The sequence below is a fragment of the Cibotium barometz genome, chromosome 20 (assembly GCF_041138505.1).
Source record: "Cibotium barometz isolate CiBa-2024 chromosome 20, ASM4113850v1, whole genome shotgun sequence".
NCBI lineage: Eukaryota > Viridiplantae > Streptophyta > Polypodiopsida > Cyatheales > Cibotiaceae > Cibotium > Cibotium barometz.
This window is the reverse complement of record NC_141065.1, coordinates 9,553,770-9,625,858: the sequence shown is the minus strand read 5'-3', so window position 1 is coordinate 9,625,858 and position 72,089 is coordinate 9,553,770. Positions and strand designations below refer to the sequence as shown.

General features: G+C 41.3%; 1 protein-coding gene across 1 annotated transcript; it reads left to right on the top strand.

The window, feature by feature from the left end:
* The first annotated feature begins 41,431 nt into the window (after positions 1-41,431).
* On the top strand, positions 41,432-55,167 carry LOC147627527 (proline--tRNA ligase, cytoplasmic-like). The gene is made up of 12 exons (XM_086814450.1): positions 41,432-41,777; positions 41,866-41,942; positions 43,324-43,416; positions 43,841-43,957; positions 45,146-45,333; positions 51,979-52,045; positions 53,098-53,220; positions 53,304-53,456; positions 53,550-53,834; positions 54,073-54,291; positions 54,583-54,676; positions 54,766-55,167. Exons 1-12 carry the CDS (start codon positions 41,651-41,653, stop codon positions 54,828-54,830), a joined length of 1,608 nt encoding a protein of 535 aa, XP_086670576.1. The 5' UTR covers positions 41,432-41,650; the 3' UTR covers positions 54,831-55,167.
* Positions 55,168-72,089: the final 16,922 nt, after the last annotated feature.

Genomic DNA, 72,089 nt, shown 5'->3' with positions numbered 1-72,089 from the left:
TGCGTGAGTGCGTTCTAGTGTGCCTAGATATGGGTCCATGTTTTGCCGCTCCTTACACTTCCTCCCCATATAGATGCATGATCTTCGGTGCAGTCAAGCATACCCCCAAAGCCCCATGGATCTCGGGTTGGTTTCCCGACCTCACACGTTTGCTTATTTCAAGTGACCTAGACACCTGCTCTCCCTTTCTCCTCTCATTTCCCCTTTTTAAGGTCATTTTTATTTTCACATTTAAAGTTCTTTTTTAAACTAATTCTCTCCTCTCTTTTCGGCCCTCTTTCTCTCTCTCACTTTTTCTCACTGTCTTTCTCTCTCTAATTGCCTCTCTCTCTCTCTCTCTCTCTCTCTCTCTCTCTCTCTCTCTCTCTCTCTCTCTCTCTCTCTCTCTTCGATTGCTCAATAGGAGGTACAGCTTCCAAAAGAGTAGCTAGAGAAGGAGGTAGTTCTGTGTGCACAAACAAGAAACAAGTGAGAGAGAGAGGGGGGGGAGGGAGGAGGTTTTGGCCTGGCAAGATCATAGAGCAAAGCGAGTGCATTGTGCTAGAAAAAGACAATTGAGGCAAAAGAAGAGAGATAGGACTTTCGGAAAGGGAACCAAAAGTAGGTGGTATCACCTTATAAGGGATTACAAAGCCCCATGTCTCAACCCGTCCTTGAAATTCTATTAGTCAAGACCTTTTGTGTATGCAAACTCAATTAACATGCATAAGAGGGGTTATTTGGGATCCTCATGATTAATCGTTTTTTTTTCCTCAACAGCTATCCATAAAGCAACTCGACAAATACCTTTTTACACACATAGTTGTGGACTTGTGGGTGTAGTGTTTTAGACAACTTTGGAAAACGAAGGCAAGGTTTTGAATAAAAATAAGGTAGTGTCAAGGTGTCTTTAACCAATCAGTTATTCATGTGCTCATGCAGCTAATCGTAATGCCTCCTTTATCAATCAATTATTCTCGTGCTCATGTAGACTCATCATAATGCATTCTGACGCCTTAAAGTTAAGACTCTCCTTATCTGTGTGCATTCACACAAACATTAGTTAATTAATAAGGGGCAACCTTCCCTAGTATTAGTTAGTTAACATGGGCAACCATTTTGATAGTATTAGCTAATTAACAAGGGACAACCATTTTGATAGTATTAGCTAGTTAATAAGGGGAAACTTCCCTGGTTAATTAATGTAAGATTAGACTTAGGATAGTATTTCATTATGCCTTGCTTTCAACCCATACGCTTACATTTACACTTCCATGGACCTTGCCTCGTGTGTGCCCCCCTAGTTATATGTTCAATCAATATCAACATCAACATCATGGGGTTGAAACATGGGGTTTTGCAATGCCTTATAAGGGGTCGAATGTTCAATCTATATGAACATTCATTTCACAAATAATTTTTTTTTGTCCTAGCTTTATATGCCTTACTACTAAAAGGATACAATTTTTGGTGAGCAATAGAGGTTGTGATGTGAATGGGTGGAAAAAATGTAACGAAGGTAAATCTTAAAAGAGTTCTACACCTAGTGGAATTATGTTTACTTTCCTATGCAAAACTTTACTTTGCATATATAAATTGATGAAGGCAAATCTTAAAAGACTTCTACATGTACTTACTTTCCTAAGCAAAAGTTGGCTTTGCTTTTGCTTATGTAAAATGGTTGATGGATTAAATATTATATTGTATGTTGGTGCTATTATGTATCTTTGATATAAAATGGACACATGGCTAGTCTAGTGTTTAGGAGAGAATGGATTAAAGATTATCTTGTATGTTGGTGTTGGTGTTGTTATGTATCTTTGACATAAAATGGACACATGGCTAATCTAGTGTTTAGGAGAGAATGCATGTTATTGTTCTTGCTACAAAGGATGATGATTAACAATGAAAAGTGTTTTGTGAAGGTTTTAAAGTGGTTTGTTTGTGCACTTCCACATTTCAAAAATGCATAATGAGCTGCTTCTTTTAGCATCATCTATTGAAGTTTCACTAAGTGCTCATTAATGCTTATTGTAAGCACAAGTCATTATCCCTTCCCCCCTCTCCCCCAACTTAATGAGTGTATGCCAAAGGTGTGCACTTGTGACTCCATCTATTTAGTTCAAATCTCCCATCCATGCTTTGAGATTTGGACTTGAGTCCAAATCTCCCTCCAATTCTTAGATATTGGGACTTAAGTCCAAATCTCCCCCATAAACGTAAGGCCAATTGAATAAAATATGTACACATATAATGAAACTTATTCCAAGACTATCAAGAAAGAAGATGTTGACAAACTCATTTCCATAGGTTTCATGTATGAGATTGAGCACACGGATTGGGTTTCACCGGTGGTCATAATACCAAAGAAGAATGGCAAGATTTGTGTATGCATGAACTTGAAGAAAGAAAATGTGGCCACAGCAGTACATTATTGCCCCCTTGAATTAGATTGGTCTAGTTGTGCCAATCATATGGCTATATCAAACCCAAACCCATGCCAAAGCGGTTCCCAAGCCTCCCAAACCCCTAAACATTTGGACGCATTTAAATCTAGGTAATATTATTCACATAGGAGATTTGCACAAGAGGTATAAACTCTCCAAAATTGTAAAGAATTCAATGTTCCATACTTGCACAAAGTACATTAAGATATAATATTACTATGTGCACGAGGTGATCATGGATGGAGAAATTGTGCAAAATATCTTCACAAAGGCTTTTGGAAGAGATTCCCTAGAGCAACGTCTTCATTGATTTAACAATTGGACAAAGAGATAGTTTGCATGTGGGTGGACATTGGGTGGAATCTTTTTTATGAGTTCTCAAGGAAATATCTAAATATTGATGAGCAAGGTAGACTATCAAACATAAATAATAGCCTTCACCCACATGTCTTCAAAAATCACCTAAGTATCTTGTATATTATGCATCATAAGATAGCATCCCCGTACACCAAAAAAGTAAGTGTTATAGCAATGTTGGCGTCATCCCCATATGTAAATGCACAAGCCTCTAGCATGTTTAATGGCCACTTGGCAGGAGGAGGGGAAGATTGCCAAATAGGTTACATGCTACATTGGATCGTTATTATCTCATAACGGTCCACACATGGAGTAGGTAGACTTTACTCTTAGACACCCGGTTCTATTATTATGGGCCCGAATGAGGCCTAGGATGAGTTTGGATGCCCATGGGAAACGGGACAATGCTATGCCTTTATGGTCCGAATCTACACCATGGATGATGGCACCAACTATGAATGCTGACCTATGTAATCATGTCATAGCCTCGCCTTGCATATACATACCTATAAAGATACATGGCTAGCCCCTTCTCTAAACAGTTGATCAATCACATCAATGTGAGTTTACTCCCTAGCTTCTATTAGCATATAGAGTCCATCTTAGTAGCTCTAGATTAGCCCATTGAAGCGCCCTTCACAAGAGCCCATAGGTGCGGGGATTTACAATCTATTGTATCAATTCAATGATACAATACAACATTATTCTCTATCTCTATTATTGTGCAGTTTGAGTTTTAGAGTTTTGTGCTATGAAAGATTCTACTTGTTTTGTGATTGTTCTCTTGTATACACCGCATGTTGTATCCCCTTACACTTGACTTATATATCCCTTTTAAGTATTCCCAAACATCCCTTGGTGTTTCCAAGCCACTTAACATACTCAAAACAATGTTGCACATTCATTCTAATGAGATGTAATGCATATTTTTTCTTCCTCATTCGTGTATTCTAAATTCACTAACGCTCCTCCTTTTACTATCCAATTTGATTTCCTAACAATCATTTATAACCAAGATATCTTCCACTATAATCTTTCACATGCCATAGTTGCTTCCATTAGGACTAGTTTTAAGTTGTGTATTTAAGCTTGCCATACCTTTAATTTGATTTTACTATTTTGATGTCAATTTTGATTACTTGCTTGGCAAAATGTGCTTCTACTAAGCTCTTCACCTCCTTTGTAAAACCTTCAATTTTAAATTGTTTATTTAATTTTACCATTGCAATGTCGATTTATATTACTTTCTCACCAATGTGCTTCTGCTAAGCTCTCCACCTCCTTTGCAAAACCTTTAATTTCAAATTGTCTATAATACTCTTTCAGTAATCCCACTTTATTTTTCACTCTATGCAACCTAGATACTCTGATATCATGTTCAAAAATATAATGATTTGTAAATAACACTATAGATTCATATCATAGCATTATGGCTACTTTATAGCAGTGTTTATCTTCTTACTTAAAAGTAAGAGACACGTGTTTATGTAAGATATAATCACCCCTAAATTTTGATAGAGTAAGAAAACAATAATATAAAAAAACCACATAAGTTTGAAGACCACAAATGACTATTGATATTAGCACAGATAGACCCAAAGGCAAAGACAATCTAAATAATCCAATAAGCAATTTAATAAGTAACCTTGTTACACTTTAAACTCTTGTCCTGATGTTTATATTAAATTAGATTATAATAGTGCAATGTTTAGTGTAGTTTTGTTGTAGTGGAATGCTCAATAGGGGCAACCTATAAGTGTAATATCTCACCAACACTAAACCCAATGCAGATGGTGTTTTATGGGCATAAGTGTATAGGGCTCCACAACTTTATAGAAAAAAAGATTTCTCAAATTGTGCTAGTGACCGTGCATATTAGCTTCTTCATATGACATAGGATCCTTTTACTCTTTAATGTCTAGCAATGCCAAGTCTATAACACAATATTTTGTTCTTATTCCTTTTCTACATCAAGCGTTTTGTGTTGACTTCTTGTCCAGCCTTGCAATAGAAATTTTTTAAAACTATCCTATATGGTTTTCAGCTTCATGTATTCTATAAATGATCTCGTTCTTGACTATACTAAAACTCATCTGATACATTGTATGAGACAATGAAAAGATGCAGGGGGGAAGAGAGCTTGAGCTCTTGCAAGCACACACACACACTCACAAAACCCTAATAGAGAACACACAAGGTGAGAGGCTGAAAATCTTCTTCTTTACTACTCAACACTCAACACACCATATACAAGAATAAGAGTACACACAATATGAAAGGTACTCAACCAATACATACACGGGTTCTCTATAGTGTGAACCCGACTAAATGAGCTGGCGCTATAACTATGCCAGTCTCTAGAATGGCTGTCACACAGCCTGTCATCCCACTGGCCGTATATCTCCCATGATCTCACCAACCATGCGAGTGGTGTAAGTGTGGGGCCTATCCCCCAGGCGGGTCATCAGTGGCCACCGCCTCACTAGACGAGCTCGATATCTCAACACTCCCCCTCGAGCTCAACTCCATCTCATGTACACCAAGCGAAGCCCTGAATCTGCGGAGCTTCTCTGTACCCAATGCTTTGGTGAAGATGTCAGCTACCTGATCCTCTGTGCTGACATAAACAAGGTCAAGGTCTCTTGCCAAGACCTTCTCTCTGACGAAGTGGTAGTGGACCTCTATGTGCTTCGTATGAGCATAAAAGACTGGGTTCCTGGCCAACTGTATACTGCTAATGTTGTCACAGAAAATGACAACGTGTCTATCCACTGATAGACCTAAATCTGCAAGTAGCTTTCTCAACCAAGCTACCTCACATGCTGCCATAGCAGCTCCTCTGTACTCGGCCTCTGTACTCGATAGAGCAACCGTAGGCTGCTTCTTGCTGCTCCAAGTCACAGCAGCACTCCCCAAAGAAAACATGAATCCACTGGTAGATCTTCTATCTGAGATACTACCAGCCCAATCAGCATCTGTGTACCCATGTACACATATCTCTGTCCCAGTCTCATAGAATAGTCCACAACGCAAAGTAGACTTCACATACCTCAGCATGCGTCTCACTGCATCCAAATGCGGTTTCCGTGGAACCTGCATAAACTGACTCACCAACCCAACCGCATAGCTCAAATTTGGTCTGGTGATCGTCATGTAGATCAAACTTCCTACTATGCGTCTGTACATAGTAGGATCCTCCAAGATCTCTCCTGAATCTGCACTCAACTTGCCATTCTGATCCAATGGCACAGAAATAGGCTTACAGCCTGTCATACCATACTTGGACAACATGTCCAAGCCATACTGTCTCTGCAGTAATCCAATACCATGTGGTGACCTAATCACCTCAATGCCCAAGAAATATCTGAGCTCCCCCAGATCCTTCATCTCGAACTTCTGTCTAAGCAAGATCTTTACATCAAAGATCTCTGCATCATGGTCCCCCGTAATGATCAAGTCATCCACATAGATGACAACAAGCACAACCCCTCTATCACCATGTCTCACATACAGCGAGAAATCTGCATTGGCTACATGAAAACCAATAGTGACAAGATATTCAGAAATCTTGTCAGACCATGCTCTTGGTGCTTGCTTTAAGCCATACAAGGCTTTCTTCAACCTGCAAACATGCTCGGGGTGACCCACATCCTCATAACCAGGTGGCTGCAACATATACACCTCTTCTTGCAAATCCCCATGCAAGAATACATTCTTTACATCCATCTGATGTAAAGACCATTGCTTTGACGCAGCCACTGCTATCACAACTCTCACCGTTGCCATCTTGGTAACTGGGCTGAAAGTTTCCTCATAATCAATCCCATATGTCTGCGCATATCCTTTGGCTACCAATCTAGCCTTGTACCTGTTTATGCTTCCATCACTGTTATGTTTAACTTTGTACACCCACTTGCATCCAATGGCTTTCTTGCCTTCCAAGTCTCATTTCCATATAGTGCATCCATCTCCTCATCCATAGCTTTCTCCCGACACACATTTCCAACAGCCTCATCAATGCATGTGGGCTCAACAACCTGCACAACCTTTGCCATATATGCATAGTGATGTGCCACATAACCATCATATGTAAATCTCTGCACAGGGTTCTTCACTCTCCCAGATCTTCGCAGCTTTTCATTCATGGCTTCCATAGCCTTCTTTACACCAGGTGTTCTCATAGCTGGGATCCCAAGCTCCTCATCAAGGCTCATATCTGAGCCACTAGACTCTCCATCAACATGAGAATGCCCTGCAGAAATGTCAGGCATACCAAGGGGCTCAACCACTTTCTCTTTTCCTTTACGTGATGTAGTAATCACATTTGCAGGGCTGGTATTATGACGCAGCCTGCCACTCCATGGTCTATCAACAGACCCACTAGATGAGGACTCTCCTGGTCCACTCAAAGACTGTGATTGCTGACCTGCATTCTGTGCAACCACACTTCCACTCACATCAGCCCCAACAGCTTCTTTCTCAGCAGCATACCAGCTGCTCATCTCATCAAAGACAACATCCCTGCTTACCCTCAGCTCACGTGTAGCAAGGTTATAACACCTGTATCCCTTTTGCTCAAGGGAGTATCCAATAAACACACATTTTTCAGCTTTCGGATCCAGCTTAGTTCTCAGCCCATCTGGCACATGCACATATGCAATGCATCCAAAGACTTTCAGATGAGATAAATCTGGTTTTCTGCCAGTAAACCTCTCCTCTGGAGTTACATCATGTATGGCTGCAGTTGGAGTCCTGTTCATGATGTATACCGCTGTAGAAACAGCCTCGGTCCAATAGCAATGCGGCATATTCTTCTCTTCCATCAATGCTCGCGCAATCTCAGCAATGTGCCTGTTTTTTCGCTCAGCAACTTCATTTTGTTGCGGAGTGTATCTGCATGTATACTGTCTCCGAATACCATTCTTCTTCAAATATTCAGAGAACTCATTGGAGAAGTACTCTCCCCCTCCATCTGACCTTAGGCACTTTACATATTTCCCTGTTTGGTTTTCAACCAAAACTCTGAAATTCTGAAAGTGAGTGAACACCTCACTCTTCTCCTCCATGAAATATACCCACACTTTCCTTGTGTGGTCATCAATGAAAGTCACATAATACCTGCAGCCTCCCATAGATATGGTCTTCGTAGGACCCCATACATCTGAATGCACAACATCTAGTGCATTTCTGCTTACATATCTGTTACGTGGAAACACATGCTTTGTTTGCTTCCCAAATTGGCATGCTTCACAGATTTTATGCATACCTTCCACTTTAAATTTTGGCAGCCCTGTCACAATTCCTTTTGTCTGCATAGACTTCAATCTCTGCACATTCACATGTCTAATTCTTTTATGCCATATGTCTGTGTTTGCAACAATTCCTGAACCATTTGCAAACATCGCAGCACTCATCTCAGGCATGTCTACATCCAACGTAAACATTCTGCCCCCTCTGTTGCCTTTTGCAACCAACCTGCACTTGTCTTTAAAATCTTCAACATAACATCCGTCAGGGTTAAACCGAACCTACAAACCCTGCTCAATCATCTGGCCAACTGAAACCAGATTCTTTGTTATGTTCGGTACATGAAGTACATCTGCAAGGTACTTCACTTTGCCATCTTGCATAGACAATGGCACATCTCCAATGTGGGCAATTGGATGAGCAGTGTCATCCCCTGTTTCCACAAAACCTGGTCTTTCCGGGTTTTTCATCTCCTTGAACCACTCCCCATGACTCGTCATGTGGTTCGAAGCGCCTGAATCCACATACCATACATTATCTTTTTGTGCTGCATCAACATTTTCAGACATGGCATTCACAACATGCTGCATAACAAACAACCTTTCATTGTCCTCATTATTTCTGCTTGAGGATGCATAGTTGTTTTGCTGCACTTTCCCATTTTGCATGTCAGCCTGCTTCTTATAACATTCTGACTGCACATGTCCAGGCTTACCACAATAATAGCATTCACGTGCATCATTATATTGCCTTTGCCAATTTCCACGGCCTCTTTGACTCCCCCTGCCTCTGAATTTGCCTCTTCCACCTGCGTGTTGTTGTTGTTGTTGTTGATTCTGGGACTGTTGTTGCTGCTGCTGCTGCTGCTGGCCATAATTCTGATTACCTATTCGGCCACCTCCTTGACCGCGTCCACGGCCTCCTCTACCTCGTCCTCTTCCTGAACTCGTGTAGAAGGCCTGTTGCTCTGAACTGTTTTTGCTTTGTGAGGACTGTTGGTCTTCACCCAAGCTCTTCTCTTCGATAATCAGCATAGACACCAAATCTGTAAAGTTAGAAATGTTTTCCCGAGTCTGAATAGACGTCTTAAACGCCTTGTATTGTGGCCCGAGACCACGTAGACAGACTTCCACCTTGTCATCATCATCTACTGACACACCAATAGATGCAAGGGATTCTACAATGCCCTTTATCTTCAACGCATAGTCATTCACAGACATGCTCTTTTTCTCCACAGTATGAAGTTCATTCTTCAACTGTATCTTACGTGCCTTGGTATTTGTTTCATAAAGCTTTACCAAGGTGTCCCACGCCTCCTTGGGGGACTTGGCATCCTGAATGTGCCCAATCATGGTGTCCTGTATACTAATGGAAAGCCAATACATAACCTTCCTGGCTCCTTGGTTCCAGTCTTTAAACTCTTTCACATCTGCAGCAGTCGGATTTATATCCGGTATCTCCGGTGCCTCTTCATGTTCACCTTCTATGTAGTCCCAATAGCCTTTTCCCATCAGGAAGTTAGTCAACCTGAACCTCCAAACATGGAAGTTATTCTTATCCAGCTTCTCAGCCACAATCTGTGTTATGCCATCATTAGACATCTTGCCAAACACACAATTTTACCAGAAACTACACTGGTTTTTTTCTGCACAACTGCTGTATTTTCTGCACAGCGGTACTGCAGTCCACTCAAATGTCACAACCAGTGACCTCAATGTGCATACATACACCCAATGGCAACTGTAGACCTCTTTGCAGCACCCACAGTGTCTGCACAGTCAATCTGTCTTCCTGCAGTACTTAAAACAGAGTTCTGCAGAGAATCGATGACTTACACGCAGTGCTCGAAATCGCCTGCTTTCTAAAAAACGGAGGTCTAGACGTGCCCGAAACGCGTTTTCAACCCGAAAATTTCAGTCCGAAGTCTGAAGGACTGTATAGTTGCCCTATAGCTTTACTCCCGCGAAGAAAGCTCCTCAATCAGAGACCGTTTGTCGGTGCCTCCCGTAGAGCTCCCGACAAGGGTGTAGTCACCAACACAATAGGGAAGAGTAGTTGAAGCTCTTACCCTCGTACCGCTTCCTGTGGTTCTCTTGCTTGTAGCTCAGCCCTTAGCATGAACCAGGCTCTGATACCATGAAAAGATGCAAGGGGAAGAGAGCTTGAGCTCTTGCAAGCACACACACACACTCACAAAACCCTAATAGAGAACACACAAGGTGAGAGGCTGAAAATCTTCTTCTTTACTACTCAACACTCAACACACCATATACAAGAATAAGAGTACACACAATATGAAAGGTACTCAACCAATACATACACGGGTTCTCTATAGTGTGAACCCGACTAAATGAGCTGGCGCTATAACTATGCCAGTCTCTAGAATGGCTGTCACACAGCCTGTCATCCCACTGGCCGTATATCTCCCATGATCTCACCAACCATGCGAGTGGTGTAAGTGTGGGGCCTATCCCCCAGGCGGGTCATCAGTGGCCACCGCCTCACTAGACAAGCTCGATATCTCAACAGACAATGCATTGGCAACAAAATTTTCTTTTTCTCTTATATACAAGATTTCTATGTGAAACTCTTGCATCAATTCAGTCCATCTTGCTTGAAGGCCTCTTAAATCCTACTGGTTACAAAAATACTTCAGTGTATCATGATCCGTGTATACCTTAAACTCAACTCCCTATAAGTAATGCCTCCACACCTTGAGTACATTACATGTATAATTGCATACAACTCAAGCTCATGTGTGGGCCACTGGCGTTGTGAACTAGTGAGTTTATTACTCTTAAAAGCCACTAGTTAGCCTTCTTGCTCAACACAATTCCTATGGAAATGCTACTAGCATCTATCTCAACAAACAAAAGGTAATGATGGATCCACGATCTTCGAGACAAGTGCAGTTTTGCAACCGCATGCTTTAACTTGTCAAAACTTTGTTGTTGAATGTCGGTCCAAACATAAACAACAGTAACTTGAAACAAGTCAGTTAATGGCATTGCTATTTCAGAATAGAAAATTATAAAGTTTTTATAAAAACCAGATAGTCCTAAGAAAGATCTGAGTGCTGTAATGTCCTGTGGACAAGCAAAGCCAAGATTACTACTACTCTCTTCGGATCCATTTTTATGCCTAGCGCCGATATAATGTTGATAAAATTATGAAACCTTAATCAAAGGCTATGGAAGCTAACCCTAATCACACTAATTGAGTTAATCTAATCCTATGGAGGATGAAGCCTAATTAACAACATAATGATAATCCTAATGACTTAATCAAGCTTGACTCAAGCACAACTATGTTACAACATGGAAACTTATACTCATAGAGGGGCTTGAGAGTTGCTGGTTTTCACTGCTTGAAAATGCCCCTCTTTATATGAGGAGAGTACACCTCTTACAAATATGAGGAGAGTACACCTCTTACAAATATACTCATGTGGGATAATGTCCAAGTGTGATGTTGATGCATGCTTCTGATCTTGGTCCTCTACTCATGCCTTGCTCTCAATGGCACCACAAATTTCAACACCCCCCTTGGTGCTATGATGTGAATTACAGAAGATCCAACACTTCCCCTTAGTGGTGTAACATGCTACTCAAGTTGGTTAAGTGTGGTAATAAAAGATGTCATCACCCCCTTGGATGCATAAATTTCTACTCTTAGGTGGTCAAGTGTGATAAGAAAAAACACAATACAAAGGACTAGGTCTACTCATCTGTGACCTTTTACAATCATGGGCTAAGGTTGTGAGGCTTGTCGATGTAGCTTTGGTTTAGAAGAGATGCTCGTTTTTGGAGATCCTCTCTTTGCTTGATGAAGCCTCCACGTAGTTTGTCTCCTGGTTCTTCAATCTGCATTCTTCTTCCTTGTGCCCGAGCTTGTTGCAGTGTCCACATTTAGGCTTGTGTTTGAGCTTGCATTCACTTTTAAAGTGCCCTTTCCTTCCACAGTGGAACCATTCTTTTATACCCTTGATGTTGGTGTAGAAAGCTTGTTCCCTTGATGTGCTTTGTATTCCATTCTTTAACTGCTTCTCTTCTCCAAGTAGTAATGAAATACAACCCTCAAATGTTGGTTCAAGTAAATTATTTAGAGTGGCACTAGTGCACCATAGTTCTTGGTAAGCTTTTTATAAGTATGGCAAGTGCATCCTGTTCACCAATCTTTGCATCAATGCCATCTAACTAGATCATGATACTTTTCATTTTGCTTATGAATTGTGCTATTGACTCATGAAATTCCATCTTTAAGCTATAAAATTCTATTTTTAAATGAATTTCTTTATTTTTGGCCTTGGAACCAAATATTAGATTTAATTTATCCCATGCTTATTTTGCTGTGGTTTTTGAATCAATGTGATGAATAAGATTAGTGCCCAAGTGTAATCCAATTAATGAAACTGCCTGTTTATCTTTTTCAGTCCAATCCTCGGTTGAATTAGCAGGTCCATTTTCCTTAATTAGCTTCCATATCTTTTTGTGCATGAGAAGATACTTCATTTGTGTGGCCCAAGTATGAGATCCTTCCCTAGAGAACTCAACATTTGTGATAGTGCTCGACGCCATTGCAAAGGTCTTACCGGAGTTTAACTCTTGGCAGTGTCTAATTTCTTACAAATTTGACGTTTAAAAAAGTGCTCAAATTCTTTTGAGTGTTAACCTATGATGTGATTTTATGCTCAACTAGGACTAATGCAACCCAAGGAGTTAATTTTGACCTTTAGTTGAACCATTTTCTACTAATGACCCTCTTAATTATGGTGATTAGTGCTATAAATAGTGATTAGTACCAACTGATTTTGGAGGATCAAATTGAGTATCTACAAGGTAGATTTGATGGGGGTTTTGGCATATCTATATTGCCCTTGGTTGAGCGAGAGTCCCAAGCCCAAAAACGCCTCCATGGCACCTCAAATCGGTGTAAACAAGAGACTTTTCCCGACTGGTCTTTTGCAGAATGTGGCTCAATGCTTGGTCACTTTAAGCTCATCTTTGGGCTATAAGTAGCTTAAGCTATGGCTAATGTTGACTTAAGAAGGATTAGGCTAATTATGAAGCCACGCGGAGAATGGAGAAAATGTTCAAACGCCTACAAATTGGCGATTTCTAGCTGCAACACGCAAATATGGTGAAATCCCTTGATGAGATGAGACGCCTAGGTGTGGGAAAGATCCTCCAAAAATTTGAGAGGCAATGGTTGCCTATGGAGTGAGAATTGAGCCTCACAAATTTGAGCCACAAGAGGGGATGAGATGATAAGATTAAGATTTGTGGATGATTTTAGTGACTTAAACACATTAATGAGCTAAGGCAAACTAAATAGAGTGATTACAAGAAGCTAAAGGGAGAGAGGGAGGCTCTGATACCATGATGAAATTATGAAACCCTAATCAAAGGCTATGGAAGCTAACCCTAATCACATTAATTAAGTTAATCTAATCCTATGGAGGATGAAGCCTAATTAATAACATAATAATAATCCTAATGACTTAATCAAGGTTGACTTAAGCACAATTAGTTTACAAGATGGAAACGTGTACTTATAGATAGGCTTGAGAGCAGGGTACACCTCTTACAAATATGGTCATGTGGGATAATGTCCAAGTGTGATGTGGTTGCATGCTCCTGATCTTGGTCCTCTAGTCATACCTTGCCCTCAATGGCACCACAAATTTCAACAAATGTCTCCCAAATACTAAACTTCCTTTTGACATAGGAAAGTCTTTTGTTTATAAGCATAGAACACATTTTCCCTGAGCACGCCAAATATTGTAAACAGGTGTGCTTTTGTGCTCCAGTAAAGATTTACTATAAACCTAAATATCATCAATAAATTCCACCACATAAATTTATCCATAAATGTCCTAAAGACATTACTCATTAACATCATAAATGTGGCTGTCGTATTAGGAAGCCCAAATGGCATAACAAGGTACTCATAAAATAACCAAAATGAGTACAAAAAGCAGTCTTAGATACATCTTTGTCTTTAATATGAATTTGATGATTTCTAATTTTTAAATCTATCTTACTGAAGACCTTAGCTCCACCTAGAGCTTCTATCAAATCATCGATCCTTGGCATTGGACATCGATGTTTTACAGTAAGTTTATTTAAGGCTCTGTAAATCAATACACATTCGATAAGAACCATCTTTCTTCTTAACTAGCAATACCGGAGAAGTGAACGGTGAGAAACTGGGGCGAATGAGTCCTTTTGCTAGGTACTCAATCACCTTTAACACCTTATTCTCCTTGACCAAACTCTTCCGATACGAAGGTCTATTAATCGTAGTTACATCGGGCACAAGCTCTATTTGATGCTCCACATTTCTGTGTGGAGGCAAAGATTAGGGCAGGTCAGATTTGAAAACATCATAAAATTCCATCATAATTTTCTTTTGTAAAGATTTTGTAGAATTACAAGTTGGATTTCCACTTTTATGCATGTCTATAACACTTGAAACTTTTTGAACCCAACCTAAAAAGAGAGACTTACAAGATATTCTTAGCATTTGTGTAGCACTAATTAATGCATTCTTAGGTGGATCTGGCTCACCTTTTATGTGATGCGTCCTCTCCTCATGCATAAATTGATAGGCATGCGTTGCAAAGTCAATAAGAGGCTTCTTTTGTGTATGCTATTCTTTCCCTAGCATAATATCAAAACGCGCTAGTCGAGTAATATCAAAGTTGAGTCCCTTAAAGTAGTATTGAATGGTGAGACTAAATCTCACAACCTATTGATCCCAAACCTTAGTTCCTTTGCCATCAGCTCGCTTAACTATAAATTGATATGGTGAGGGTTAAGTTTTTAGCCTTAACTTCTTGACAAGTTGAGAACTAACCACATTATGTTGAGAGCCCGTATCGAAGAGTACCTTCAGTTCAACTGGACCCTTCATTTACAATAAGTTTTGTAACCAAAAACAGGTAACCGCCGCGACTAGCCTCTGAAGATGAGTCGGTATCTACAAGCGTACCCGTTTCTCAACTGACACTAAGAGTATCCTAGTAGAATGCTGAGGTGTCTGCTCTCGAGTATCATCCAATAAATCTTCCTCAAGATCATCCCCGTGATTTGAACCTATAAGCTCAGTGGTCATATTTACAGCTATGTGGTACTTCTTAGATGGAAAATCATGCCTTTGATAATACAAGCATAGCATAAGCCTTCATTCTTTGCTTTCTCAAATTGCTTGAGTGAGAGAAGAGCTGTGCGGTCAGTCTTCATCGACACCTTTCTCTTAACTTCTACAAGTGTCACGGGAGTGAGAGATTTCACATATTTTTATTTTTTGCAAAAGAAATCTTGTGGAGTAAGCCAGGATTTTTGAAATATTTTATTTTTGTAAAAAGAAAGCTTGTAGTGCAAGCTTGAGCGAAAATAGCCATGTGACCTATTTTTTATGGAATAAAATTTATAAAAATACTCAAGCAGGGATGCTTTTGGCACACGCTTGGGAGGGCAATTGGGACCCAATTTGGTGTTTCTCTCGCATTTGTATTTTTTTGTTGACATGCTTCCCGAGGTCCCACGTACTTTCTCATTTTAGTGGTATAAGAGCCTAGGGTACGCTATGTCAGAAAGGTGTGTGTTTGGGGCAGTCACATGGCCCAGGATGTGTTGGTCCTCTATGTGAAGGTGCATAGCAGTGCATGCACGAAGACTAAGGATCCACTCATGCCAGCAGGAGCCGTGGGAACACATCGTGACAAGGGAGACACCAGTCAAAGTGACGCCAGAATAATAGTGAACACTAGTCTCCAGGCACCGGTCGATGGGGAATAGTGGACAGGAAAACAACGGGCACTGCACCATCACCAGTGCACCGACCAATGCCAACAACACGTCACTGACACCAGGCGCATGACCGACCGACACCATCCATGGTGGCCGACGATGACTACAATGACAGTCAATCGATCGGAACATCACCACCGGCAAGACAAGCGCACGATCGATGGCACATCGACGATGACAGAAGACGACCAATCGTGTGTCTCCTAAGAGACAAATGCGAATAGACCTCACTCTACCCCTTATACCTCTCCTTGGTTGGCCTCAAGACATTATATGGGATAATCAGAGGCTGCGTGGTAGTGTGAGATGAGCAGCGAGAGGAGAAGAAAAAGAAGAGAAGAAAGAGAAGAAGACGAAGAAGAGAGAGAGAAGAAAGAAAAGAAGAAGAGGACGAGAGGGAAGAAAAAGAAGAATAAGAAGAAGAGGAGAGAGAAGAAAGAGAAGAAGAAGAAGAAGAAGAAGAAGAAGAAGAAGAAGGAAAAGAAGAAGAAGAGAGAGAAGAAGAGAAAGAAGAGGGAGAAGAAGAATAAGAAGAGAAAGAAGAAAGGAAAGAAAGAAAGAATTATTCCAAAATTGTTTGGATTTCGGACTTAGTGACTTAAGATGCGCCAATAGATATGCATGGATTTGAGTTTGGAGTAGACTTGTATGATAGATATGCAAGGGTTCGGGACTTGAGTAAATTTTTGGGTTATGCACCTAGCTCAAGGCCAACGTTATTCTAGGATTGTTTGATTATTTCTTAAGTAGTTTATGTCGTAATTATGAAGATAATAGTTTTGAGTTTATGTATGAGGGTAGGCATGTTGTTATGTATGGTGTGAGCATGATGTGCATGTTATTCCAATGATTTCTATCATGGAACCATGTTGAATTTTCGATAATTATTATCTCGACCTACACACGGTAAGTCCTTATCTTCACCAAATAATTATATTTTTAGTTATTAATGAATTGTTTTAAATTCTCTATTTCTCTTAACTTTTTCATTTTGTAGCCAACAATACATCAAGGTAAGACTCTCTTACTTTTGGATTTTACTTTTATGTCATTGAGTTTTATTTAATACTCATTATTTAAGTTTATTTCGCTTGGACTCAATATGATCGATGATCATGAAGAACAAGACTACCACGACGACTACTCTGACTCTTAGGGTAACATATTTATTTGATTATCTCTACAAAAAAAATTATTTCAGACTTTTTGTAAATTTCAAGGAGAGTTCTTATGCATCGAAAGTAGAACTTCTTGGAGGAATTGGCCCTTACATATTGAACTATACTTTATGAATTTTTCACTATGAACTAGTCTTGTGTGGTATGGGACACGAGATTAATCTTGTGTAAAGTATTCCAATGTATACTTATCTCTAGATTTGTGCGGGATAATTTCTGGTGCTATGGGACACTAGAATTTATTACACATAGAATTCCTTGATACAATGTCTCTTTTACGTGTCTATGATGAGTACTTAGTGATATTTATTTGTGAGACAGATAACTTATAACAAATTGAGTGTTGGTTGTGAGATCAACTGTGGCATGTGTGACGCATGTAAGGAATGTGTGAGTTTGATTGTGAGTGAATCCGATCAACTCTTATGAATTAATTCTTGATGAGGGTAACCCAGTGTGGTATAAGCGTTAAAGGTGAATCTGATTCTTTAGAGGGTGACCCTAGTTGGTTGTGAGTGAATCCAACTAGTTGTGACATGTATGAGACGTGTGGTATACTTTGTGAATACGTGCGATGCGTATGAAAACATTGTGAGTGAATCCAATGTAGGAGTTTGATCGTGAGTGAGTGAATTCAATCAACTCTAAGACATGTGTGACACATGTAAAGATTATGGGAGTTTGATCATTAGTGAATTCAATCAACTCTAAGACATGTGTGACACATGTAAAGATTATGGGAGTTTGATTGTGAGTGAATCAAATCAACTCTAAAATACGTGTGACGCATGTAAAGGTTCTGTGAGTTTGATTGTGAGTGAATCCGATCAACTCTAAGACACGTGCGACATGTGTGAGGACATTGGGAGTGAATCCAAATATTTATTGTGAGTGGATCCAATGTGGGAGTGAATCCACTTAAATATGTAATGACATTATGAGTGAATCCAATGTGGGAACGATTAATGTGTTTGATCACTCATGCGTGCTAATATTTACAACCGAGGACGGTTGTCTCCTAAACCAGGAGGACTATTCACGGGAGTTAGATTTTTTAGATATTTTATGTTTTACAAAAGAAAGCTTGTGGAGAAAGCCATGATTTTTGAAATATTTTATTTTTATAAAAAGAAAGCTTGTAGCAAGCTAAAATAGCCATGTAACCTATTTTTTATGGAATAAAATCTATAAAAATACTCAAGCAGGGATGCTTTTGGCACATGCTTAAGGGGGCAGTTGGGACCCAATCTGGTGTTTCTCTTGCATCTGCATTTTTCTATCAGCACGCTTTTTGAGGTCCCATGTACTTTCCCGTTTCAACAAGAGCAAGAGTTTTAATAGAGGAATGTACACTAGACAGGGATGTCTTCCCCTTTTGCCCACTAGTGTACCTTAAAGTTTCATAAGTAGGTCACATAAAATGTGACTTGGAACCTTGACCCATTGTTTGACTTTGACCCTTTTGATCATCTTCATAAACTAAAGGCATTTCGATAGCTATGGATAAGGTTTGACACTTCTCTTGGCAAACTAATGGTCTAAGTTTATCATTTAACCCCAAGGCAAATTTATGAACCTGTAAGAAATCTGGTAAAATTTGGGGTATTTTTATAAGCACCTCTCGATACTTGTCTGCATACTCCTGAACTGTAAGATTCTTTTGAGAGATAAAAAACCAAGTGTCAAGTGCCCTACTCTCCTCATCTGTTGGCACAAAATTCTCAATAAACATTTCTTTAAACTCCACCCAAATATTCGAGATTGCCTTGTCCTTTTAAATTTTCCTCCACAACGATGAGCCACGACCTGTAAATTATATGCAGTGTACTAGATTCTAATGTGCTCATCCATGATATCACATATAGAAAAGCATTGCTCCCACTTAGAAATCCACTCATCCACTACATTAGCCATGCGAGAAGGTAAAGTGCAAGTGTACTTTGGTGGTTTCTCTTCGACTTTGCTTATTACTTTGGCAGAGCTGAGGTGCTATAGGTGTTATTATGGTGTGGATATCATTCATAAATAATTTCATTTGCTCCCACAAATAATCCATTTGTTGGTAAAGAGGGATAGATTTGGGTGATTGCGGGGCAGTGGTGGTTGGAATCCATTTTTAATCACAAATATACAAGAAGCAATGATAAGTGAGTGCCCTGGCCATATAAATGTCAAACCTAATGAAATCAGAAGCTATGTAGAGCTTCTGCGGTGTAGATCGGGGCAACTGCTTCAAGAAACAAACCATCGGAAAGAGAAAATTATTGCCAACAAACTCTGTTGTCGGTGAACTCCCTCTAGAAACCTTTGAGAGAAAGAACCTTAAACTTTGATTTTTGTAAGGCTCTCTTCTTTTTTTTTTTGTAAAAGAAGCCTGGGATTTTTTTAAATAAAAATCTATGCGATGCGCTATTGATGACGATGGAAAAGGTGGGATGGTGGTTGCTCATGATTGTTGGAAATAGGGTTGTAGGAATGCACACACACACACACACACAGAGTGGAGAAGTGTTAATCCCATCCTGGATTAACAAGTATGCTTCTATATTTGAGGACATTAATAAGTGTCGTGCAAAGGCACTATAAAAGTTGTAACATTATGAGACACTGGCCACCCAAGGCCTTAGTTAGTAAGTTTTGGGTGCCCTAGTGTGAATAAGGGCCAGTTGTATATAAGTCATTTTCTCATAATGAATGGACACAATCCCCCTTTGTGCTATGAGAGCTCTTGCCTTGCCTTGAGAGAGAGTGCGAGAGTGTACTCTAGTACATGTGCCTTTCTATGCTTGCATGCTTGTGTAGAGGAGTGAGAGAGAGAGAGATTGCCTTGTATGGTGGTACGAGCGACTCTACGGTGATAGCGTGGAGGTGGAGCTTGAAGGATTGGAGCTTCTCGAAGTGAGCATGGAGATCTCAAAGGACACGAGCTCGAAGCATTGGTAAGTTTCCTACGATGGTTGTGATCTATTACTTCTTCCAACAATGAATGGTTAGAGTTCCTTATTGGGAGGTGTGGAAGCCCATAACATTTTTGGCACCGCTGCTGGGGAAACACCTTTGTTTCTTCCATCCTCTTTGAGTTTCAGCTCCCACTATACAAGTTTCATAATTGCCTTTGCACTTAGTGTAAATAATGAATGGATAAGGTTTAAGTGGAAGTAAAGATTTGTGAGAAATTATTTGTTTTTGTTGTGTGGGTGAGTACTTGGGTGACCTTAGAGGAAAACTACACTACTTTTTCTTTCACTTTCGATGTTTGTATCACCAAACTTGTTGGTGTGAACAAGTAGAGTGATACTCTGTTTTTGTTTTTTCAAAAAATAAAAAAAATCACAAAAATAAGGAGCCATTAGTTATGCTTTGAACTTGAATTACACTCTTCATTTTACTAGCACAACTATTTTGGAGCATCTGGATAGGTAATTTACACCCAATCATCACTTTGTCGACGCGGAAGTGAACATGTGAAAGTGCAAGAAAACGGTTCACGACGTGAACCATTTCTTGCTATCTCACGGCGTGAACCGCTTATGCAATCAGTGCCACAATTTGTGGGATTACCTTGCTAAAAATAGGGTACCTTATCTTGACACCTCTGACACAACGGATCCTACGAAACCTTATCCCATGAATTAGCAGAGAATAGTTCACAATGTGAAACACCCCCTGTCTCATGGCTTGAACCATTTTGATTTCACGACGTGAACTGTATACCTTTTCATAGTGTGAACAATTTAACACTTCACAACGTGAAACACCCCTTGTTTCACGGCACGAACCATTGCTTACTACTTCACGATGTGAACTGTTTTTCTGCGGTTTCATGGCACAAACTATCAGTAATGGATCTAGTTCACGAACCAAGGATAGTCAAATTCAAGTTAGGAAAGTGCTTTAAAATAAGCAAGTTGAGCCCAACCAACTCAGATCAAGGCATGTCGACCCAAAATATGAAGTAATCTTGAACACGTGGAAGTGCATAAAATAGTTCATGACGTGAACCATTTTCGGTCTCATGACATGAACCATTTTTGGTCTCATGACGTGAACCATTTCCTGATATCTCACGGCATGAACTGCTACCTGTAGTCTCATAGCCTAAAAATTCAGATCGACAAAACCCTACAAAAATTCATTTGGGTTAGTGATTTAGCCTATCAAATCATATTCACATGCACTTGAGGTTTGGCAAACTCATTGGAGACGACCTTAGTCCTGACGATAGTGCATCGAACCACCCAGGATCTTCTTATCAAAAGAGTGTTGGTTCATGCCAGTCTGCGAGCACTCAATTGAGTGTTTCAGCTTAGAGAAATCTAACCACCATTGATACAAGTAGTGAAGCATCCATGGAAGAAGGACTACAATTCCCTGGGATTGGAGAGGAAGAGAAACCATCTTCCCCTACAAGATCCTTTGACATAGCCAAGGGATTTTTTGGTCTCCAAAATAGCACAGAAGACGAAGTGCAATTTGCGGGTACAGGCCCATCAACCAGCGTTGGACAAGGTATAAGACCAGAAGTACCAACCCAGTCTTCGAGTTCTAGGCTGTGTCTAGCACTGGAACTCCCAGGATGAGGCAAGACATGGTAAGTGTGGCCAGGACCGATCAAGTCTTCTTCCCACCCTCAGAGGAATTAGAATTAGAGTTGAAGAGGGCTGAAGTAGAGCGACAACTTTACGAGCATTGAGCTTAAGGAAACAAGAGCTCGATACTCGACGAACAAGGACTGAATAAAAGGAAATAGAAAAGGTAGATCCATTTCAATCACGAGGCAAGGAACTAAAAATGTTCGCCACTGGTAATATGGAAATGGGCAGGGTAGAGGGAGCTAACCCATATTTAGAACCCATTAATGAAGAGCCAAGGGTGGAGGAAGTATTTGATACCCAAAACGAAGGAGACAATTTACCTAGGTGTTATGTGCACATTATATGTGCATATACTAGGGTGAGTTAGCCTCCTAGTATATGCAAATTGTTATGTGCACATTATATGTGCATATACTAGGAGGCTAACCCACACTAGGCATGTGAGCATGGGAGCATGGGAACATGCTCTAGTGGGGCAAGGGTTAGGTCTAACCTTGCATTGAGATTAAGGTCAAGTAACCAAGGGTCACACATGGAAATGGAGAGTCAAGAGTCACTTGAGGACCCTCCTATATAATACGGGCATGGGGCACTCTCAAGGGATGTTCTCTTGTGTAGAGCATTATATCTACTCTCTTGTCATTTCATACCAAAGCTATGTACTGCTGGAGTGAAGTTATATCTCTTGGTGGTATGGGACACCAAGGTAAGGTATGTGGTACTTCATTGTACTTATGTGTGCACCCTTGGGCTCAGGGGTGGTCGGGTGGATGAGTATATGCATGCATAGTGTTTAGCTACAGAGATCTTTAGTGTTTTCTAGAACCTGCAATCACCTTGATTTTGACAATCACCAAGAATCTCCAATCGCCAGCGATTACAAGAGTCCGATCGCAATTGCCAAAGTTTGATTGCCCACAGAAAGTTTGATCGTCTGATTGCTCACCTCCAATCGTTCCAATTACTCAAGTGCTATCATTTGATTGCCCATTTCTAATTGCTCGACTCCTCGGATCTGATCGTTCATCGATTGGTCGTCTCTGATCATCCAATTACTCACTTGTAATCACTCGATTCCTGTTCAAGCACTCTGATCATCCAATAGGAGGCATCCAATCGGAGGTTGAATCTCGGCACCACGATTCCTGGTTCTCCAATCGCCACGATTTCTCGTCCAATCACCATGATTTCTAGTCTAATCACCATCATGATTCACTAAGGTCCGATCGGCGATTCAAGAGTTCAATTTAGTGATCCAACTCTCCAATCGGTGATTCAACTTGTCTTCAATTGGCGATTCCCCAAGTTCGATCGTGCGAGTCATCGCCTTGGATCATCTGATTGCTCGAGTCCAATCATTCATCAATTCCTAATCTTCGATCGTGTGATTCTATTAGCCTTGGACGTCATGATGTGAACAACACTACACACAGGGCACTTTTTGCCCTATGCTTGCATGGGTTTTTTACCTGTGTGTGTGCGTGTATGTGTGTGTGTGTGTGTGCATGCTTGCGTGCGTGCGTGCGTGTGTGGAGCATCTACTCCCTCATCCAACATTCATTGGTATCAGAGCTTTGTTTCAGAGCTTAGGTTTTAGTGCCTAGTTCTTAGAGCTTGGTTTCAGAGCGAATAGCTCCACACCATTATTCTTTGTCGTGGTTCATTAATCTACGCCACTGTACATCTTGGTTATGCTCATGCCCTTCTGTACTTTGCTCGTGTCATTAATCTTCATCGTTGTACATTCTAGGTAAGCTCTCGCACTATCCATGGATCTAGGATTTATGTCGCCTTTTGTACATTGGTGTCATTCATTTATGTTGTCGTACATTCTGGGAAACCTCTCACAGTATCACTTCAGTATCCACCGATTTTTGCTATTTCTCCTGTTGTTGCTATTGTCTGAAAGCCAGCTTTCAACTTTTAGCATTAGACTTCTGTGTATGTCAATTTTGCCAGGTTAGGCATTCAGCATTCCTTTCGGCATTGGACTTCTACATCTGTCGATTTTGCTCGGTCAGCCATTCAGCTATGTCCATCAGCTTTGCCTGGTCAACAGTTGAGCATTTGAGTTTCCTCATTCAGCATTCACACATTTAGCATTCAGCTTCAATTTTGCTTGAGCAACCATTTAACTACATCCGTCGATTTTGCTTTTCAACTTTCAGCTCTTCGCATTCAGCATTAGCTAAGTTTAATTTCTTGGCTAAGTTTACCTAAGGGTGGTCGCGATGGCCCAGAGCATTCAATTTTTCGCGTTCGGCCTTCTGCTTCGGCACTAGCATTCGACATTTGACGTTTGGCATTCAACATTCGGCATTCCACATATGGCCTTTGGCATTTGGTGTTTAGGTTTCAACTTCCATCAGTTGATTCCGTCGGCTAATTCAGTCACCCGATTCAACATCTGTCAGCACATGCAATTGATTCAGATTTCGTATGTCAACCGATTCCATGCCCGTCCATCAGATGGTTCAACGTCCATAACTAGTTTCGTGTCCGATCGTAGGTAGATTCTGATGACTCTACCTTCAGCTTCCAACTTACTGATTCCATGTCAGATTCTGACCTGTATGCCATGTCAGCTTCCAACCTGTTAATTCCATGTCAACTTCTAACTTGCTAATTCCACGTCAGCTTTTGACCTACTCATGCCACGTTAGCTTCCGAACTACTTATTCCATGTCAGCCGATTCCATTCCACACCTATCGATTCCATGTCAGCCGATTCCATTCCACACCTATCGATTCTGCATTTGCCTCAATTCCTCGATTCTCGTAGTGAGATAGTTTCGTCTACCATCCGTTCCTATGACCACCTGTTGTCCATTGAAATGTGAGAAAATTTTCCAGCTAGTACTCGCTCTTTTTTCCTCACTCTTGTTCATACTTTGCCACATGCATTTTCTATAGTGTGCATTTGTTTAGGACAGCATAATGGTAAGAGGGAGCTATTTGGGATAGCATAATGGCAAGATGTAGTTGTTTGTTTGCCATGCTTTGCTGATGGAGGATAATTTGGATAGCACTAACTACCCTATGTGGTCATACATGATGTGACATGTATTAGTGTAAAAACAGGTTTGGGCCTATGTATTGGGTATAGAAGTGCATCCTCTTTCAATAACACCGTTTAAGACTACCAATACTTTAAGTACATTTGTCCACTTCAGTTCTTCTCGCACCTCCCACATAGGATCAAATCAAGTGGGATGGAAAGGATGCACGGGCACCACATGCATTGATTACCCTATCATGCAAGACACAGGGGCATCATTCCACACGTAAGGTCGTGTACTTTGGCCAAACAGGCATGGGATGTACTTGCTTCATTATATCACGTGCGCGATGAGGAACGTGTGTCTTATCTTAGAAAATAGTTAGAGTCAAAGCACATGGTAGAGGGTGATTCAGTTGATGCTTACATCATGAGGATCCCAACAGCTTGCTTGTATCCATAGTTCTTGGTGGATTGTCAGATTCCTCATAGAACTTTGCTACTACCCTCTATTGGTTTGCTAAGGGCAATGTAGCCTTGTACTCCTTTGATGAGTTGGTTTGTCCTTATTACTACAAGAGGAACATCCCTGGGGGTAAACAATCATGCATGATTTTTGGAGATCAGGCTTTTGTTGCCTCACATAAAGGTAAGGGTAAGTCAGGAAAGCAATCAGCATGTGAAGCCTAAAGGCAAGGCTGCTTCATCCACCAATGACTCAACCTCAACCAAGGATGAGGACAAGAAGAAGACAAAGCGGTGTAACTATTATTGGAAGCCTAGAAACCTCATTAAAGAATGTCAAAAAGGCATTAAAAGAGAAAAGAACAAGAAGAAAAATAGCATGTTAATCCTTAGATAGCACATGAGGTGCTACGAAGGATGAGTCAGCGCACTTAGCTCAATCCAATTATGGTCATTTATGATCTTTCAAAAAGCACACGGAATGCATGTCAATGGGAAAAATCCAAACATGCTTTTGGTACTTTCACAATGGTGCTTCTAAGCACGTTACCTCATGCAAAGAGGGTTGTTTATCTCTTTACTAGATGCACCTAGGGGGGGGGGGGGACTATTGTGTGTGCCATCATGTGTGCCAACAATGCTTCATATGCCATCAAAGGCATGAGTCCCTTATTTGCAGTGAATGGAGATATCGTTACTCTCAAGGATGTTTGTATGTACCTGGCACTAAGAAAAACCTTATTTCAAATTCGATGATTACACAGGCAAGTATTGTACAGTTTGTGGATGACAGATGATAGTGTATGATCATCGAATTGGATATCATTGTTACTAGTACATTATGCCATGGCTTATATAGGCTAGATGTCTATGAGAGAAGTGCATCAAAAAATATAGTTATGACCAACACAGAGTTGTGGCCGGCATGCTTGGTTTGTTCATCTGAACTTGAGTACCTTACTTCGGCTCAAAAGGCATGTCATGGTGCAATCATGTGTGCAGCTTATGTTTTAAAACAAATGCCCCACCAAATCTTTGAACACCATGACATTGTATGAGGCTTGGAATATAAGGAAGCCAGTGGGGTGGTGAATAATATACATGTGTTTGGTTGTTTAGCATATGCTCTTGTGCTGTCTCGCAACACCAACACAAGCTTAAGGACAAGGCCATGAAATGCATATTTGTGGGATATAGTTTCGAAAGCAAAGGGTGCCATTTATATCAGTTGAAGGGCAAGATAATAGTCACTCGAGATGTGGTATTCTCACTAAATACTCATTGTAAATCACAACCCATTGTGGGTCCACAAGATGTATTTGATTATTTGTTGCCTTTCTTCCAAACTAGTGCATCAGATTATAACCATGTGAATTAGCTTATTAAGGCTTGAAAACCCCAAAATTGATAGCCTAAGTTTTAGCCCATTGATCAGAGGCAGATGTTGATGTAGTGGTTGATGAACAAGTTGCTATCAGGGAGGCCAAAACTACCCCTAAAATGGTTGTTAGACACTATATGGGACAATAAATTATCTGCCCCTCTACCTAGTAGAACAAGATCTACTTACCAAGCACATGGCTATTTTGTTAATTAGGCACTCAATAGCTATAGCATGCAATGAGGAGCCTATTACTTTTGAAGATGCTTTAGAAAGTGAGCATTGGATGGATGACATGTAGTCAAAAATCAGTTCCATTCATAAAAATGGCACTTGGGGAGTTATGTGGCATGGCCGCAGGCAAGCGTGCCATAGGTACTAGGTGGGTTTATGAGCTTAAACATGCAAATCAAATGGTAGCATTGATCGCTACAAGGAAAGGCTAGTCACAAAGGGGTATGTCCAAAAGTAAGGGATTGAAACCTTTGCGCCGACTTCATGTATGACTATTGTATGTCGTGTCAGTGCATTAGTAGCACACTTTGATTAGCAAGTGCATCATTTGGATGTCAAGCAACTTTTCTAAATGGGGATTTACAGGATAAAGTCTGACATCTAACCCTTGGAAGATATGTTTTTATAAGGGTTTAGAGATCAAGGTATGCCGGTCGAGTAAGGCCTTGTATGGTCTGAAATAGCCAGCACAAGCATGGTACCATAAAATTCATGCTCACTTGATTACTCGATTTCAACAATAGTCCAACAAAGAGCATGCTTTATGTTTGTAAAGTTCTTGAGGATTTGATTATTCTCATACTTTATGTCGACGTGCTTTTGTGATTGGTCCCAATGAGGAGAAAATTACAACCCTCAAGGCTGACTTCGTGCACTATTATCTCAGCATACAGTGTGTATCAGTTGAGGGGCCTCTTATCATGCATCTATCTAAGTACATTAGATAGCTTATATTGCAAGCCTCTTTCTACACCTATAGAAAATTTGGATTAAGGTTTTCACTTGAGGATGCTAGAGAGCCATTTGATGCCTCTCTTTATCAGCAAGCTATGGACAAGTCGAGAAAGCCAAATCAGCTAACCAAGCATAAGGGTAAGGTTGCTTTATCCACCACTAACTTAGCCTCAACCAAGGATGAGGACAAGAAGAAGAAGAAGAAGCAGTGTAACTATTTGTCGAAAGCCCGGACACCTCATCAAAGAATGCCATAAATAGATTGAAAGCAAAAAGAAAAAGAAGTAAAATAGCGTGCCATGGGTTATGTAAGTAACTTGGTCGAGTTACATATTGAACATCCACATAGGCAACTCGTATAAAAATCTCATTTCGATTTTTGGTGATTATACAAGAAAGCTTTATTGTTCAGTTTGTTGATGATAGATGCACAATGCATGTTTAGTTTGTGGATGACAAATGCACAATGCATTTTTAGTTTGTGGATGAAAGATGCACAGTATGTATAGATTCCTTATTCGTCGAAGGGGATATCATTGTCACTAGTACATTATGCCATGGCTTATATAAGCTAGATGTCTATGAGCTATGAGAGGAGGTTCATTAGAAGATGCTTTGGCGATTGACACTGTAGTTATGACCGACACAGAAATGCTCAATTTAGTCATATGGACTTTAGTAGTTTACTTCGCCTCAAAAGGCATGACATCGTACGTGACTTGTCGTCATTAAAAGTGCCTATCAAACGTGCATGTGAAAGATGAATACTTGGCAAAATGAACGTGCCTCATTTTCCATGGATAGATCCGTGTGGTGAGGAGCTTACAACTTGTCCATAGTGATGTATGTGGTCCTATGCAGATACCATCTATCAGGGGCTATCTATACTTTGTTACCTTTATTGATGATGATACACGTCACACTTCGGTGTATCCATTGGAGAATAAATAAGAGGTTTCTACATGCATTACAGTTTTCCTTGCCATGTTTGAAAATTTTAGTGGTCATAAGCTTCTGATGCTTTGCATAGATTGAGGGAGGGAGTACATGACACATGAGTTCAATGCATCCTTGAAAGAGAGGGGTATCATACACCAATGTACTATGGCATACACACCTCAGCAAAAAGGTGTGGCCGAACATAAGAACATATGTCTCTAGCTCTAATTTTTGCTGGTTTCTTAGCTCTTTTAAGTAGGACTTCTATCTTTTAAGTGGGGCTTCTCTCTTCTCGACGAATACTCAGAGAAGGGACTAGTGTTATGGAGACACTTCTTCTTTGTCTTCACTATCATAGGAGCTGCTCGGTGTAAAACTTGAACTTAATCCCTTGATTGGTACAGTTCTTGGCTCTTTGGAAGACTTTTCCTTCCTTCCTTTGTAGAACCGGTGTCTCTATTTTTTGAAAAATTGGGGTCATAGTCCTGACTGGGATTATGTCTCTATGGAATTGTGTTCCCATGGGTGTAGGATATACATCCATTATAGCTAGCAAGAGCATCCAATTTTCCTCCTCTTTAGGGTCTCGTGGTGAAGCTATGGAAGCTTCTAACTCCCATCTTTTGCCACTTTGCTGGTGCATGTGTATTAAGTCAGAGAGCAAGCCATCATATCTAACCCTAATACATCAATAGGTGTTTTGGTGATTTCTTTGTATGGTCTTTTAGGTTCAACTTAATTGATTTTCCCTCTTAACGAAGGTAAATGACATCATAACCCCAATCGTGAATCATTGATAATTGGTGCATGAATGGTCTTCCAAGAATCACGTCATAGTTGGTAGGCCTCTCAAAGTCAATAACAACAAATGTATACTTGTAGGTCAGGCCACACGATGTTACCTCCATGTCCTTCAAGATTCCCATAGGGGTTCCTAAATTTTCACCCGCTAGCTTGAGGACTATTTTAAGGGGCTTGCTTTCCCATCTTTGCCACATGTCTTTGGCCGTAATGCTCACTCCTGCTCCCTTGTCAAGGATCATAGTGGTGGTGGGTCACTCCTCCCAATTTGATTGGAATGGTGCCAATTCATATCATCTTCTTCATAGTTGGTACATCATTGAATGTCTGTGGATTAACTTTTTAGCTTGGCCTATCTCCTCAATTTCTCCAATTAATTTGAGCTTTTGTTTCATCCATTGATGGACTTCATCCCAAGCTTCTTGCTTAGGATTTGGCCATGGTTATCGTGATTGGGGTTTCAAGGTTCTCGTTTCTCTTTTCAATGTAGGCCTTAGAGATGGCACACTCATAGACTTCTCATTCGTAACTATGTAGGACGGTGCGCTTAGATTTGCATGGCACCCATGCAAATCTAAAGGCAATCTCTAGGTCTATTCTCCCATTAGGGATTCTCTGAGGGCATATTTCCTCTCCTCGTCGAGTGTTTCTTTTATGATGTGCTCATGGAGAAACCTCATATTCTTATTTTTTGCAAGCTCTTGGAGCTCTTCCAATGTTTTTATTTCATTTTTGAGCTGTTCGTGAGGCTTAGGGGTTTTTGTACGCAATTCTGGTTTCCTACTCATGTGATTCCTCTTTGACAAGCTCTAACGGCTAGGATTCTCTATGAGAACATGGAGATTGGTCCCATTGGTCCTTCTATTTCTAGCTGGGTCCGTTGCACCAACTCTTGCATGTTGTTCAACCTCGAGATTTCCTCCCTTAGGTTAGGGTAAGCCTATAACTTCTTTTGGGAAGGGGTTCTTCTAATCATTTGAATTATACTTCCCTTTCATGGCTTTCTTGGCCATTCAAGAAGCTCATCCTTTCGGTCCATTATGATTGATTTATCTTTACTTTCCTTGCCTCGTTCTTCATAGAGTGATTTGAGATGGTGGTTCATGGATTATTTCTATTCTACATAGCTTGGATCATCAATTAGTTTTTACCCTGGAGTTGTTCATTCCTCTCTATGAGCTTATGAAGCTCTTTTGGCTTGCTCCTAGAGTTCTAGGGTTCTCTCTATCAAGACCTACTAGGACTGTTCAATCCCTTCTCTTCATGTAAGGTTACTTGGTTTATTAAATCCGTAACATCCTTAATCTCAACATATCTTGGATGGTATTTTGGCCCTTGTTTCCCTACCACTAGGACTTTTTGAGGTCCCTGGTTGATTGGGTACTTTTGTTGGCTTTGACAAGGGAAATGTATCATTTCCCTTGCTAAAGTCCTTGCCTTATTTATTGCTTTTAATGCTCTTGGAAGTTTTTGTTGCTTGGGTAATAGACAAAGGGCTATCCTAATCCAACTTTTGTTGGGCATGCGCCCTAGTCACAATCCTCGCTAGTACTTTGTGTTCTTCTTCTATATAAGGTTGGCTTATGATACTAACTATTTAAAACTTTGTTAGAGGTGGCTTATGATACTAACTATTTAAAACTTTGCTAGAGGTGGCTGTGGTGTGATGGTACATGGATTTGGAGTGGTGGACTTGTGCAGATCAATTGATCTATGCCACACCTAATACACCTTCTATCCCAACAGTGGTGGATTTGTTGCTACTTCTAGATTTGCCTTCATGGGGAATTTAGCCTCTGTGGGGTCCTTAACATCTAAAATAAGTAAGAGGGACTCTCCTTGGGCCATTAATATCTTGCGGTCTATAAGCTCCCGATGCTATTTGCATTAAGGTAGTCAATTATTATGTATCCTACATCACTGGTCCTGGTTGTCCCGAATGATATTCACTTTTGGGTGGGCTTCCCGTGATTGGGTTTGGATAGTCAACGTAAAATTTAGATGTGCTAGGGGGTTCATTTGAAATGTGTTCCATATCTACTAGCCTTGTCGACATGGTTACAATGTTGGTTGGTGGTGGTAACACTAGAAGTGGAACATCCGATGTTCTTTATAGGTTTCTTACCAATGTAGGGTTCATTTGCTATTGAGTAGTGTCTAGTCCAATCGTAGGTGGTATCTATGGTCTCGAATACATAAAGTGATCTCTTCTCATTTTGTTGTCTTTCTAGTTACTATGGAGGAGGGCCGTAGTGAGCACCCTAACATGTCAGACCATTACTAGCCTTATTGCTAGTGTGACAGAGAGCTATCAAGCATACTGGTGAGTGCTACCAACACTCCCGCCACATTACACATTGTTATAGTCTTGGAGACGATGTTGGCAGATTTCGTGAGAGGAATGATGTTTTTTTATCAAGGTTCAAATTGTGTTCCAACTTTTAGATTTGACTCTTCATTTTGGTGATATATATGAAATTTCTATTTTCTCAAATTTAATACTTCTCTCTTCTATTTTTCCTTCGTGCTCTTATTTTCCATCTCTCAACATGTTTCAACTCTACCTTCCTTTATCTCTCTCTCTCTCTCTCTATATATATACATATATATATATACATATATATATATACATATATATATATACATATATATATATATATCACTGTCTATCTATGTCATTTTCTCTCTCTTTGTTTATATCAGTAGGGTAAAACTAACCTGTCTCACGACGGTCTAAACCCAGCAACTCACAAATACATGAAGCAATAAACCATAGACTTGAATCAAATTGACAAGATTGTGCATAAAATAAAAACATGAGATAGAGTAGACATTACCATCAACAGACTATTGGGTGCAATCTCTCTCTCTCTCTCTCTCTCTCCCCTCCCCACAAAGTGTCAGTATACTCCCACTTCTTCGGTATTTATGTCTTTATTAACAAAAATAGCCCACATGCTAAAAATAGTTGCACGCTCTTACATGGGCATGCCAACTCCTTTACAAAAAATAGGAGTTGCTTTTACCAAAAGCTTAAATAAATCCTTCCCATCCAAATCACTAAGGAAAACTCCATATAAATCCCCAAGGCTAATTCATGTACAACCAAGTTAATAGACCCATGCCCATGTATAACAAAAGTGGGTGGCTTAAAAAATATAAAAATATCTCATAGTAAATACCACGGCCAAAATACCAAATCATCGACTACCCCACCATGCCAAAATACTTAAAGAAAAACCTTCCCAATAATAATTGCTCACGCCAAATCACCGCCATCATATCCTAGCCATACCGGCTTAAGAGCACAAAATTCGTCAATCTCACCAACCTACAAGTTGTCCATTCAAACACATTACACATTAGCAACAGGACCAAACCCTGCAGACCAAAAAGTGTCCCATCTACCAGGCATCACCGAACCATATCTCCGGATCCTGCTCTCACCCAAGTGGTGCTCCTGCATCATCAAAATGTCAATGCTGCCACCAACCAGGCATCTCTGAAGCTCCTGCCTCAAGCAACCTCGATAGCGTATAAAGTGTGCTCCGCCAAGGCCCTGTACATTCCATGAGTTGATCCTCTCGTAGGGAGGGGTCTCAGTCTGGCAATCGTTTGCTATGGTGCCTCGCGCTCCCCCGAGGGGGGGTGGAAGGTTTATCGAGCGGCCCCGTGCCGACGGCACGGGGGAGGGGGGACACCCACTCGACGTGGGCGGGGGGAGGCATCCCTCCCCCCGCACCCCGTCGTGCGGCGGGCAGCCCCGTCCCGACACCTTGCCCACTATCTCCTGGCTCCGCACACGGGGGCGAGGTGCGGGCAACCGTGCCTCTAGGAATGGCCCCTCGACGGTATGTCCACGGTTGTATAAGGCATTTGGCTTGCATGGACACACCACAAAAGAGAGTGTATGAAATCATGCGGGCTAGTAGGCCTCCCATTGTTCCCACTAAGGGAACAAAAGAGAGTGTATGAAATCATGCGGGCTAGTAGGCCTCCCATTGTTCCCACTAAGGGAACAAAACACATCACAAAAGAGCTAAAACTCCACGTGGTATCATAACAACACGTTTCACGCTGACAAAAGTAGCGCACAAACATGGCTTGCATCACTCAAAAGATCTTTGGCCAAACTTAAGGTAAGTGTGTGCTTCCACAAACTATGTATAACTCAGTTTGACTCACCTCAAGAAAGCAATCCCCATGTTCCCGTTGAGACTCTTCTTTGCAATGCTTTCTTGAACACTCATGAGGCTCTACAATTCTCCTCCCATAATTTCTCTAGTAGTGTCTTGGTGCTATCGTTAATCAAATGAATACACCTAGGAGCACAACCACTAGAAGTCCATAATACCCCATCATCATCCGCATCAAGACTTTGCTTCATCAAGGTACCACCTCTAAGAGTATGTGGTGCTATGCAAAGAATGCGAGAAGTATATGGCCACTTACAATAGCGTGACGAGTGGCTAATGCATCCAAATTATTCCTCTTCTTGATGGATGCATATGAGCAATAAAAACTAAGGACCTCGACACCCGCTCTCTTCTCTCGATGCTCACAAATCCCGATAATAGCGCTACACACAACTAGGTCAAGATGGTCAGTAAAAGGATGTGAGAACAACAGATTGGGAGACAAGGGAGTGAGATCCCAAAAAAAGTTGTGAATGATCTTGGACACACGACGATGTGTATGGCTATCTTGCCTATGGTGATTCTTGCTTCCACACACTAGAAGAAGGAGAAGGAGGAGGAGGAGGAGGAGAAAAGGGAGATTCACATGCTTCATCCAAACCAAAAGGGGGCAATAGTAGGGAGAGGTGGAGAAGGCATATGGAGGAGGTCAGGGTGATGGCCCACAAACGCTAGAGGCTGCCCATTGGCAGCGCTCTCCACTCTCTTTTTCGCTCGCAAGCTATTCAAAGAAAGTAGCATCTAGATTAGCCTTGATTTAGTCTAATTAATCTAGATTAAGATAATTAACCTAGGTTTAGAGAGAGAAGAGAGAGTAAATGACTTGTATATTGATGATTATCAAAAGGTACCCAAAAAATGGTGTATGTGACCTATATACATGACCCCCCTTTCACACTATCACATAAGTGTTGTCCATGGGCATGGTCAATTGGCCTAGGCCCATTATTCATATGAGACCATTTCACTTTGTTACAAACCATCCCCACCCAAAAGGTTTTGTCCTCGAAACCATTGATATGTATAATTACAATCCTCATGAATGGAATATATGTCAATGGACTCATATCAAACTTGAAGCTCATGCTCACACCATGTATGGGAGACCAACATTGCATGTATATGGCTGTAAACTGTTCAATAAGCCCTGAAAATAATCCATAACTTCTTCCCCATAATGGCATAAGAACCTTGAGTAGCTTCCAATCATTATGCATCCAATTTCCAAGGGTATAGGACTGTCCATAGTGAATTTATAATAATTTCCAGCAAGGTAATTCATTGTTCATGACCCTCATTGGAGTTCCAAAATGCATCCAACAACCCTTCAAATCCTTCCAATGTAGAGGCAGGTTACCAAGAAGCTTCTTCCTTCGGTAGCCCTCACCATTTGACCAAGTACTCCACTAATGTACGGTTGCAAAGAACTCTTTCTCTTGTACCCAAAATCGCTTCCAACACATACTCAACCATTCCCTCCTCATTCACTAGAGGTAATTCATCTTGCACAAATACCTCCGGCCCAAGGTAAGCTTTAAGATGTGATATATGGAATACATCATGAATCTTTGAGGTTGATGAAAGTGCCAATTGATAAGCAACTTCACCAACACACCTCACCACCTTGTATGGCCCATGGTAGGGATAAGCTGACTTGGTATTTGTCGTGCCCTTGAGAGAAACATATCTTATCTTGGGAATCCTCAAGAATAACCAATCACCCTCTATGAACTCCAATGGCCTCCAATGAGCATTAGCATAATGTTTCATCCTTTCTTGATCTTGCTTCATATTAGCTTTGCATTGTTGCAAGAGTGCATCCAACTTTCCCTCTCCTCTTTTGCATTCACCCCTTCTTACTTTTGAACCATCATTGGCATATTCACTTTGTACCCATAGAGTGCCTCAAACGATGACATGCCAAGTTTCCCATTCTTCTTTGGCACTATCATGATTGGTGATATAGCCAATCGATGTGCTTAATTTCGTAGATGAAATCTAAAACAATGAGTTTGTCAATTTCCTCCTTTATAATTGCTACATATTTTGGATTCATCTAGTAAGGTTTTTTCCTGCTGGTAGGTCTTGACCTTTCCATGATTGGGATCATGTGTTGTACCACTTCAGGTGGTACACCTTTCATCTCTTTGTAGTTCCAGGCAAAACAATCCTTAAATTCCTTGAGGAGAGTAATAAGTTCCCTTTTCTCAACTAGAGTCAAGTCCTTAGCGATATAGACAGGTTTGGTTTCCTCCCCAAGCTCTGGAATATCAATTTCCTTGACTTCCGCTAGACCATCGTATAATGTGGACAAGCCATCTTCCTTAACTCTTTTGGCCATCAACTAGACCACTTTTCCTTCGTCAATCGTGTATATCTTGAAATGGTCTGCCACCCACTGAGAGTGGGTCTAGTTTATCTTCATCCTCTCTTTTTGTTTGAGCCTGAGCCATCACCTTCTTGGCCTCACGCTTGGCTTCCGCCAGAGCCTTGTTTCATTGACGGCGTCCTGCCTTTGTAAGATTAGGCATTTCTGACTCTTTAGGGATGACCTCCTCCTTATGTTTCCCTTCTAAGGATATCTTTCTCAACTCCTCACCCCAATTCTTTGAAAACTCATCGTGCACCTTAGCAGCTTCAAGATATCTCAGCCCTTGGGTGTCCGTGGGTTTACTTCGTAGAGCAAGGCGTTTCGTCGAGCGATTGCTGGCACACTTGCATGGAAGTGGTTCGCTCAGTGGTGGTGACCGAGTCATTACCAAACATTGGTCCTTCCATTGGGTGTGCTTTCCACGTTCGCAGATCTATCTTTAGGATTTGTGAGTCTCTTCGAGCATACACATGGTCTAATTTCCAATCATGCACCAATTTGGATTCCCTCATGAAGGGTCTCCCCAAGATTATGTCGTATGAGTCCAATTGGCGTAGGAAGTCCATTATCACAAATGTATAACGGTAGCGGAATGTAAAGAGTTTAAGTCGTACATTCTTCAAAATCCCCATGGGTCTTGAACATGTTCAATCTACCATTTTAACGAGATCCGCTCTTTCCAGATCTGGTTTCACCAATTCTCCCATCATTTTGTGATGATGCAGACTCCCGCTCCTCCATCTAGGATAGCTAATGCTTGGTACCCGTTATGATGAATTGGGATTGTAGCATTAGTGTCGTCACTTTCATAATACCAACCTGATTGATTGACCAGTATCTTGACAAATCTAGGCGTTCTTTCCCCTGCGTGTTTTAAGTTTCTTTCCACTAGAGGTGACTGGGTCTCCTTTGCAGTGGTCGTTGGGTTTAATCCTCCCTCTACCCATTCTTTTATGTCTACCCACAATGTTGGTGAACTGCATAGAAATTGTCCCAATGGCATTTTGGACAGGAGTGGATAATACAACTGCAATACTACCTATGTCTCTTGGCTCTCTGGCAAGTGAGGGCTCCTTCCACATGTGTGTCTCATATTCACTCCTAGGGAATGAATGAATGGACACATCTTGCTTAGCCTCCCCAACCATTCTTGCCATAAGGTCTCCTTAAGATCCTCCTTCGGACTCTTTTGGAATTGGAGTAGACACAACCAATTCTCTTTCCCTTATCAGCTCGTTTCTTGGATACATTGTATCCCTAGCCCGGTTAGCCCTTAATTTGGCTTCATGAAGTCGTTGACACTCTTCCACTAGGGCCTTAGCTTCTTCAAGCTTTCTTATCTCTTCTTCAGCATTTGGATATTCACCAATCCCCTTAGGGGTTGTTGGTTTCTCTCTTTGTGCCTCTAAGTGCCGACAATTGTGCTACAATTTGGAATCTCGGATACCTGCACATGGAGGTGTCATGGTTCCCTAGTTTCACATAACGGGCACAATAGAGTAATTGCCTTACTCTTAATTGAGGGCATTCAGTAGTGGTGTGATTCATTCTACACATAGAACACCATACTAGATCTCTTCGAGGGTAGAGGTAAGCATGCTCCATGACCTGATGTTTCTCTTCCATCCTTAACCTTCAGTTTGTCTAGTATAGCATTACAAAGTTCGTCCACAGTCATGTTCCCAACTTACTTGCTTCGAGTTCCTATGTCTTGGTGACTTGAGACTCTTGAAGTTGTTGCTGTTGAAGCTGCCATAACATCTTTAGGTTGTGGCAATTCAAGCATATTGTCTTCATATTTGATTGCCAACTTATAGCATGCATCCAGAGTAGCCGATCGGGCTAATACTAGATAATCATACATTTTGTGATCTCGGGCTCCTCTCTGAAAGCAGGGTAATAACTGATTATCACTTAACCTCTCTCGTAGTTTACATCTTGAATTCAAGTGCTTGCGCTAGGATACATAGTCTAAGATCGTGATCTTTCTGTTTAATAGTATGCAGCTGTGCCACAGGGCTCCATCTGTCACCACTTCGGGCAAAGCTTGGCACGAACACGTTCTTGAGTCGAGTTAAGTTGATCTTATTTTCTGGCTACTAGAGGGTTCAAAACCATTGATGAGCCTTTCCTTCTAGGGTCAGTGAGAAGGCATGAATCATGGTTACATCACTTACTGGCCCGTAGGTTTCGTATGTGGACTCAAAGATCTTAACATGTTGGAAAGGGTCTCCATACCCTATAAGAACTTTTGTATGAGCTTTGAAATGATGTGTGGCTTCATTTGGGATGGTCTAGATTCTAGAGCAGTGCCTAGTTCCCTGACCATTCCTCGGCCCATTTCTGCAGACATATCGAGTAAATCTATTCTTGTGGCTGCATTAAGATCTATATTTGGATCCACCGTTGGTGTTTGAGAGGCTACTCCCCCCCTACCTAGACCTCGTCCGTTGGTGTTTGAGAGGCTACTCCCCCCCTACCTAGACCTCGTCCTCTTCCTACACTGGCTCTTCTAGGCATTTTGAGTCTATGGGTAGGTCCGGCCACCTCATTTTGGCCTGGCTCATTATTAGCAGCCTCCATCCTTCTTTGTAAAATGACTCTCCATTTCCATGTGTGACCCTTACTTGCCTGACCTTAACCTCAACCCAAGGTTAGACCTAACCCTTGCCCCACTAGAGCATGTTCCCATGCTCCCATGCTCACATGCCTAGGGTGGGTTAGCCTCCTAGTATATGCACATAACTTACGTCCTCTCTCTCAAAAAATTGCACTCTTGCAATGAAAAGAAGGAAAACTGTGGCGCTGAACGTTCTCAACTGACTACCAAGTCGAATCCTCAATTTCCATGTCTTTCCACTTAATTTTAACCTCAGGGATTAAGCGACTAATGAAGTTTTCTTTCCCTGAATTCAAGTACCTTTTCAGGTTCATGTGGAACATAAGATAAACCTTTGACTTCAATGAGTTCTTGAGGAGTAGCTGGGTTATCCTCACCTCCCAGCTTCTCTTTCAGTCTACTAACATGAAAGACTGGATGAACTCTGACATGTGGAGGTAGTGTTAGCTCATACACAATCGTGCCAATTCGACGTATAACTCGGAATGGCCCACAATATATAGGATATAATTTTGAGCATTTTCCTATTAACAAAGTTCGAGGATCTTTAGGAACTTTCAAATAAACCAACTCTCCTGGTTCAAAAGACCGAGGTGAGCATCCCCTATTAGCATAAAATCGTACTTTATCATGAGCACTCCTGATAGAATCCTCAGCTTGGGTTAGCATTTCCTACATAAATGTCCTTAAGACTGACATCAACAAGTGCCTTGGGTTGATATCCATACATATGCATGAACGAACTATAACCAGTAGCCGTATGCTTCGAACTATTATAGGCAAATTTCATCATTGGAAGATATTTTTCCCAACTTGATGGTTTTCCAGAGACATATGCACAAAGCATGTCCTCTATAATCTGATTCACACGCTCTGTTGCCCATCAGACTACTGCGGGTGATCAAAGGAACTCATACTCAAAGTAGTTTCCAATTTCTTGAAAACTTCCTGCCCAACAATGAGCCGTTAACTTAGAGTCCCAATCGCTCACAATATCAGAAGGCAGACCATACAGGCTAAACAGTTGGCAAGCCAATTCCGACGCTTTAGCTATTGTCTTTGTGGGTAAAAACCTAACCATCTTTGTCAATCTATCCCCACCACAACTACCCAAATGGCATTGTGACCCCTGTTGGTATGTGGAAGTCCCGTAAATGAAATCCATGGAAATACTTTCCCACTTTCGAGACTGAATATCCAAAGGATGTAATAACCCAATAGATTTAAGGCACTCTGCCTTATTAATCTGACACTAATGATAGTTGACCACATAATTATGAACAAAATCCTTCATTTTTGCCAATAAAAAGTCCTTCTAACCAAAGCCAAGGTACGTTGTATGCGTGGGTATCCTGCCGATGGTGCATCATAACAAATAAGATCTTCAGTTTAATTTTTGGCACATCTAGTACGCAAACCTTATCATTTTAGAATAAAAGACCATTTTGAATAAAAATTTGATTGGATTTCCCTTGATTCACCAGGTTTTAATCTACCTCAAAGTTGGACCCTCCTTTTGCTAAATTCTAATATTTTCTAAAGAAAATATGTGTACTACATTTTCCCTTGAGTGAATCATACAAGTTAGAAGGAATATTCGTGAAGCTAAGTTCATTAACTTCACCAATTTGACTCAACGCATTAGCAATGCTATTCAAGCTACCTTTTCTATATTTAATCATGAAATCAAAGTCCTGTATCAATTGAGCCCATCTGGCAAATGCGGGTGATTGGTGAGTTAGGAATTGCACCCACCTATCCTATCCAAATCTGATCTGACATGTGTCAATCCCTCAGAAATGCGGTGGGTTAACTACCAGAAAGCAACAGAAATGACTGGACAAAAATTGTTTACTACGCTGCCGCTTGTTGTCAATGCTTCTGACTGCAACTAGTGTAAGAGTCCATTCACACTAGAATGACATGAGGTATACATAACACATGTAGCACATGCACCGTAATATCCACGTCGAATAGCTTAGTGGCTATAAAGAACCAATGCTCATACGGGCATGGTCCCTTCCATTGCCTTAAACGACAAATCCTTCTTGTCAACTTTTACACATTTCCAAAACTTTATAATGCAATTACGTTATCTACGTCTAAGTTAAGCTTGATATTAACACATTCTCTTCAACCTTATGCTAGATGGAAGAATGTAGGTAGGGGACATCTCCATTACATCTAGATTTGCGATTTTCTCTAAACTTCGTTTGTCATGTTTTTTCTGTGTATTACAATATTTCATGAGATTACATTGAGTTTTCATGTGTCCCCTTTTAGATTAGGAGTTTTCATGAAATAGCCCCTTTTACATTTTTATGAGTTTTCATGAAATAGCCCCTTTTTACATTTTTATGAGATAAACCCAACATTTTTATGAGTTTTCATGGAATAGCCCCTTTTTACATTTTTATGAGATAACCCCTTTTTACAGTAGGATAAGAGGATATGATGGCATCAAAACAAATCTCGATCAAGATTAGTTTGTCACCATTACGTAGTCACACAACCTTCTACATACATATCATTAATGAGATTGAGACCTTCGCGTACGCATGCTCTATTGCCTATTCACACAAATCATCCTGTGTATACCTATTCACATAAATCATCCTGTGTATACATGTTCACTCATCCTCTATACCTTTCAGATTTTCACCTCATCATGCCTTTGCTTCCCTCCTCTATCTATAGCCTCCCATCTCCCTGCTTCACCAATACACATCCATGTACAAGACAAAATAATCCCCTCCCTTGAGCCTTGCACACTACACCCCTCCATCCAATCTTCCTCCTGCATGCATATATATATATATATTGAGAGAGAGAGAGAGAGAGAGAGAGAGAGAGAGAGAGAGAGAGAACTTGCAAACTGTGAAATCTGCAGAATTAATAAGGTCCCCCAAAAATATCAGTTGGGGTTATATTATGGATCATGGTATACATGACTATAAAATTGATTATTACATTATATATGTTTTAGATTATATTGTTATATTATAACAGTACATACGCTTTTTACTGGAAGATTTATATTTATATAACAGCATTTTAACCCTATCTTTTAGAATTGAACAGTAGTTCCTTATTTTCTTTAATTGCATATATATTTTAATGCGATTTTTACGCACGTACGAAACCCTACTCCGGGCACACAGTCAATCGTGCCCGATCCGAGGGCAGGTATTCAGAATTGAGCGTTGCATTGTTTCGCAGAGGTTTCATTCTGTGAGTGCTCAGCAGGCCCGTGTCTTTGATCGTGTGCGACGCCTCGATTAAGGTCTGCAGAAATGAGTTCTGAGACGAGAGCTGAAGAGCTGGAGAAAGGATTGAACGGCGTCGGGGTGAAAAATGCAACGACGAAGAAGGAAAATCCTAAGAAGGCTCCCAAGGAGAAGAAGGAAGTCGTAACCAGCGGTTAGGGTTTTTGTCTGATCTTCTCAGTGTTTTCAGCTTTTGCTTCTTGTTTATTAGAAATTTCAGCTTGTGGATCACGTTTCTGCAGGAAAGGAGGTGAAGAAGGAGACGAAACTTGGCATGACAGTGAAGAAGAATGACAACTTTGGTGACTGGTATTCAGAAGTATGAGTTGTGAAGTTCAGCCTTCATTTCTTCTGCATGATGTGGAGATTTGTTTACTAGCGTTTGCGATGACTGATTGAAGATACTTCATTGTAGCCTATTCATATGGTCAATATACTATGGTTACTACAAAAATTCATGTCTGATTGTCAATTTTATGTTTACATTCAGTAAACCATACGCCACACTTTGCAGCTGAATAGTGTAATGATTTACCAAGGAAAACGTGAAAAGGAAGAACTTCTTTAATGGTTTATCTTTGCCTGCCTGCTCGAGCAAGGCATTTATGAGACAAGGCCTGTGAGGGAAAGGGAAGGTTTGAGTAGCCTGGACACTCTAAAGGATAGCCTTTAGATTGCGTCTCCTAATTAAGGCCTGGCTGTGCCCTTATTTTCATATCGAGTAATTCACCACAGTTACAGTTTCATACATTTGCATTTTTACGTGAAAGTATGGTTATTTCTACTTTCAAAAGATTTTAAGCAAGCAGCTTAATGGTGCAATGGTTGGATTTAAACAAACCAAAGAAACTGTACGTAATGTGTAATGACCGCACCTGGGAGGCTTAAGTTTACTTGTGAGCAAGACCTTTGTTATGTCACCCGGTACTAATCCTCGGGATTAGTGGCCTAGTCATGGCTTTATTAATAATAACCTTAGCCGCCCATATTAGCCTACTCTCTCCTAATCCTAGGGCTCCCCTAACCCTCCCAGATTAGGCCACCAATCTTGAGGATTAGTAACAGGTACTCAACATAGTGTGCTGACATATATAAGTGAAACATGGGTTATTATTGATAATAACCTTAGCCGCACATATTACCTTGCTTTCTCCTAATCCCAGGGTTCCCCTAACCTTGCGAGATTAGGGCACTAATCTTGACCAAGTACGTAACAACCTCCATGAGAAGGCACCTTTTTGGGGTTTTTTTTTTTTTTGGGGGGGGGGGGGGGTGACTAGTTTGGCTTTATGTGAACGATAGCCTTGCAATGCATATGTGAGCATGCTTGTTCTTAGTTTCATAATTGGTATTTGTATGCACAAGTCTAGACAAGTTCAGGTGTAGTGCTATAGAAACCCGATGTTGATTGTCAAGTAATCATTTATTAATCTTAATCTGAAACTTATAGGCCAGATGTCTCACAGACATCAACCATCAGGTCAGTGCTTGAGTGAGACCTGGTAATGTTGTTTGAGTGCTCATTTCAGATTTCCACTTATGGATCAAGCTGTTGTTTGAAGGCTGCTTGTCTCTCTTTCTCTTGACCAACTTAGTGGATATCTGACTCTGAAGTTCTTCACTTCTTATGTTTTTTGTGTACCTGTTAATTCTGTTTATTGGATCTTCCTCACTAAATCTGGTTGGTATGCATTACGTAGGTGGTTGTCAAGAGTGGGATGATTGAATACTATGACGTGTCAGGATGTTACATCCTACGGCCTTGGTCATATGCAATATGGGAGACCTTGAAGGTATTACACGGTTTCTTTTGCATGCCAGTATCTCAAAATGGAAGATTCATGTTAAGATGGTTAAACTGCACAGTTATGTGGAGGTTTGATTCAAGTTGCTGGTTTATGATTTAATTGATCTGGCCGCAATCATTACATGTGACGATGTCATGAAAAGTGCTCCCAATGGTTCGCATTGGTGACTACATAATCAAGGATGATGTCTTTGTTATGCATTATGAGGTTGATAACATGGAGTAAACCCTTATGACTGATTATTGCACTTCTAAAGCATGGTCATACTTTCTGTTTTTTGCAATGATTTTTGCAATAGCTGTTTCAGGCTGCAGCAGGAAGCATCAGCCTTTTTAAACTATCAGATGTGGTTATTAATAGAGACAGCTTAATCTCATTATTCTAACATTCTGTCATCTATTTTTGGCAGGATTTCTTTGATGGGGAAATAAAAAAGCTAGGCATTCAAAACTCTTATTTCCCTCTTTTTGTTTCAGAACAAGCACTGACAAAAGAGAAAAACCACATAGAAGGCTTTGCTCCTGAGGTAAGCATGTTCAAAGAATCTATCTTTGTAAACTTGAGGTAATATCTTTAGAGTCCTTTTCTGAGTGTACACCAGCATACGAGAACGATCAAAATATGAAATGGAGTGGCAGATTATTAAAGCTTTATGAAGAGTGAATTTCAAGTGCTTAATTGTTCGGAAACTGAACACATAAATAAGGTGGCATTTCAAAGCAAAAAAGGGAATGACTATGCTTCAAAGAATTGGCACTCCCGAGAAGTAAATGTGCTATCTGCAAGATATTTTGACCAAGATGCTTAGAAACCCAATGCAGACGTGGGTGCAAACTTGTTTCCAGGTCTAGTATCAGATAACCACATCAGTATGGGAAAACTAATAAAAAAGGGACAGAATAAGCTGTATGTGAGCAGCTGTATGCAATAGAGGAGGGGTTAGGGAGAGCCCAGTGCTTGAGTGAGATGCCGGCTATTTGTTGGAGTATCTGTTTTATTAATGAAATGGGAAGCAGAAGCAGCAAATGACCAGTGACAGTATTGATCCTGAGATGGGCCATATGTTTAGCTCTATTTTGACATTGGTGCTGTGTAAATAATGCTATGAGGTTCTTGTTCTCATGTTTGATAAATACTCTTTCAGCACTTTGTTTTAACTGTGAAGAAACTTTTTTTATCATTCCAAGTGTTGTTGAATTGGCTTGCAAAATGATGGAGTGTGATAGCCCAAGGACTATAGCATCTCTTCAGTTTGATATGGGATTAGCTAAGCATTCCTCAAAAAGTATATGCACATAAGGTGAAGGTTATTGGAACTTGGTAAGGAGTTTGGACTGCAGCCCATCATCATATGACACTGTCTGCATTTTCGTTCAATCATACACCTTCTAACATCTGAAGGCATGAATATTCTGCATGCTGCATGCAGGATGCTAAGTGTCAAATCATTTTTTTTTCAAAATTTTGCGAATTTAATGATTGATAAGTCTATATGACACTGGGAAAATGTTGAAATACTCGAGATACTACAGTAGCTCCACAAATGTTGGTATGGTTCTTTATCCTTGTGCTTGCCACCTTAGCTCTGTGACAATTTTGGCTGAAGCATTCACTCTGTTTATGCTTTATATAAAACTGGGATTTCATAGTCTTTGGCAAAAAAGGGATGCTATAGGTTTTAAATTGTAATTTTGCTTTCCTGTTTGCCACATAGGTTGCTTGGGTCACAAAATCTGGGAGCACTGAACTAGATGTTCCTATTGCCATCCGTCCAACCAGTGAAACCGTGATGTATCCCATCTTTGCAAAATGGATCAGAGGGCATCGGGACCTTCCTTTGCGGTTAAATCAATGGTGCAATGTGGTGCGATGGGAGTTCAAGCATCCCACTCCATTTATCAGGTATAAAAAAAGAATATCAGAGACATCATGTGCAATTGAATTTTGTGTGTGAAAATCCTCCTCCACCCAAGGAAGGTTCATTGAGTTTGTAGCAGGGTTATCACTTGAAGAACTGGAGATTATTCTCTTGTGCTCCACATTAGTGGCAAGAAGACAGTTTTTGCACTTTGAATTTGAGGAACTCCATAGAACTGATCAGATGGAGGACATGGCTAAATCAGCAAACAGAAGTTGTCAATCCCAAGCACCTGTTTAGAGGAGCAGACAACCCTTACCCTTACAAAGAAAATGGCATCCTGTGTTGGCTTTTAACAACTTGGCAGGGAAGCATGCAAGGCTTTTGGTGGGTAGCACTGTCAGCACAAGAAGGGCAGATGGCCTTGACTTTTGGGCTGTAAATGTACGGCAGACGCAGCTGTGGGTATTTAGTACCCTTGTTAATGGGCTTGTACATCGATTACTTGCTTTGGGCATCTGCTGCCTAGAGAGGCCTCTCCCTTGACATTTCCCAGCATTGCTGCACTTAACTAGTCGCAACTTGCCCAAGAAAGATTTCCTCAAGAGAAATCCTTGCTCTGATACCACTGTAAGCCCAGCGGGGCGTGCCGTGACAGATTCAACGACGTATCCAAAAGATAGAGATAGGGAGAGGGAGAGAGAGAAGGTTTTGGGGATCTTTGCACGTTACACCGCAATGAGCGGGAAACAAGCCCAGCCCCTTTTTAGGAATTTATTCAGGAACAATCCACGGGCTTTTCAAGCCAGGACTAATACAATCAATGAATACAAAATCAAACAAATATGTTGATGTAGAAATATGGGTCGAAGTCGATGTCGAGGCACAAGATCTTTGATGCCGAGCACACCACAGGGATGACCCACAAGAATCTCTTCACCGGGCTAGCACCAATATCCAGAATCTGAATCAAATCCCAAGTCTAGATGATGTCTAGTAATAAGTTCAATGCCCAAACTGTAGGAAAAAAAAAACTCAAAAAGCTCCTCGAAAAGGTTAACACCAAGATGAATCCACATATGGCAGCGGAGCTCATGTACCAAGAGGTGGATTTATGGACTGCTTGCCACGCTTCTACCAGGAGTCAAGGGAGGACACTAGCAGCGCTATTGGCTGTTGATGGTGCTGTTGGTGGAGCAGGCGGTTGTAGGCGGCGCAGAGCACCTGAGACGGGCACACAGCTAGCGCAGGTGGCTGAGCAACGGCGGACAAGGGCGGTGCAATTGGTGCAGGGCGACTAAGTTGGGCGCATGCTAGCGGCGTACAGGCTGAGCAATGGTGCTCTAGAAATTGAAATTGACACAACCTTGGCGGAGATGGAGGCACAGCCCTAGACCCGGCGGATGGAGAGGATGGTGAGGTTGAAGATGATGATCTCCTTGTTCTTTGGAGGCCTACATGCTTGATACCCAAACAAGAGGGGCTCAAGCTTCTTTTATACTTGGAAAGGACCTTGCTTTTTACCAAAAGCAATACTTTTTGCTTTGCTTTCTCTTTTTGCTTTAGTATTTTAATAATAATAAAATATTACTCATCTTTTGCCAAAGTTTTTGAATTATTGGTTTTCTAGCTTTAGGGCCTTGCTTTTTGACCCTAGAGCTGCTTTTTGGAAAAGCAGCTTTTAGCTTTTTGATCCAGCTTAGTCTCCTCTTTCCAATGGTGTCCTTGGCTCACGGTCAACTTAGTTTGACTTTTTTGCTTTTCCTTGCTTTTGACCAAAATTGGCGCTTTTCCTTGTGCCGACATAATAGTCCATGTTCCCATGCTTTCATCACTAATAGATACCCCACCAAAGCCTTGTAGACAGTGACGCCTTATAAAGCTGGAATGGTAGGAAGCCCTTTGTGGCTCACATGCATCAGTTCGGATGTCTTGCTTATGCTCTTGTGGCTGTGCTTGATGACAAGGTGGTCAAATGTATTTGTGTGCTCGGAAAGCAAGAGACACTCCTTTGCCTAGCAAGACATGTGTTGGTTCTCATTAAGCATCTACTCATGTTGTGGATCATGCTCTCATTGCTAGTTCATGCAATGAAGAGAAACATGTTTTCTTTAAGGAAGCACAAGAAGATGATCATTGGATGCATGCCATGCAGGACGAGTATGACTCAATCTTTAAGAATGACACTTGGTATTTGGTTGATTTGCCTCATAGCAAGAAAGCCAAAGTGGGTTTACAAGCTAAAGAGAAAGACTGATGGTAGTGTTGATGACCGCTACAAGGCTAGGCTTGTTGTGCAAAGAGTTAAGTTCAAGAGAAGGGCATTGACTATGATGATTGGCTATGGCAGACACCTACATGCTCCTGTATGACGATTTGTCCAAATGGGTTAAGAGGACTGACATCTGACTGACCTCAAAAGCTCAAAGACTGACCTACGTAGCTCGTGCTTGATTGTCCCTGGACTGAGGGCTCACAATGGGGTCACAGCGTACGACAAATATTCCTAAAAAAGGTTCTACTTCTCTACAAATGCTGCATTGATGATCATGCCAATGTGTCACTGTGTACCCCAGTGCAGGGTGCACATGACATTCCCTCCTGCTTAACTTGGTGGCAGGTTCAGGGCTTCTAAGTAGTTCGCTAATAACTGGGGGTACTCTTGAAAGAACTCTTCATCCAGCCAAACTGCTTCATGGGTTCCACGGTCTTTAAACTTCGTGTAGAACTGTCATTCTTTGACCGGATCCATGCTTCCATCTCTGGAGGAGAAATTTGCTCTGGCTCTATGACTTTAGCTTCGTCTATCATATCTGGTTTACTCTTCTTGTTACATGCGGAAGCTCTGAGAGTCTTCTTTCAGCCCTAAACACCACTTAGAACATGCTGATGCAAAAACGCAGACAGAAGAGAGAGTAGAGAGAGAGAGATGGCTGGAAATTCAGTATATTCATATGGTACAAAAAGGTACATAAATCCATGCAGCCATGGGCTGCCTTGAAAAGGTAGTAAAATACCTAAACAAACTCCTAGTTCTATGACCCAGCCAACAAAGGGGCTGAATGACTAAAACAATGAGAAAACTTGCCTTTTATAGACTGGAGAATATCCCATGGACTGGCCAATTGCTGGTCGGCCAGCTCCTGGACAAATAATTCACATAATGATGTGTCCCTCCACAAGATACTCCACAGAAAAATGCTCCAAAAATCTGGTTCTGTTTTGATCTTCTCTTCTTTATCTTGTTGCCTCCTTAGGGTTAGCCTCTGTGAGAAGCATGTACATGTGTGTGCACATGACATCCTCCTCTGCTAAACTTGATGACGGGATTCCAATCTGCTTCTTGGATGACTGTCATCATCCCATTCTCTTCCTGAAGTCCCTCTGTCATCCTTCCTACTCTAGCAACCTTTTCCCTGAATGCCCGGCCCGGTCCCAAATCCACTCTAACTCTGAATAAGATCTGTGCATCTGTTCCATCCAGTCCCCAATCCGTTCTTGCCCTGTCTTTGAACACCGTCTTGGTCTTCATTCCTGAGAACCTGGACAAATAATTCACATAATGATGTGTCCCCCCACAAGATACTCCATAGAAAATGCTCCAAAAATCTGGTTTTGTTCTGATCTTCTCTTCTTTATCTGTTGCCTCCTTAGGGTTAGCCTCTACGAGAAGCATGTACATGTGTGTGCACATGACACTTCTGATATAGTCTGTAATGCTGGACCTACATATGGCTTCAACCAAGAAACATGAAAGACATTGTGCATAGTCCAACTTTCAGCAACTTCAACTTTAAAGAGACATCACTTAACTTTTGAATGACTGGAAATGGGCCGAAACTTCGGAATGATAGTTTGGGACAACGCTTACCCACTTGCTTTAGCTATTGTTTCATGATGCGGAGATATACCCAATCCCCTTGCTTAAAGTTGACATCTCGCCTGAATTTGTTGGCTTGTTAGGTATATGCTTCCCGAGCCTTGGCAAAGTGCTCCTTGGCTGACTCCATGATTTCCGAGAATGTCTCGGTGGTTTTATTGGCCTCAAGAGATGGTGACACCTGTCTCGTCAAAAGAGATGAGAACTAGTGACCAAATGTTGCCTCATACGGCGTCCGGCCAATACTCGATGAGTGAGTATCATTTAGGATTGCCTGAATCAAAGGAAGATATTGCTCCCATTTCGACTGCGGATCATGGCAGTAAGAATTGAGAACGTCAAAGGCTAATTGCTTGTCTTTCTGTTTGGCCATCTGTTTGAGGATGGAATGCGCTGGATGTCATGTGCACAGTGTGTATCTACCATGTGCTACATGCACGCAAGACTAGTTTCGAGGCTTGGGGAAGCTTGGAGCTAGGCAGGCTGATTGACGAGCTGAGTTAGGGATAGACTAACGGGCGGGCACCCAAGTATGGACGGGCGGGCGCCCAAGTGTGGACACCCGATGACCGGCCAAGAGCCTATAAAAGGGTGGCCAAGGTTAGTTATTGAGATATAGAGAGTCTCGCGAGTTTGTGAGAGCTCTATGGTCTTGGAGCCTAGATCTAGTGCAAACGTGCACCTGCTTTACGGAGCCGAGGCCGGCAGCAATCTCGAGGCCCGCGAGGAGGAGATTGGTCGGTACGTCAACCTAGTTAGCTCAGCTCGTGGCTCGGTGGGGACAGTCAAGACTGTGGGCTTGCCCATGGCTGTCATGGTTGGGAGGTGAGTCAGGCTTGCACCCCCTTGTTGTTTATTCGTTTGTTTGCAGGATTCGAGTCTCGTACTAGGAACGATCACGAGGAGATCCGTGGGGATTTGACAGTGGTATCAGAGTCCACGGATCTCCTCGTGATCGTTCCTGGTATGAGACTCGAATCGTGCAAAAAAAAGAATAAACAACAAGGGGGTGCAGGCCTGACTCACCTCCCAACCATGACAGCCATGGGCAAGCCCACAGTCTTGGCTGTCCCCACCGAGCCACGAGCTGAGCTAACTAGGTTGACGTACCGACCAATCGAGTGCGCCGAAGGTTGGGCGCGAACAAGGGGGCCGAAAAGTGGGGTTCCTTGGGTAAGGCCTTGTGGGTGCTTCTTGGCGGAGGTGTGCCGCTGGCAAAGGGGGGTGGAGAGAGATTGCTGGGCACCAGAGCGCTGGGTTGGGGATGGAGGTGGGTGGCAGAGTCATGGACTGAAGGGGCCCCGGGGACAGTCAGGACGGCAAGGCTGCTAGAGATGGTGCACGCAGTAGGTTCCTGGAGGGGACAACATGCTGCGAACAAAGATGGAGCTCAGAGCCTCAGGCGCAAGAGGCTGGAACCTTGAGAACTCTTATACCAGATGTTGGGGTCGGGGATGCAGCTGCAATGCACGTGTACAGTTGTGGAGAAGCGTGAGAGGGAAGAGAGCACACATCTCGATGTAGATTGCTTGATAATGAAATGTGTACCATGTACAAAAGATAAGTACTCCCATATGTGTAGATAAGAGGGTGTTCACACGGTTGGCGGGAAAACCTCCTAAAGAGGGAAAAAGTGCCCTGGCTTGGTCCTAGATGAGTTCACATATCACTACCATGACATACAGTCTACAAGGTTTATGTAAGCGGATAGCCTTGGGCTTGGCTGCTGGCATGGTGTTGATCTAACCTGAGGCTCGAGGGTGCACGAGGAGGAGGTATAGCTAGGTGTTGGAGCTATTGATATCTTTTCTCTATGATTTTGACACTGAACTATTGTTATGGGCTGAAATATTGGTAAAACTCTAGCCTGTTTCACTATGGTTTCCATACAACCTCATTGTCTTTACACTGCCATGGTAGCAATGCATTTAGGCCCTAGGGCTGACATCAGCTGGCCTGCATAGAGGAGCAAACAATGATGCAGTTTGCGAAGTTTACACATTCGATCTTTAGTATATGAGGGCTAAGCAAGGCTTGTTTGACAACCTTAACCGCTTCAATTTATAATCTAAGTTTTCTTTTGCATTATCCAAAGATTTTGTTAGAAGGTGCAAAGTTACAGACGATCCCTTCGGAATACCCTGCTGCATGCTGCGGGAAATCCATTCCACCCGGATGGGATCTGATGGTACAATGCCGTTGGTCACGGAATGCTGCAGTATTATCATTGTTGTAATTAACCTTAGGTGAGAAAGAAATACATTCAATGTCCATTCAAGTGTTTGAAGAGCTCCATGATTCTGACTTCTGAGTGCAGTTCAGAGACATTATCCATCTTGAGTGATTGTAAACAATCCACACTAGTTGGTCAAGAGCATTAAAAGGTTTTTCTCTCAGGTGGAGACAACCTATTCGGGTTACACTGATGAGGATGATTATATACTACTCTTGATTGCTATGCAGATCCACTCTCCAATGATTAGCTACTTTTCAAAACGGCTAGCATAAGGGCCATTCATTTTGTACTTCCATCTCGTTGGTTTTTAGCGTGAGAAATTTTCCCGTCTAAAAGAAGAATCATATAATCTAAAAAAAGATTCCCGAAACATGTATTGGAAACATCGAGAAAAAGCTTTTTTAGTTGTGTTTCAATGGAACTTTAATGAGACTAGTCAGAATTTCATACATTTTACGAACTTTCATTGGTAGTATGGACAGTGCTTATTTACAATTTTTATTGGGTGTGTACTTTGGTCTAGTTCTTCTTTAAAAGTGGACATTGAGTAAATCTTTTTTTTTTCAAATTCAGAAGTCGCGAATTTCTTTGGCAAGAGGGACACACAGCATTTGCTACCAAAATGGAGGCAGATGAAGAGGTATATGGCATTGCAACCAATGTTTTGTTGTCATGGGCAATGTATCTGGCACCGTCTCATTTTGAAATAGATCATGTTTTATAGAAGGTTTTATTTGTGTCTGATTAATGTAGCCAAATTGCATCCAGTACTGAAATTTATCTTGATTACCCTTAAATCTTTTAGACTTTTACCCTAGTTTGGGGGTGGAGTGTGTGTGTGTGTGTGTGTGGAGGGGGGGGGGAGAACCCAATGCCCATGCTACCAAAAAGGAAAAAAAAGTAACTTTCCAGACTTGCCAAGCTTACGAAGGCATCTACAAAAAAGACAGGCTATTAGGCATGAAGACACGAGCCAAAGCTTTTGCAGTTGGTCCAGTTCCAGCTGACCTCCACTGTTAAACATCCATCAAGACACACCAATCTAGCAAGGTTTTTTGCAAATGCACCAGCATTTACCACTTCGGGTAGGGCAGTGAAAACAATGCAAACAGCTCAGCCAGTGTGTGCAGGTCAAGTCCTTAGTGCGTCTTAACGACCATCTCTTTTAGTAAATCACAATGATCAATTTCACTGTAACATTGACCATTCATCAGTTACTCCCATTATGAATTGGCTTTCTGCCTCTTCCTACGTAATTGGAGTCCCTGTGACTGGATCGGAGACCAACACCTCATCCATGTCACATACTTCGTTATATAGCTTCTTATTTCAAGAATAATACTCACTGAGTGCTGGCAAACAAAGCAATTATTGTTTGGGAAAAAATGAAGCACCTTTTCATTTATTTCTAAGACTTAAATGGGATTTGATCTCCTTTTTTGTGGACTGTTAGATTGGAGACTTACAGGCAGTTTTGATATCAGAAAATTAGAATCACTCGTTGAATTTGGAATACAACATTATTGGGATGCTATGATGGACCTCAGACTATATGTTTTATCTTATGGGGACTGGGCTCAGAGACATATGGGCGTTGTTGTAGTTCTGTCATAGCTACTTTTTTTCCCAGTAATCACTATCTTGTCTTGAGTCCATGCCTACACAACAAACAATGTGCTGTGGTTTGTATAGGTTCAAATAGTTTTGGAGCTCTATAGAAGAATCTACGAGGATTTTTTAGCAGTGCCAGTCGTCAAAGGCATCAAGAGTGAAGTTGAGAAGTTTGCCGGTGGTCTTTACACTACTACAGTCGAGGTTTGTATATCGGAAATTCACCTTTTGGGGCCTGATATTTGGTTGCATGCTTTAGAGACTATGCACGTGTTGGGTTATTGCAGGCATTCATCCCAAACACAGGGCGGGGTATTCAAGGAGCCACTTCTCATTGCCTTGGGCAGAATTTCTCTAAAATGTTTGAGATCTACTTTGAAGATGATAAAGGTGAAAGATCAATGGTCTGGCAAAATTCATGGGCGTTCACTACCCGTGTGGTAAGATTTGTCAGAAACTTATGCAGGAGCCTGTGTTCTCTTTAGAGTTGAAACAACAATTGATGTGGTGTGTTGCTTGTTTACGCTTCTTAGATTGGTGTCATGGTGATGATTCACGGAGATGACAAAGGCTTGGTTTTGCCTCCCCGAGTGGCAACAGTGCAGGTGGTTGTGATACCTGTTCCATATAAAAATGTGGATTTCAGCCTTATGCTAGGTGCCTGTCACGAGGTATCTCAGAAATTGGAGAGTGCAGGTATACGAGTAAAAGAGGATACAAGAGATAATTATCCTCCAGGGTGGAAGTACTCGGATTGGGAATTGAAGGGAGTTCCTCTTCGTATTGAGATAGGTCCCAAGGATGTTGAAAAAAAGCAGGTATGTTTTACTTCGCTTCTATGAAGCTCCTTTTTTGCTCAATACCTGTTTTGGCTGTAATTTTGCCACTGGAAATGCCAGCAATGTTTGGTAGTAGTGAGTGACAAGCTAGGGTTTAGAATTGTAATCATGCACTTGCAGTTTCATATGAATAGCTCAATCAAGCATTCAGCTTGTTGCACTTGGAGGACGTTTGCGAGTTAGTTTGGATCTCATTTTGAAAATAAAATTTACTCAGGTCAGGATGGTTCGGAGGGATAACTTTGAAAAAGAGGATGTTCCCCTTGATGATGTTGCAACAAGAGCATCAGCTTTACTGGAGGAGATTCAAGAGAACCTGTTCAAGAGGGCAAAGGAAGAAAGAGATCTCTGCATAAAGAAAGTAATGACATGGGATGATTTTATTCAAGCTTTAAATGACAAGAAGATGGTTCTTGCCCCATGGTGTGATGATGTGGTAAGACCCTTTGCTTTTTTGTGTGATCGTTCCTTGTTTTGGACTGATGTAATGGTTTTGCTTAGGGGTTAATTATGGTTTCTGGTATAATCCTGTGTGGATTTTAATGACAAATAGCCTTACCATTAACCCTAGCCATTTAGAAGCCTTATGATAGCCTTAGGATTAGTTCAATTTTAGCAAAAGCTGGGAGGCAGTGCCTGAAGTCATGATTCTAAGTAACCTTTCCTACTCCATCATGTTCATGCTACCAATTTTAAATTGCTGAATCCTAATACTATTGAGTTGCAGGAAGTTGAAGAGGATGTGAAAGCCCGAACAAAAGGAGATACTGGAGCTGCTAAAACGCTGTGCATGCCTTTTGAACAGCCAGACCTGCCTGAGGGTAAGAAATTTTTATAGGTGTTGACCTTATTTTTGTGTTTCATATCAATGTTGAGCTCCCGATGCTGATGAGATTTGAGCGGTCTCCAGGTACAGTGTGCTTTGCATCGGGAAAACCAGCTAAGCGGTGGGCACTTTGGGGTAGGAGTTATTGAGTCTCTTGCCTGCGCAGCAATGGGCAACTTGTCGGAATGATCTTCTGAGTATGTTTTGAATCACATGTTAGTGAAGTTCTTTGAGATCTATTGGACATTCTTGAGATCTGGATTTTGTTTGGACTGCTGTCATCACCAGTATTTGTCTCTTGGTACACTAACCAATACAATTATCTATTCAAGAATACAGTTTTACTAATCTACTAACCTTGGCTATCTACAAAGGCGGAGGGATAAGTGCAAGCTTCAATTTTTGATGTATTGTTTTCAACTTCGACAAACTCTTTGTGCATGCTGTCCCTTGGTGAAAGTGAAATATGCCTATGTTATATGAAACGTTGACCGCCTTCTCATCTTGTGTAAAGTGATAGCTTCAATTTAGTATTTGAATCAAAGTAGATGCCTTTGGTGAGTCATTAGCGTTGGGCTGCAAGGGTTATTATTGTGCATGTGCTCTAATTAAGCTAAGATCCTTTCTCAAAATACAGGATATTTTCCTCCTCCAGATTTGGTTCCAATTAGCCTTAGCATCCTAGCAATGGATAGGGTTTGCAAGGGTCATTATGGTGCATGTGCTCTAACTAAGCGAAGATCCACATTAAAATTTTGTAGTTTCTTCCTCCAGCTTTGGTTCCAATAAGCCTTGGCATCCTAGTAATGGATGGGCTGGGTGCCTGTTAAAATTCAAAAGTTTGTTCTCATTGGTAAGAGGTGCAAAGATTGGATGGCCTAAAAGTTGTACTAGGTGTTTACATGTGCTTTTTTTTTTTCTGGCATCAACAAAAGCCTATTGCTAGATGAAATAACTATACATTGTTCGGATGCGATGTTGACGTGTGTCTATGGCTTGATGCCTTCTCCAAGTCTTGCTTTTCACGTGCTGAATTCAGAAATATTTTGGACCTAACACTAGACAGCTGTTGGGTTCTCCATGGCTACCATTACTAGCTTGTCATTATGCAAAATAAGTAAGAGCTTTTTAGAGTGAAGAGGGGTGATGCCAAAGTTTTACGCTGTAGCTAGTGTTATATTGACTTTATTTTCTCAGGCTTTTGCATATCATAAAAGTTCTTATACTCTCTACAAAGGTATAAAGGTGGAGAGCATGCAGAAATTCCATGTTAGGCCTTTAGTCCTCTCTTGTGCTGGTGAACTGTAAAGGGCATCTTGTCTACCTGTTCTACAAGAGAGGAAGCACAGATGTGCTCCTCTCTATATGTGGGCAACAGTCCCATTTACTTAAAAGCATGCCCATGTACTGAAAAAATAGCAGCCACACCAGCTATGGAGGGACAATCCCAATTTTGTGATGAGGAAGTTTTTGTTGAAATTGGAGGCCAAGGCTGTGGAATGCAGTTCAATATGATCAACCACTCCGCAATAAAGCTCGCCAACATGTTCCCATCGTGTGTACAAGTTAGTCATTGGCCATTTCTAACACATACTTGGATAATGGATTGGTTCACAATTTATTTGCATAATGGTTGGTTGAAGATGCTCACAATCTCGTAGGCGTAGTAAAAGTTGAATTGCCTCTTTAGAGTAAAGCCATTCGAGTTTGATGGATTATCTAGCGTTATTAGTTGATGAGAAGATACTCTTGTGAATTCTACTTCTTTGGGCAGCTGAGGAAATGAATCCAGCATGAATAGGAATCTTGTAGACTCGGAAGACTCGTTGAAGTTGGAAGAATATCTATGAAAGCAAGCCTTGGAAGTGGAAAAACTACCACTCCCAGAGGAAGACAAGACGGCGCCTTAGGGTAGATTATAATAATACCATTTGATTTGGAGTACAAACCGATGTCCTCAGAGGGAAATAAAGACAATTCTCCTTCTCTTGGCACTTGGAAATGATCAAGAACCTTAAGAGCATTAAGAGTGGCTTGTCTTGCCTAAAGTGGGGATGAAGTGCAAGGTAGATGTGGAATTCCCACACGGGATGAGGACACACCCATGAGTGCCATTTTCTACTCGGATGCCAATTGGGTATGAGGGCTTTTCAGTGGGTGAGTGTTCAAGTCGAGTTTACCTTAGCCTTGCTGAAGCACGTGCCATTGGGTCTTGCCTTCGAGCCGCAAATCAAATGCAACTTCCCTATGTGGGTGCACTAGCTCGTCTCCATTGCATCCTCTCTCCATTGTCACATTGGAATGCTTCTTGCCAAAGGGGTGAATGGAGAGCTCTCTATATTTAGATGGAGGCAAGAAGAAGAAGAAGGTTCTCTCTCAAAAAAGGCAAGGAAAGAAGAAGCTAATGGAAGAGGGGAACCTACAATCAAACAAGCATCCATCTAGCATGTAACAAGACGAAGCTAATGGAAGAGGAGAACCTACAATCAAACTCATGTAGACAACTCACAAAGCTATGTAGGCTAGTCCATTGGCTGCTGCTACTTATAAACCAATGGGTGTTATTCTTTACCGCTAAATTGTGACCCAAATTGAATAGCCAATGCCGCCTTCTTTACCACTATACATGTTGCGTAGTTACATTTTGGATGGCCAAATTACACTTAAAGCTCCCATGGCCAAGTTACAACCTTAAGTAGAGTTAAAAATAGGAGTGATATAACCAACCAATCAAGTTTACCTATATACATTTAATTCTAACACAAAAATTTGCCAAGGTTCAAAATCAATCAACCATTCTATGGGTCCATTCGAACAACACTCCATTGGTGGCTTTTCAACATACCCAAATATATATGGTATGACTTCTCAACACACAAATAATATGTATGGCCTCCCTAGCATACTTTTTACACGGACAATAAATTAGTCAAGATTCTTATTTAAACCTTATCTTTGTAGAAGAAAGAGTATACCTTAATATTTCTTATTCAAAGGTACGTGTGAATCGGTCCAAAATAGAAATCTTTCGTGCAACTTTTTTATGCATGTCGATTAGTCACATCGCCGGCATCAAGGATGCCAAACTGACTAATTTGGGAGAAACCTTGTTAATTTATCAAAGTTTTGCGATGCCCCACATGAGTTGTTAATAAAGTCAACCTCATCCAGTCATGCAAGATGATGGGCCAAGAGGTAAATAAATGCCCTTTAATTATGGTCGTGAGAGAATCATGTTAATGAGAGTTTATACTTATAAGAGTTTTTACGTGGGTATGTTGTAAGTATTTGTCATGACGGGGTCACAAAGTTAGAGAGGAAAAATTTATTCAAACTTTCACCAATCAAATCGTACAGTGTACCCTTGCAGAAAGGGCATACTAAGGTAATGGTAGAGAAATGTTTGGAAAAACATATTCCTGTATTCCATTCTTTTCCTCATATTGATATGAACATGCTTGAAGATGTTCTGAAATCATTTAGAATTGTTGCCAAGTCAAGTTTGGTAAGTTATTCCACAATTTTATACATAGTTTACCTCATTCCCCAATTAGGTTTGTGACATGTTTACGTGGCAAATGTTAAAGGCAAAGGGAGATACAATTTTGCCTACTCCACAAGTCAGGAGGCCCAGGCCCCGAAGACTCAGGAGGCAAAGACTCTGAGAGGGCACTGATAAAGACATCGAAGCAGGGGACAAGGAGTCGCCCTCCGACATAGTTATCAACTCCCTGGATCTTTCATCATGATATCATTTATGGACTAGTGAAGACTCTTCCTTATAGAGAACACATCCATTCCATACACAGACTCGAGGTCTAGCTACTAATGCAATTGTACCTAGAGAGACCTTTCACTCGTGGAGTGGTTGCAAAAGACCCCAGTACAAGAAAGAGGTGGATACAAGAGGTCAAGCAATAGTGTTGAGATGAAGAATCAGCCAAGATTGTGGCTTTGCTACCTAAGGAATCCAGACTATTGGGCCACGTACTACATTACCCCTGTAAGCAAGGATCAAATCCATATACATGTCTCTGCATAGGCGCAGAGTATGAAGTAAAAAAGAAGATCAATCCATTTCCCTCAATTTCCCAAAGTTCAAATCCGCATTTTTTTAGCATGATCTAAATGGGGGATTGGATGTGCTTGCAAATCACAACACTTCATCATATCCTATCAAGAGGTCCTTGACATTGCCACCCAAGCATCCAATTAAGTTTATGCCCACCCTCAAGATTTGCCTCCAAGACTTTAAAGAGGACAAGGCCCACATGTAGTGGCACAAATATGATGAAATCATGTGTAGGCCTCACTTTTGACATCAACATCGAGCCTACTCTATGATAGATTTATAAGCTATTTGCATGCATCTAATTCCTGGAAGCCTTCTGAATTCAAGCTTTTGAAGAGACGTTCTCCTTTTAATTCATCCTCTCCAGATTCAACTTTGTGTTCACCTCCAATAATGGAAATCCACTCCAATTCTTGGAGATGGCGTAACACTTCCACATGCGGAGGTGGTCGTCTTCGAAGATGAATTCAGAAGTTGCCACCATGGACAAAGACCGTTCCTCACAACTTTCAACGAGGATGGAAGTAGGACTAGGCACAAGGGGTTGTTCACACCTTCCGTACATTAGGAAATCCCCACCTCTAGCATTTTAACATTTCACATTATGTATGGCCAGGGGTCCCAACAATGTAGCAATGGGACCCACTTAATTTGGGAGAGAGAATAGATGCTAGGACCCACTTAAGTTGAGTGGTTGGGCTTCTCTTGTGCACTTACCTTCTTGCTTGCTTATTCTATGCATACTTGTGTGATTACTTGTAGTGTGATCGAGTGTGCATGCTTGTTAGCTTGAGTGAGAGAGTGATTGAGCTATAGTGGAGTGAAGAGTTAACCATTTCCATGTGAAGGATTAACTTAGAGAACTAAGAGTAGAGGAAGGGCTTAAACAAGAAGGACCTCTTGACCTCTTTTGCCTCTTCTAATAACTTTTCACATGATAAGGCTTTAGTGCAAAGATTTGTGACATTATCATGTATACTGCAATAGATCATATTGATCTCTCTTGCATGGAGTCTCTCTTTGACATAGTGATAATGCACTTTAATTGGCTTGATCCTGGCATGAAAGAAATGATTATTTGTAACTACCATTGTGATTTGACTGTCACAATGAGAATAGGAGTAGGGGTGTTTAAAGGGACACAAAGATCCTCCATCAATCTTCTCAAATATACACATTCAACTGTCACAGTGAATGCTGCTCTATATTTAGCTTTATAGGATGATGTTGCCATGGTTGGTTATTTATTTCTTAGCAAAGATATGCATGAATCGCTTAGCAAAGATATGCATGAATTGCCAGGAAAGAAATAGTTTTTAGATGTTGAATATCGTGTAACGTAATCGCTTACCTAATCGGAATCATTGAAGGCCTACAAGTATAAATCACCCCCTTAACATAGAACAATCCAAGATCTTGAGTACCTTGTAATTATCTAAAGATACATTTAAGTGCCTACCAATGCTCAGTATGTGGGCAACGTATGAACTTTGAAAGTTGTGACATACTATACTAGATGTCTAGCTATGAGTTGCATAAATAGATTAGGCATTCAACAGCTTGATCATAAGTGGTTATGTTGAATAGTTCACTAGCATCCTGTAGACTAAGTTTTAGTAAGCTACTAAGCATCCTGCATTGCCTCTTAATCAAAGGCAAAGAGTTAAGGGTGACATTCATTATATTGTCTTCTGAGAAATCTTTCCATCATTTTTAGGCTGAGACATAATTTCTAGAGTGTTTCAAGTAAGCATGGATGTTTTATAAGAGCCAATGTGTGGAATAATAGACCTTTTAACTGACAAGGCAATCAATGCCAAAGCTTAAGAATCATGAGAATCACATCTTCTTTGGTCGACATAATTACCTTGGCCCCTTTAAGGAGTAGCAGGAGCAATCATGCCAAGGCAGGGGTTGTCACACCACTGATATGATCCTATACACTCTTTGCAACTAGGACATTTCTAACCATAAAACTCCATAGGGACTAACTTGATCCATTCAATTCATCCTCTTTAGAAAGAAGACCAATTAGGAATTTTGGAAAAAAAATCACAATTTTGGCACTATTCCCTTTGGTCAATAGATGGAAATTTGAGAGCGCCTTCTGCACAAAGTTATGAGTGAGATATTTTGAAAGATGTTTCTTTTGATTTGAAATGGGGAGGTTTTGTTAATAGAGTGACTTGCATGAAACTCAATTCTATAGGTGAGGGAGAGAAACAACTAGTGTATTACAATAAAGTAGAGATAAAGATTAAATTAGTTTTTTTGAAAGTAAAAGATATTTAATTTTTAAATAATATTTAATTTTAACTATAAAAAATATTTAAATTTTTATGTTTTTACATTATTTTTTAATTGTCAAATATTGGAGAATATAAACCTTGTTTCCTATACCTATTTGGCTTTTGATTGTTGTGTGTGTGTGTGTGTGTGTGTGCGTGTGTGTGTGTGTGTGTGTGTGAGAGAGAGAGAGAGAGAGAGAGAGAGAGAGAGAGAGAGAGAGAGAGAGAGAGGAATGTTATGGGCTACCACACCTCCAAGAGGGAACTCTACACATTCACCTAATGGATGAGCAATAGATCACAACCATCGTAAGGTACTTACGATGGTTCAATCTCAAGTCCCTTGAGGCCTCCAAGCTCGCTTGTCAAGCTCCAAACTCCAAGCTCCACCTCCACACTGTTACCGTGGAGTCGCTCACACCATCACATAGGCCAATCACTCTCTCTCTCACTCTCTCACACAAGCATAAGTACACAAGCATGAAAAAGGCACAATGCTAAAAGGCTCTCACTCCTTCAATCTCTCTCAAGTCACAAGGGGAGAGATCTCAATAGCACAAAGGGGATTGTGTCTTTACATAATGAGAAAATGCCTTATATACATTTGGCCCTTATTCACACTTGGGCGTTTATGATCAAGTTTGTGAATCCCTAGGCGAGAGGGCATTTGCTGATGTAGTCGTTTTAGCTCTATGTGGGAGCTCCTTATTGTTCCTCTTCTACCCAACTGAACAATTTTGTTGCTGTGTCTAGTTGTGGATGGCTTCCATTTGGAACTCCTTTGCTTCTATCTTCAGATTTCTTGTTCAATTCTATAGTCAGAGTGGGTAATGTTGTTGCCTTGGTCATTCTCAATTCAGTTGGCTGATTTCTCTTTCTCCTCCACACAAGAGTAGGTGTGGTGCTGGCTCGATCAGGAAGTTGATGTTGTAAGCCATCACATCTCTTTGTTTGGTGATTCGAACCGTTTGTGGTTTTGGCCATGGAATTGGGTTTGGGTACCCATATTGCTGCATTGCCTTGATAGTAGCCTTGTGCTCGTACTAGGTCCTTTTGGACCCATTGCGTATACGAAATTCATGAGACCTCTTTGAATGCTTGGAGTTCTGCCACTTGGTAGGTGCTGGCAATGTCAGACTTTTGAATTGTGTTTTCCCCTCAATCCTTACATTACTCATTGTGTCCTTCCTATTTGGTTGATCCTTAAGTTGATTCTTGAGCACCCATTTATGTGTACCCTTGTATGTTGGGGGTATTGTGTAGTAGGCAAGCTTTGCGGAATGGGTGCGGGTACTGTTTTCTAAGGTGTTGCCTCTGCATTAATTTGTTTTCCTTGGTTTGCCGAGTTCCATAAAAGTACGGACATGACCTTCTCACCTATGCTCAACGATGCTGTTCTTTCTTCCCATTGGATATTACATTTGTTGGCATAGATCCAGGATCATCCTACGATCATCTCTTCCTCCATTTTACCTGCAGGCATCACAAACACCTTTCCGACCAAGGAATTATTACTGATGGAAATATTAACATTAAAATACCCCTCGGCCTTTGTGGTTGTCAAGTGCACACTACGAACTTGCACATTCGTGGGTTCAAGGTGTGGTTTTTCTAAGGCTACCCAAGTATCATATGAGATCAATTTATGACTTGACCCTGTATCTATTAATTCAATACTTGTGGCAACACCCTTAGCTATCCCAACTTAAGTCGTGCTGGCTCAATGTTTAGTTCCCCTTAGTCCACAATGCCTCCATTTGGATGCCGTCAGTTGTTTCTATTCGGACAGACCCCTATGGTGTGATTTTTGATACTTGGAATGGTCCCAGGCCTCAGTATTTAAGTTTCTTTTTCATGGCGTTTCCCACACCAAACATGAGGACAAGGTCCCCTGTTTTTGTTCTTTTTGCTTAAGGTTTTTATCAAACCAATGTTTCTTGTGTAACTTTTCGACCATGAGCCCATGTGATGCTATCAACCTGGTCTCATCTAGTTTTTCCAAGTTAATTAGCCTTTCAGCTAATGCATTCTCAGTTAGGCGCTCTTGTACGGAAATCCTTAAGCTTGGGACTAGGTATTCCATGGGCATAACCGCTTCAACACCATAAGCTAGACGAAAAGGAGTATATCCCGGTGCTACCTTATATGATGTGCGGTAGGCCCAGAGAGCTGCTGTCAGCTTATGCTCCCAATCTACTCGATTTGCTTCCAACGTTTTTGTCAAGATAGTACACAAAATCTTATTGGTACTTTCTGCTTAACCATTGGCTTGTGGATAGTAAGGTGATGATTTTCGATGGATCACTGAGAATCCTGCAAGTAAATGATTAATCACCTCATTGATAAAATGTGAGCCGCGATCACTCACTAATTCTAATGGGCAGCTGAACCTCGATATGATTTGCTCATATACAAATTTTGCAATTGTTCGCGCATCGGCTTTCCTTGAAGCTCTGGCTTCTACCCACATCGAGAAATAGTCCGTGGCCACGATTATGTATCGGGCTTGGGATGGATGTGCTGCTGGGCTAATCGATCCCACAAAATCTATCCCCCATTTCTCAAATGGTTGCCTTATGATGATGGGGGTTAGTGGCATCTTGTCCTTCTGTTATGGAATAGCAAAATGTTGACATTCCTTGCATCTTTTGATGAACTCCATGGCATCCTCGAGTAATGTAGGCCACCATAGTCCTGCTTGAAGCACTTTTCAAGCTGTAATTTTTTCAACAAAATGCCCGCTTGCTATCCCTGAATGAGACTCTTCCAATATGGTTACAAATTCATCCTCTCTTACGCACCGTGTGAGCACATTGTCTTTTCCTAGCCTATATAGTTCTCCCGCAAATCAATTGATAAGGTGCCGCAAGCTTGATAAACTGCCGCATCTTTTCTTTGTTCAAAGGTATGTCCCCCAAAAAACCATAAGCTAGATACTCTGAGATTTCTCAAGTACCATGTCCAACTTGAATAAATAAGCTTTAGGAAGGTCATCGTCGACACCAGTCTGGTTTCCCATTTGGAATTCTGGACAAGTGGTCAGCCAACACATGCTGTGTTCCCTTCCTTACTGTGTGGTGACAGTAAAGTCGAATTCCAACAACAATAGTAGCCATTGGGTGATTCTCCCCGTGGTGCAAGATTTATTTACTAGGTATAGTAAGGCTTGATGGTCTATAAAAAATACGAATTTGTTGGCCAAGAGATAATGTCAATATTTCTTTACGGCGTAGACCATGGCTAATCCTTTTCTCTCTGTGGTGGTGTAGTTCACCTCTACATCATTCAACTGACGACTAGCGAAGCAAACTGGATAGTCTAATTTGAACTCACCAGGCTGGGCTAGCACGCAACCAATAGCAAAATTTGATGCATCGATGTGCACGTGAAATATGAGATCCCAATTGGGGGGTCGCAGAATAGGCGCGCTTGCCAATGCTTGCTTCAGACGATCATATGCTTCTTGACACTCCTTAGTCCACTCAAGACAATGAGAAGTTTGTACAAGGGTCTAGCTATATCAGCATAAAAAATTATGAAGCGTCGATAATACCCCACATGGCCCATAAACCTTTACACTCCTTTGTAGGTGGTGGTAGCTCCAAGATCAGTTTGACCTTGCTATCATCAGTGGATATACCATTCCTTGAGATAATGTGCCCCAATGTCACACCATGCTTGACCTAGAATTGGCACTTCAAGGGGTTAAGTGATATACGATATAATCGACAATGCTCGAACAATTCCCTCAAGCAGGCCAGATGATCTTCCCATCGAGAATGCGCACATAGATCGTCAATGAATACCTCCAACCACTTTTGCAAGTAGTCCTTGAAAGATGTGCACATCAACCGTTGAAAGGTTGCAGGGGCATTTGTGAGACCGAACGGCATAACTTTGTGAGCAAATGTCCCCCACATTGTGTTGAAGGCTATCTTATGTTGGTCTTCTAGATGTTGGACACTTGATTGTAATCGGAGAAACCATCCAAGAAGCTGTACGCTTCCCTCCCAACCACTCTTTCCAAAACATGTTCGGTATAAGGTAATGGGTAATGGTCCTTATGAGTGGCTACATTTACTTTTTTAAGATCGACACATACTCTCAGTTTCCCATTCTTTTTAGGCACTATCACAATTGGTGACAACCAATCCGTATGTTCGATCTCATAGATAAAGTCCGCAGCATGAGCTTATCAATTTCCTCCTTTACAATTGCTGCTACATACTTAGGATTCATCTGGTATGGTTTCTGCCGCCTAGCTGGTCTCGAACCTTCCATGATTGGAATCGTATGTTATACCACCTCAGGCGGTACCCCCTTCATTTCCTTGTAATTCCAGGCAAAACAATCCTTATATTCCTTGAGGAGAACAATGAGCTCCTCTTCCTCTACTCTTTAGCAATGTATAAGGGCCGTGCTTCTTCCCCTGGTCCCATAATATCAACCTCCTTGACTTCTACCAGGTCATCGTACGATGCAAACAGCCCCCCCTCTTTCACCCTAGTAGCTATCAGCCACCGTCGGACAACTCTCCTTCGTTATCCGTATAGTTCTTGAAATGGTTGGGTACTGGAAGTAAGTCTGGCTTGTCTTCATTGTCACTTTTGGTTTTTGCCACATGACCTTTTTGACCTCATGCTCTGCCTCTGCTAGGCTTTGTTGAGTTTTCGGCGCCCCCCAGCTTTTGTAAGCTTGGGTGCACAGGTCCTTGAAGGACGATTTTCTCTTTGTACCTTCCTTCCAACAATATTTTACTCAACTCCTCGGCCCATTCCTTAGAGAACTCACGTGTACCTTAGTGGCCTCAAGGTATCTCAGCCACCACTGGGCATCCGTGGGTTTCCTTCGTAATAGGGCATTTCGTCGGGCTATATATCGTCTCTATTTCCGCCACGTCTGAGAGGCGCTGAGCACTGGTATGTCTTTGTGCTGCTGTACCTTCTGTACTCGATGTCTCCCCCCTCCTGATTCCTCATCCATGATCTGCCAATTAACCATGCAGGTTGTAGGGGCGGTTCCAGATTCCAAATACTAGGTTCCCTTGGGTTGCATTACATCAATGGTAGCTAACACATGCATCCAGTTTTCACTGAAGTCCAGAGGGGGTAGTGATGCGTACATTTTCATTTCCTCTTCATCCTTGGAATCTTCCTCCACGAGTTGGCATATCTGTATAGAAGTTGTTCGTTCTGTTGTGACCAAGTCATTACCAAACAACTACCCCTTCATGTGGTGGGCTTTCCATGTTCTTAGGTCAATCTTTAAGATTTGCGAATCTCTACGTACATACATGTGATCCAAGGCCCAATCATGCACCAATTTGGACTCCCTTATGAATGGTCTTCCCAATATTATGTCGTATGTATTCGATTGATGTAGGAAGCCCATGACCACAAATGTATGATGATAACGGAATGCAAAAAGTCCGAGTTTAACATTTTCCAGAAGCCCCACGGGTCTTGAAGATGTTCCGTCAGCCATTTTAATGACCAGATCTGCTCTTTTTAGATTAGGTTTCCCCCAGTTTTCCCAACAACGTTTTGTAATGATACTAACCTCTGCCCCTCCATCCAAGATAGCCAATGCTTGTATCCATTATGATGAATCAGAATGGTAGCATTTGTGTCGTCACTCTCATAATAGCGTCCCAATTGGTTAACTGGTATCTTAAATGACTCGGGTTGTCTTTGTATGCTTCAAGGTTCTTTTTGATAGGGGTAGCAGAGTTTCATTTATAGTCCCACAGCTGGCCGTAGACCCGCCCTCTACCCATTCTTTTATGTCCGTTTTGATAGGGTTGGTGAATTGCGTAGCAGTTGCCCTAATGGAATTTGGACAGGCATGGATAGTATAGCCGCCCGCGAGGCTTCCTATATCCCTGGGTTCTTTGGATATAGAGGGTTCTTCCCATGTAGGTGTCTCGTATTCTGTGAGAAAGAAGAGATGAGAGAAGAGACAATGTACTCAAGAACTCATCAATGAACCACTAGCCAACTTCATTAGAAATGAACTACAATGCCTCATATATATAGGAAAGTTCCTCCACCCTTTCCTCCACCCAAAAAAGTGTGTAAATAGGAAAAAATGAAAATGAATGCTATAAATCCTAAAAATGCCTAGAGGCTAAAGAGTGTGCCACTAGCGTGACACCATTTGGAGATGACACCTATCCAACACCTCCTCTTCAGGTCCAGATGGGAGGACCAACGCCAACGCGCTGAAGAAGATAATCCAAGGTAGGTCGAGGAAGAGGCTTAGTAAACAAATCAGCATCATTATCTTTGGTAGGACAATACTCAAGCTGAATGCGACCTTCAGAAATCCAATCACAAACAAAATGAAAATGAACATCAATGTGTTTGGATCGTCCTCGAATAACTGGATTTTTGGCTAAAGCAATAGCACTCTGTGAATCTGAGTAGATGAGTGTCGAAGTAGATGAACATCCAAGGTGATTCAGAATTTGCTGAAGCCAAAGTGCTTCAGAAGTGGCATCAAGATATGACTTGTACTCTGCTTCGGTCAATGAAGAAGAAGTAATTCGCTGCTTTTGACATTTCCAAGAAACAAGTCCTTTACCAAGCATAAAACAATAGCCTGACATGGAACGCCTAGTATCAATACACCCTGCCCAATCAAAATCTGAGTAACCAATAAGTGTATCTCCACCTACATAAGAAATGCCATACTCAAGAGTTCCATGAAGATATCGAAGAACCCTCAAAGCTGCCTGCCAATGAGATCGACGAGGCTGTGAAGAGAATTAGCTGAGAATACTCATAGCATAGGAGAGATCTGGCCGAGTGTTAACCAAATAAAGTAGAGAACCAATAAGTTGGCGATACTCTGTAGAATCAACCTCAGGAGAATCACCATCTTTGGATAATTTGGAATTAGGATCCATGGGACAAGTGAGTGATGCACAATCATGCATGCCGTATTTCTCAAGCAACCTTAAAGTATACTTCTTTTGACAAAGAAAGATGCCAGAAGCAAATTGCCACACTTCTAAACCAAGAAAATAGTGGAGTAGTCCAAGATCAGTCATGGCAAATGATGTTGTGAGTTGAGTTTAAACCCATTTGAGTAGATCCAAATTAGAGCCAGTGTCAAATCATCCACATAAAGCACAAGAATGCATATATCATTATCCACAATAAGCACATAAAGATTAGGATTTGCATGAGTCCTCTCAAAATGTAGAGAAAGGAGAAAACTGTCAATCTTTTGATACCAAGCTCGAGGAGCTTGCTTAAGACCATAAAGAGCTTTCTGTAATAAATACACATCATGTTCATGACCCTGTGCAATAAAACCTTCAGGTTGTTCCACATAAATTTCCTCCTCTAAATCTCCATTCAAGAAGGCAGATTTAACATCCATTTGATATATAGGCCAGGCATAGTGAGAAGCAAGAGCAAAAACAACACGAATAGTAGAATATCTGGTAGTAGGAGCAAAAGTTTCATCAAAGTCTTCACCTTCTTTTTGAGCATAACCTTTAGCAACAAGGCGTGACTTGTACTTATCAAGAGTACCATCAGAATGAAACTTGACTTTGAAAATCCACTTAACACCAATGACCTTTTTATGTGAAGGTCGTGGAACTAACTGCCATGTGTTATTAGATTCAATAGAAGAAATCTTTACTTGCATTGCTTCACACCAATGTGGTAAGGAAAGAGCTTCCTTAACCGTTTCAGGCTCAAACACATCACCAATATGAGACATCAAGGCAATATTTACTGAAGGGCGTGTACGTAAGACACGTGTAGTAGATTGTTGAGCATCTAAAAGTGATATACCTGAATCCTGAAGTAGAGAGCAAACCCATTTTGGAGGACCAGAAGTCCGTGTAGAATCCAATGAAGTAGTAGGTGTCGTAATCGAAATGGATGAAGGGGGTGAAGTAGGAACTGATGGTGTAGATGAGGATGAGACTGTAGAGAATGAGAGAGGCTCAAGCTCAAGATATGGAAATGGATCTGAGAGAGATGTAGAAGGTGGTAACTCATCAAGACCAAAAACATGCTCATCAAAGATGACATCACGTGAAAGAACAATATCCTCACGAGAAGGATCCCAAAAATGGAACCCTTTGGAGCGAGAAGCATATCCTGTGAATATCATAGGTTTGGACTTAGCATCAAGAGTCCTCCTCTTAGAAGAAGGCAGATGCACACGAGCAACACAACCAAAGACATGAAAATGAGAAACAGTAGGCTTGTGGCCTGTGAAAGCCTCCTCTGGAGTCATGCCGTCCTGCTTTCATAAGAGAGCGATTGAGAAGATAAACTGAAGTAGCTATAGCCTCACCCCAAAAGGAGGAAGGTAGCTTCGCATGATGTAAGAGGGAGCGGGCCATTTCCTTCACCGTTCTATTCTTTCTTTCAACCACACCATTCTACTGAGGAGTGTAGGGCATGGTGGTTTGTCGTTGTATGCCTTTTGAAGCTAGAAAATCGTCAAATGCTATAAACTCACCTCCATTGTCAGTCCTGAGAAAAGATACCTTTTGACTTGCTTGATTCTCCATTTGGGCAAGCCAAACCTTAAAATGAGAAAGAGCATCAGACTTCTTGGGTAAGAAATAAACCCATGATTTGCGAGAGAAGTCATCCACAAGAAGCATATAATACTTGGATCTACCAAGTGATTGTACTTCCATAGGTCCTGCAAGATCAACATGAATAAGCTCAAGTATGCGTGTGGCCCTATGAGTAGCCTCCTCTTGAAAAGAAGCCCGATGTTGCTTTCCTTGAGCACAAGAAGAACAAATATGATGGCGAGGTTTCTGAAGCTTTGGTAGACCTGTAACCATGTCATGTGAGACAAGATGTTGCAAAGTAGCAAGAGGAACATGGCCAAAGGAGAAATGCCATAGATCACTATCTTCATTAGAAACAAGTGCTTTAGGAGAAGCAAATAATTGATGAAGATGAGACTCATGTGGTGGCAACTGTACTGTAAAAGAGCTTATATGATAAAGCCCAACATTTTGATAACCATGTGCCACACAAGAAAGTGACTGTCTATCAATGATTTCAATCACTTCATCATCAAAGTAAACCCCAAGACCTTTAGAAGTAGCCTTAGAGATAGAAAATAAGTTGGCAGACATCTTAGGCACATGCAAAACATCATGTAAGATAGCATCTCCAAAAGAAACATCACCAATACCAATCTCACAGGGAGAGACGAAGCATCACCAATGTGTACTGATGAAGAGATAGACTTATAGTTTTCCAATACGGAAGAACTATTTGTCATGTGAGAGGTAGCACCACTGTCGGCGGCAATCCACTCATCCGCAGAATGCGTATCAAGATCTTTGATTACCACAAGTGATGTGTCACATGAAGAAGTAGAAGACATAGCAACATATGCAATCTTGGCGTTACCGTCTTCCGTCTTGTCTTTGTTTTTGTCGTGAGAAGATGTTGATGTAGAAGAACCCTTAGATTTGGATTCAGCTTTTACCTTCTTGGATGCCGCCTTCTTAGCAAAACAACGATCCTCCGTATGGCCACTACGACCACAGAAAGTGCACTTCTTGGAAGAATCCTTTGATTTGTCCTTGTTGCCTTTGGTTGAAGAATCTTTAGCATTGGAATTAGAGCCTTTGCGTTGATCATTCCCCTTGCCTTTGCCTTTGCCCTTGCCTTGGCTTACAAAAGCCGAGTCCTTTTTGTTTTGCTTGCACGAGTAAGGCACTTATCATGAAGAAGACCCATAGTCTCTTCAAAGGAAGGGAAAGGAACTCGAAGAAAGATGTTATCTTTGAACGATTCAAAAGAAGAAGGCAATTTACCAAGTAGCTTGTGGACCGGATTGCTTACCAATGTACCAAACTCTTCAAGTTGCCGCTTGATTCGATTGAATTCTCCAAGCTTCTCCACTATGTTGTCGGATTCGGAGATAGAAAGCTTATCCAAATCTTCTTCCAACTTAGCCATCTTAACCGTTGAAAGTCTTCCATATTGCATTTGTATAGCGTGCCATAATTGTTGAGCCGTACTCCTTGTAGAGAGAAATTGAGACACAACCGATGTAGACATGCCATGCACAAGTAAAGCTTTGGCCCGTGCATCCATATAGGTTTGATATTGAGAAGGCACCATATGAGGAGAAGTGATTATAGACCACACCCCGACGCTTTTCACAAAAGAAGTTGCGTAAACAAGGACCAAGTGTGGTAGTTGTTTGGGGTAAGCTTTTGTGAATCGGAAAGACTTGGAAGGCTCAAAGATTGAGTGAATGGGTTAAAGGGCTGATATGATTGAGTGGGGAGAGGAGTAGTAGTGAAAGTAGTAGAAGGAGGAATCATAGTAGATGAAGTTGCCATAAAAGGCATAGATCATAGAGGGCATATAAGTATGTGGATAGGAAGGCATAAAGGACAAAGAAGAAAGAGAGAAAGGATCCGTAGAAGGTAATGGATATGACGGAAAAGAGAAAGTAGAAGCACCTACCGAAGAAGGAATTGCACCAACTTCCATTGTACTACGTAGTTGCCGGTCCAACTGTCGTAGGAGATGTAGGATCCATAGTATCTTCAAGTTTGCCTTTGTCTTTTGGAGTAGAGGACTTCCGAGATCCCATAGGGACAGGAGGGTGGGAAAACACAAGGGAAGAAGTGTCGTACCTCCAAAAACGCAGCCAATAGATGGGCTGTCCACCAAGGAAGTATCTCCAAAATATGCACAAAGATAGTGCAAAAACGCAGCCACAAAACGCAACCGATATATGAACCAATAGACTCCGTAGAAACCACCAAAAGAGGGCTGAGAATGTAGCCTTAGGTAGAAGGAGTATGGAGGAGTTGATTGTCCACAAAAACGCAAACACAAAGTGTGTAGCAAAGTGGAATTTTCAGCCGGTAGAAAGGTGTAGAAAAGAGGATGAATATGTACCTCAAAACACCATGAAGAGGGTTGAAGTTGATGAAAACGCAGCCAAGAAATCTCTCCACAAGAAGCCTCCAAAAAAACGCTACCGCATGTAGGGAAAACTAGTTGTTGGCAATGTTTTCACCGCAAGTAGAG

Coding starts and splice junctions, on each gene's coding strand:
- LOC147627527 (XM_086814450.1), top strand. CDS start 41,651: ATGAGTTCTGAGACGAGAGCTGAAGAGCTGGAGAAAGGATTGAACGGC. Junction 41,943..43,323: donor TTGGTGACTGGTATTCAGAA/GTATGAGTTGTG, acceptor TGCATTACGTAG/GTGGTTGTCAAGAGTGGGAT. Junction 53,221..53,303: donor TTTACACTACTACAGTCGAG/GTTTGTATATCG, acceptor GGGTTATTGCAG/GCATTCATCCCAAACACAGG.